Consider the following 72,089-nt stretch of genomic DNA (forward strand, 5'->3'; position numbering starts at 1 on the left):
TACCAAACTCGCCCCTGCACTCCCCACACATCAGGAACTACCATGGACCCACACATTCCCCATGCATTCCTATGGGAGTGCAGGCCAATCTCACCACACGCACTCAGACTGCGCACGCACTTTACACTGGGACACAGTGTTAAAGTGGCCAGAAGCTAAAAACAACTAGTATCAGGTCACAATTAAAAGCAAAAGGTTTAGGGGTGAACCTGCCAAAAGGGCCAAGTCCAACAGTTACAATATGCATAAAACTTTCTTTGTGAAAACCACATAACCAACAATTGTTTGTAGGCCAAGTTCGTTCCCATCCATGTGGGGTATCTCCCAAGACGTATCATGATAAATCTATCCCTTGAAAATGGTTTTAAGTGGGTTTTGAGATACGCTTGTGGTTCTAATTTAGTAAATGAATTGATAACTGTCCAGGAGTGGCTCTTTTTGGCGAGTTTCTCCTTGTCAGGAGAATCGATAGGGAGTTGGCTGATCTATTTATTATCTGTTTAAACACTACTTTGTTCCTTGCTGCATCCTCAAGTGGTGGAGACTTGAAGTTGGTTAGGCTCTCCATTAAATAAACTCTCCAGCCCTTGGCTTGTTCATACCTGGTTATCTCCTGCAATCATTGGTTCGCAAGTGTGCCCTGGTCTGAACAAGAGAAAGAATGTAAGGATTTTAAATAGTCAGATTGTCTTTTCGAGGATTGTCTTTTCAGAGCAAATTATAATCTGATGTTAGCATGCCCGATGTACATTGGAACCCCAAAGACAGATTTAAAAACTTTTATTTGTAGATTATCAAGGATTTTCACATCTTTACCTTGAAAAATCATTGAACCATAGGCCAAAGCAGGATTTAATTTTGCTTTCATTACCTTAAGTAAATGCTCATGGGATGGACATGTCAAAGTATCTCTCAACTTTCTAAAAGCAAAATACAAAGTTGTAGCTTTACCTTTCAGATTAATAAAATGATGTTTAAAAGAAATTTGATCATCAAACGTAATACCCAAATATTTGTAAAATTTCAGTTTCAATATGTAGCCCATTAATGTTCCAAACTCTCTTATCAGATTTAGTACTGCTGATCATCATTGTTTTTGTCTTCTTAGTATTCATTAGTAATCCATTAATACAAATATAATTATTAAATGAGTTGCCTAATCTTCTTAAACCTATAGCAGTGTGGCTTAACACTATGTTATCATCTGCATATTATAAGTATTTAATTTTTTGATCTAAAAGGGTAGGCGAGTGGGCATTAACATCTTTGAAATGTAATGGTAAGTTGCCCATAAAAGATATAAAAGGCATGGTGCCAAGACACAACCCTGCTTAACCCCTTCGATGCTCATGACGAGCTCAGCTCGTCATGAACAATGGATTTACATATTATTCAGCACAGCAGAATAATCTCCTTAGCAGCCAAGGTGTTAAGGCCGTTTTTAGTTTTGAATCGGTGAGTTAAACATCTACCATCTCCGACTTTAACTTGGACCCACGTATTAGTGTATAGCAGTTTAATCATGTCCAGTGATTGATTTGGAATACCCCAACCGGAGATGTTTGCCCATACAAAATTACGGGGGCAGAGTGAAAAGCTGTATTTTGCAGTTGTTTCTTCATCTCCTCTTGTCTTAGGAATGGCAGAACAAGAAGTGGACCGAAACTGCAGTTTTCATTGTTTTCATTCTATCTACTGCTGTGCCTTGATTTTGCTTTAATCGGTCAGAATTGGGATAGTCCTGCTGGTTCACAGTTTGTCCTTCTGTACATTATCTTTAGCTCTTGGCAGTAGCCTTTCTCCTGCACTAGAACATTAAGTTCTGTAGACTGGTCCTTGTGAAGTGAGAAACTTGAGTCAGCCCTGCCAAGTATCACGAATCAGGCGTGATACTAACGCATTTTTGTGCGGTGGTCCGCATCACTACACTACAATGTAAGGACACGCATTTGTAGCGCCTCCTTAAAAACACCGCTGGTGCAAGGAAGTCAACGCCCTGGCCAAACACATTGAGCATGCAGCGCGGAGCACATTCTTCTCCAGCTGACTTTGCGATTGCAGTAGAGTGCAAAGTCTATTGCTGAATCAGGTCGGCGCATCAGGAGTATGCGCCGACCTGGTGCTCATTGCTGCAGCATTCATTATTAGCACAGCTGCTCCGTGCTGGCCGGGGGTACGGCATTCATGTGACATGGTGAGGTCACATGATTGCAACAAACAGTGTATCCATAACTGTCTCTGGGTGCGCAAGCAGTAGTTACGTTTTATCAGTTTGCCGCTGCCCACCAAGCTGCAATAATTCTTTTTGTGCCTCCTCGATCATGCGCACAAACATCTGCATTCACTGGACGGGCCACGCAGTCATGGCAGAGGCAGAAGCAGTATCGGAGGATTATTACAGGTGAGGTGAGGAGTACCCCGCCGCTTGGACCACCTCAGGCGTGCCTCTGCCTCTGTGAAGCTCACCCGGCCCTACCAGTGTTAGTGGCTGCTGACTCCCGTCCTGACCCTGCTGCTCGCCACTTTCGGTCCAATAGGTGCTCTGTGCATAGTGGTATAATCGTGGTCCTGCGGCCTATGGGTTAACCCACTCGGGCCGGGCTGCTGCCTGTAGCCGTGACAGAGTCTACCAGCCTGGGGGGAAGGCGCCTGTTGCGGCCTGACTGTCTCCGCTCATCGACTGAATCAAATAGAAGTAAGTATAAAATTAAACATCACTAATAACCTCTGACATGATCGTTAAACAGTCGGTGCTCTTAATAAAAATGATGTCCCTTTGCTCATTAGATTTATAGCAGCTGAGTATCAAGAAAGGTAATGCTTTTTATTTTAGTTTGTCAGAGCGGAATAAATTAGAGCGGTAGAGAGCAGCAAGCTGTGCGAGCTCACTGGGAGAGCCGAGCCGAGCGAAGCGAAGCGGCCAACGGTCAACGGTCAGAGAACGCCAGCCGCCAGGCCACCGCACCGTGGGGAGAGAGAGAGAGAGAGAGACCAACCGGGAGGCCAACCGGGATGCTAACAAGGAGGCTAACAAGGACCAACTGATCCGACTGGGTCACCAGGGAGCCCCCCGTTTGGCGAACGGCCGGGCTTCGCCTACCCGCCGCTCCTTGTTGTCGCTGGCTGCCGCTCCTCGCCCGTTTCACCCGCCTCGCCCGTCCGACGTCTGTCAGGGTCAGGGTCTGGGCTCGGGTTTGGCAAGGGAGCGGGCGCGGACAAGGGTGCGTGTGCAGACTTGGCCCCCTGGCCCTTAAGTCTGCCCCCAAGTCTGTCGACTCTGCCCAGTTGGGGGGGCAATATAACCCACTAGCGCCCTGTGCTGTGGACAGGCAGTGGTCAGGCTCGGCCAGCACCTTGTGGGAGAGGCCCCAGGGCAGTGCCTCTGGGAGTTTGTGTCCCAATTGCTGGCCTGTGGACAAGCGGCCCACCAGCTGAGTATCAACGGCGGCCTGCAATTGCAGGGCCCACAACATCAGTCTCCATTGTGGCATCTGCTATTATCTACTCAATTACCTAACCATCACAGGCAAACTATCTGTCCCTGATACAGAGAGTGAGCGGGCCAGTGGACCAGCAACCGCAGGAAGTGTGAGCGCTGGATACCCACGGATGCTAAGGGATAGCGCTGAAACAATAACACTCCTGCACACACCCCTGCACACATCTCCAACAGCTCTTCTGTCAGCCGCCGCGGCTGCAGGTAGTGTGAGCGCTGGACGCAATAGGATTCAGAAAAGGGGGTGGTGATGAACAGAGTGTCTGAATTAAGCAGACCACTCTTACCCAGTCCAAAGATCAGGGCTTGATCCATCACCGTTATTTAGCTCACTGCCCCATCCCAGCTCAGAACCTGGCTATATGCAAATTAGTCTGTCCCTGGCCCAGTGCATCATGGGAACAGGGCAGACCAAACTACCAAGCCAATTCTTCACCAGAAAGGAGACAAGCTACCGGGGACCGGTTTCTGGCATTTCAGCCTCGTCGGCCCGGCTTGCTTGAATCCTGATGGAGCAGTGAGCAAGGGACTCAAGTCTGAGTATACCCTTCCATGCTTATGGTGGACAAAATGATTCAGAAAAGGGGGTGGTGATGAACAGAGTGTCTGAATTAAGCAGACCACTCTTACCCAGTCCAAAGATCAGGGCTTGATCCATCACCGTTATTTAGCTCACTGCCCCATCCCAGCTCAGAACCTGGCTATATGCAAATTAGTCTGTCCCTGGCCCAGTGCATCATGGGAACAGGGCAGACCAAACTACCAAGCCAATTCTTCACCAGAAAGGAGACAAGCTACCGGGGACCGGTTTCTGGCATTTCAGCCTCGTCGGCCCGGCTTGCTTGAATCCTGATGGAGCAGTGAGCAAGGGACTCATGTCTGAGTATACTCTTCCACGCTTATGGTGGACAAAATGATTCAGAAAAGGGGGTGGTGATGAACAGAGTGTCTGAATTAAGCAGACCACTCTTACCCAGTCCAAAGATCAGGGCTTGATCCATCACCGTTATTTAGCTCACTGCCCCATCCCAGCTCAGAACCTGGCTATATGCAAATTAGTCTGTCCCTGGCCCAGTGCATCATGGGAACAGGGCAGACCAAACTACCAAGCCAATTCTTCACCAGAAAGGAGACAAGCTACCGGGGACCGGTTTCTGGCATTTTAGCCTCGTCGGCCCGGCTTGCTTGAATCCTGATGGAGCAGTGAGCAAGGGACTCATGTCGGACGCAATAGGAAGCAATAGGAAGCGCTTTGATAACAACACTCCTGCATACGACCCTAACGTCGTTTTTGCCGCCATAATCACCACCACCTCGCAAAAAACGTCGTAAATGACAGTAGTGACAAGTTTTAAACTGCTATTCAAAAAGAAGGGTCATACCGAGCAAAGCGAGCATCTGGAGGGAAGAGGTTTATACTGTATTCGATCCACGCCTGATTCGGAATAGGGAAAAGCGGGACAGGTACGGACTCCCTCAAGGATACTAGCGCCGACTAGCGCGCAGATAGTCGCGACACCTTGCAAATAATCCAACTAGCACCCGCATTAGCGGGAAGAGGACACGGAAATACAGAAAACAGCCCTAACCCACGAGATCAACAAAGCTAACTACCTGGGATCACTTGAGGGGTAAAATTAGATCTGGGAGGCCGAGAGTAAACCCACCAAGGAAAATTAGGAAGAAGGCCAAGGCCAAGATCAATTCGCCTGCTCATACCCAGTCAGTTGACCAACCCCCAAGTCTAATACCTCCCATCTATTCGATCATTGGAGCAGCAAAACCCTCCGGGAAGTTTACTTTTATGAAGGACCCAACGTCAGTAATTTTTTCAACACCGACAACCCTAACCGGCCTACAGAAGCCAATGACTCCGAATATTTGTAGCGTAATGACGGAGACAAAGGATTCGTCTGCAGTTCAATTAGTCCAATCACTCATACCCATAATGTCAAACGGAATTGAGACGAATCACAATTGCGTGGAACAAGCTTACGATCCAATGAAACGTACTATGTATTGTCAAGCCCAAGTCCACAGGGATAGCAACACGCACGAACCTCTAATACGAGCCGACGCAGAGGATAACTTACCAACAACACGAGCCTCAAGCACAGTCCCAGACATTACGCCTGAAGGCTTTACAAGCAACATATTACCTAACAATAGCGATCAGAACTTAATCACGCATAGCAATCAGCGACAAGACTGCAGAAGGGACTGTCCTACTAATAACAACCAACGTGACCCATTGGACAAAGCTTACCTAAAAAATCATTCAACTCCCAGACCGGTTTTACGTTCAAACAAAAGCCTAAATCTGAAGACAGCGAAATCTAAAGACTCACATCTGGCACGAAAACTGGAAGCTGTCACATCAACTACCACTGACATGTCAATAAGATACAGGGATCGCCCGTCCACTAATACAACTCGAAGTGACACGGACCAACCCGACAAAAGCGACACGTTATTGCTTGCCGCGCTGGAGGACTTAGTCATAACAATTCATGACTCACAGTCCGATATTTTGCCCATCTCGCCAATCACAGGCCCACTGACCAACAATCTGGCGAAGACCCTCAGCGTAACGAAACCTGCACAAGGAAACGAACCACTTATACATACAAGCAACCGTGCCAAGGACAAGGGCAACCTGAAGGAAACGTCTATATTAGAGATTTGAAGCTCCCTGACACCAGACATAGTATCCACGGAAAGAAATCCCAACATCGAACAAAAATCACTTCAAGAACAGATACACAGATTATCACCAAGCGACCAGACCGCACTGGAGCCGACGATCGTTCTCAATGATAACAACGAACATAGTACGCAACCAGAAGTCGAGCCGGACACTAAAATCAGTTTAGAATCCATATTTACGTTACACAAGGCACTGGGCTACATATTGGAAACATCGATAAAAACTTTAAACATGCAGTCGGACAAGCTTGACGTACAAATATATTTAATGGGATCAATAGCCGCACATAGCCGGTATAAACAAAAAACTCGACGCAATGGCTGGTTCATTCAACATCTTAACAGAACAGGTCTGCACAAGCCTGCCAGCGCACTCCTGCACTTGCCACTCTATACTGGAAAAACTCCAAGATCTGCCATCTATCTTGAAAGACATTCTGCAGGAATGCAAACAGACTAATTTAACTGCCACCAGCATTCAATTGAACGACGATTTGATTTCCTTTGACCACAAGGTGATCCAAAAAAGCAATGCCTACAAGCCCAAGATCTTAGAGGCAGCTAACATAGTCGTCCCCTACCAACAGCCGGCAGAAGGTAACAATAAACACAACAATCTGAGCACTACTGTAATCAATAGATTAGAAAAGCTAAATCCAAAACCTGACATTGCCTCGACCAACCAACAGAGCAGCGCCAAACCTGTTATCATTGACCAACCGCCAGAAGCCGACATTGGAATAAAATTAACCAAACGTTAGAAAAAAAGGGCTAGAAAAAACAGAAATCAACATCCAAACAGCGAACTTGAGCATAAGCAGACGTCATCACTCTTCCCTATTTTCGCACAAGCCAAAGTTAAAAGCAAGAGCGCCACAACGACCAACCTATTTCAGACGATGACACCGAAAGACACAAAAATTAAGGGTCCGAGGACGCCCGTAAAAACGGAGGCCCAAGTCGTGAGAATAGATTCCCCTAATAAGGAAGAGCGCAAAATCCCGCCAAACAAACCACCCTACCCAGCAGAGGCCATCCGCACAAAAGCCTTGTGCAAAGGGAACCCTTCGGGTGCAGAGCTCCGCGACCGAACGGGTTCAAATGTTTCCGTCTATCAAGAAGATTCCATTGATGTTCACTCAAAGAAGCCGTCAGTAATTATTCAATCCACATTGGGAAAACCCGAACTTTCCCCTAAACAGATTTCAAGTTCGCAGAATCGGAAAAAGCAGTCCACAACAATTGAGAAAGATCTGATAAATGAAAAGTCTAGAAAAGACAGACCTAACAGTCAGGTTGTGGATATGACAGCTACCAACGAAACAGCATCTCCACTCTTAATCACCATCTCCAGTGTGGTTACAGAACCTGCCAGACGCTTGGCAATAAATGCGACTAGGGAAAACCTTGACCTCATCAGAGTAACCTTCCCAAATGATAGTAAGGGTGCCTACCCCGAAACCAGCAGGATATCAGAGGGCACACGCCGCTCGGAGAATTTGTTTGACGCAAAAGAGGGCCCTCTAGTAACGAGGCAAGCACCAAGAAGAGTATCCAACAAGCGTGCCATACAAGCAACCCCTGCACAGTGTTCATCTCCCTCTTGGAAACTGCCACCCCGATAACATAAAAGTCTCTGGGTCTTGTAATCGAATGCACCATCGCCAAATTGTCAAATTCCATGACAATCCACTAATGGCAAAGGAGGGAGTTCCCAATGCAGGGAAACTTCTATTCGTTCCTGAATTTCAACAGAAAGGTTTGCAAGATCATTTAAAGCGGGGGAACATACTCCGCTTAACATCCGCTATCCCTAGCCTTAGTTACCTTACTTCAGCAGACCTCCTGTTGGTTGAGTTTATAACATCGGAGGATAACCCAAAAAAAGAGTGTACAGTTACGACACGGAGGGAGGCCGGTATGGTAACCCATATTCTTTCTGAAATGGCTAAATTTAAGGAATGGGGAATCCTCTTGAAAGAAATGGTCAAGGCAGCGTATCCGTCTCCACTCTTAAGAAGGCAGACCAAGAGCACAAATCTCGCACCAAGGAGTCGACCAACGCATTCGGTCCTACAAGGAGCAAGGGGAGCTGAAGCAGCAGACCGCGATCATCTCCAGCCGCAATTGCTATTCTCAAATTGAACGCCCGGTAAGTCAACTAACACTGTAAGTCACATCATAAAAATTCTTTCCTGGAATATTGCGGGTGCTAAAGACATCATGAACAAAAACGGCAAAGCCGCTACTTGGGACCCATATGCAAATATAGCCTTACAGGAAACGTGGCAAACCGACCCAATTGACATACCCGGCCGCTTGGGCTTCCATGTAAGCGCGGCTCGCCTCCAGCGCTTTGGGCGAGCCCGTGGGTGCCTTTCTGTCTATATATCAACGTCTTTAAAGATCAGAGCAACATAAACTCCTGACTCAACGGCGGATATGCAAATCTTAAAATTAGAGAGTATAACAACGGCCATAACCAGAACCCTAATTTTAATGCATATTTACGCAAACCCAAAAAAATCTTCCAAAAAAGCACGATTCCAACGTATTATTTCGGTAATCACCACCATGCGTTTGGAGCACCCAGATTGGGAGATAATCCTCACGGGCGACTTCAACTCAAATCTTTTACAAGTACCGGAGGACGAAGTCAACATCAACGTTGCAAATGAAATTTGGAACGTCTTGCCGCAGGCAGTTCCTCAGGTAGTGAAGGACAAGGAGGGTAAACAACTTATGTGGGACCTCGAAAATCTCGGACTCCGAGCACTAAAAGGAAGAACTAACCAAGACAACCCTCCCTCAATGACCTATATAGGCCACAACTCCTGTTCGGTACTGGACTATACATTTGTCACACTACCCCTGCTCAGTCAAATACAAGACTTCCATATCATCTGTTCCTTAGACAGCGATCATTCTAAACAACATCTTGAGATCGCGACGGAAATACCCAAACTCGAATCAGCTCCCATATTACCAGGCGACCTTACAACCATCAATCTGAAGCGGCTCAAGTGGACAAGTGACTCCCTCCCACGAATAGCCAATGATGCCAAAAAACTATTAGAAGACCTCCTGACTGAGAATGCCCTGAGCCCAATCATTTGGAATAATTACTTGATGCAGCTTCCTAGGACCAACTCAAGTAACATAATTAGATCTTCCTCAAAATTTAAGAACGCATTTAACAGATCAGCACTACCATTAAAGAGGCGCTTAAAAAAACGTATACGTCAAGCACGTGGTCACGCCCAAAATGCCTGTGTTTGGTCAGCAGTACGTAAGGTCAGGACTCAATATAAGAAATTAATATGGACTGAAAAACAAAATCTCCAAAATGAGTTCTGGTCTAAACTACTGCATAACATCAAGAGAGCCGACTCGCGGGCCTTCTGGCTGCAAGTTAATTCTGTAAACCGGGCAGCCCAACCAATAAGCATGGCCTGCTGAATCGCAATGGTCTCAACACCTAACGGACACATTTTCAATCAACAGCCAGAGTGCAGTTACCATCTTGCCCTTTGAAGCAACAGATAACCCAGAACGGGAAGTCATTGCTCCAGTCCATCAAGGGAACAGCGCAAAGGGCACTGGACCAATAGCATCATGGCCCAAGTATGATGTTGAACAAAGCATCTTAAAAATAATTGAGAAAAGCAGGCAAGACAGTGCCCCAGGTCCAAACGGCGTCCCACAAGCCATCTACAAGACGGATCCGCAGTACTGGGCTAGCAAATTTAACTTACTGTTTCGAACAGTTACTAACGCAGGCGGTATTCCTGAGAGCTGGAGGGGAGCCATTATATCTCCAATCTATAAAGGCGGAGAGCGTAAGGATCCAAACAACTATCGCTTGATTGCCCTCCTCGACGCTGAATCAAAAAACTATGCGTCACTGATATTGGCAGACCTGGCTGAACGGTCAGAAACGAACAATAAAATACCACTGAATCAGACCGGCTTTTGGCGCGGCATGGGCACGACGACGAATGCCATGGACCTTTGCCTTATTGCCGAAAAAAGTCTACAGAACTCCCTTGACCTTCACACCTGTTTTGTAGACTTTAAAGCGGCATTTGACCGTGTCAGCAGGCAAATGCTATGGGCAAAATTAAAAAATCAGGGCCTACCGGACTCGATTCTCTTGACCATTATTAACCTCTACACTGAAACCTGGATGCAGGTGAAAATCGACAATGGGCGTCGTCTGACCAGGAAGATCTACACTGTTGACGGACTAAAGCAAGGATGCGTTCTGGCCCCACATTTATTTAATTTATTTATGAGTGACCTGGCAGAAAGCCTAGATAAGGTTAACGCGCATCCTCCCAGGTTAGGCACCCTTCGTCTAACGCATTTATTGTACGCGGACGATGTGGTGCTGTTGAGCCAGACAAGAATTGGCCTCCAACGTCTGCTTGACGACTTGTCCGCCTACACAAAAAGGAACCTGCTTACAATAAATATTAAGAAAACAAAGACTATGCTCATGTCACGACGACGCAAAATCCACCAATTTTCCGAATAAACAACGATCAGCTGGAATCCGTCAATAACTATAAATATTTGGGGGTACATCTAGACAAACACTTAAATTTCCTGGTGCATCTCAAAGCTGTTGAAAGAAAAGGGGCCACTTATTGCACGCCTTCACCAACTTGGCAGTCGAGCTATAGGGCCCTCTTGTCTCCCCTTTGCTAATTGCAATGAAAGCCAAATTACTGCCCACATTAGCATACGGGAGCATTCTGCACCACGGGAAAAGCGCTACCCTCCTGGATAAAATACAAACTAAAGTATACAAACGGGTTCTGTTGTTACCGAATAATTCTTCCCCAGCGCAAGTCAGACTTGAACTCGGATTACAATCTCAGGTCTTACTGAAAAAATATGAGCCCATTAAATTTTGGTACAATGTATGGAGGAACAAGGAGAAGAAACTGAATGGTGCACTCTGGGGAGCAATCCAGACAAGCCCGAACTCTGAGTACTCAAAATACCTAAAGTCCTCATTAGAGGAAACTGAGCTCGGAGCACTGTGGGAAACAAAACTGCCAGTCCCTTCGTTTAACCAGGTAGTCAAAAGGATTGCTAAGAAACACTAGTTCCTCAATGACAAAATAACTTTTAGTACCCGGACTCACGCTTGGATGACTATTAAATCGTACACAAGGCCCGCACCAGCACCTTATTTAGACACGGCATTCTCGTTGAACCTCAAACGTAAATTTCTCCACTTAAGGCTGGGCATTTTACCCACACGACTAGACCAACCTAGATGGAGACCACAAGCAACAACGGAATGTGATCTTTGCGGTGCAGGTAACCAAGACTTTATACATATAGTCTGTATTTGCCCTGCTATGTACCATGGACGTCGGTACTGGCTTAAGGATAAACTCAACGAGCTCGGAGTCCGCACCTGCCGATCCGCGATAGTCCAGACCCTATGTTCAGCGGACGCCCAACTGATCTGTAGACTAGTAAAATTCCTGGACAGTTTCGCAGAAAAAACAAGGCATGCTGCCACTTGCCGGATTCCCATTGAGTCGTAAGAACATTGCTGAAAGACAAATTGGTATCGCAGAAACTTTGCTGTAATTGGTTTGACTCTTTGCAGAAATTCTTCATTTATCTCCTTTCCCCGTCCTCTTCTTATTTATTTCCTTGTCTAAGTTTTAAAAGTTTGTTCTAAATGTTGTAGAATGCTATAAATTGTAGTGGTTTTAATTAACCGAACAATAAAGAATTTACTTACTTAGAGCGGATACCTGCTCACAATTTTGGTAGTGGAGTCTACATTCAGTAACCCAGCGAAACGATGATGGGTGCTTTCAAGTGAGGACATCAAATCTTTAAAACAGTCCTCAACCGCCTCCTTCTCTCCCCGCCTCCACTATAGCAGTCATTATGTTATTTTCTATGCTTGAGGTGAGAAAGTGGCAGGCACACTGCGCTGGCTTCTCAACAGATAATCTGACCCTACTACAATAACTGACTTTGCTGCAATCTACAAAGAAACGTTCTTTTGTTTGCAGTGGCGCGGTGCACACTCTCAATCACAGTGGTGCAGATCCGAGTCCTCGTTTTGTATAACAATCAGCTTAGAAGGGCACTCGGTGCTTCAGTTTCTAGTGCTTTCCAGCAGTTGTAACATCTTCTTAGAATGCCTTGTTGCTCTAATGGGTGCAATTCTTGATATTTACGTTTTCCTGGTCTTCATTGCTTGATTTTGCTTGCGCGAAAGTCACTCATAGTCATTGAAATGTCACTCATAATTACACTGAAATTATGAAAATGTCACACATTACAATATGTTGAGTTCATTAGTTCAATGAGATGAGAGACTGTCTTTTCACCATGATCTGCAACATAATGCACTGCTTTTTCATTCTTTATTGCATGGCAAATGCTTGTTCTTTTCCTTTGCTGTATCTCAAATATAGTCTCACAATGACTGTTGGTAAATCGCTCTGATGCACCTAGAACGCGTCCGTGCTATATCCGAACAGAATAAATAAAATCAGAGCGTAGCTGCTTCCAAAATGCCAGTACACTCGTTTAATTGCAGGTAATCACAATTATAACACGTAACTCTAAAACAATGCACTATTTAAAAATATATCGGTCTCTGAAAGCTGACAAGTTGCAGTTACCAAAACACATTCGGTCAGTCATCCTAAATCCCATCATGCTCAGCGGCGGTCATAGAGTGTATTTCTAACGTATTACGCGTGCTTCACGTCAGCTCTACGCCGCTGTTTTCCTCTCTATGGTTCAGGGAGAAGAGGAAGAGCTATACTAAAGCGCAGTAATGTCGGATAAAAAGCAGACAGTGGATCTGGGTTTGCTGGAGGAGGACGACGAATTTGAGGAGTTTCCCGCAGAAGGTAAAGATGACGTCTTAACCGTGTTCTAGCTGGCTGGGGTATGGGTAGGCTGAGCAGACAACAGCCTTCTCCTGATTGTGCACACTAAAATAAAAGCCGCAGTAGTAAGGGATTTAGGAGACCCATTCCCAACGAGAGACCTGTGCTTTTCGAGCTGTTGCAGACCAATTTTAATAAAACTTCGTGCAGTGTTAGCTTAAATGGTGGATCGTTTGTGGTGTGTTTAGTTCTCATGCAAATGTTGTTTCTACTCCAATACTTGTACTTTGAAGAGCCGCATCCTGACAACATGGCGACCCACTGTATGCATGACTTAGCATTTTCTGCTTTGAGGCTTTGGTCTCTAAGGTGCGTTTTAGTTACTTTGCATGCGGGTTTAACTCACTGTGGAACTTTTTTTAGTCAGTTCATTTGTGTTTTTATGAGTGCGCTACAAGAGGTTTGGCATGTAGTGTTTAAACGATTTTCCCGAGTTTCCAAAAACGATTGGATAAACTGGTTCTTTCGGAGGAGAAATGAATGTGGGTGAGCCACCATAACACCAGTTTGGTATTTTCTGTTTCTGTTTACCAGGTCGTTATAGAAAGCCCCTTTTGTAGGTTACGTCATTTATCTGATGTTGGTCATGTGGGCACAGTAATGGTGTGCTGTCCACCTGCTCCCCGCCCTTAACGTGTTTGTGTATCTCGCTGCTAAACACTGAGCCAGTTTTCCATCACGTTAAAGAATAGAGGTCCGTTTACAATATGGGTATGTCCATTTCAAGCTGGGATGCACAATCTGCTTGAAACGTTCTTTGTGTCTTGTTTGTGAAAGTGGGCGGAAAACATGTAGTCCCAAAGACTTGACTGGAAATCTTAATAGCTGATATAGGCTAGCTTTCGGAGAGGAGCTATGATGGTTGAACTTCATGTTTTTCGACATCACAGTATAGATGCCTTGGTTTGTTACTACAGAAAAACAGACCACCATGTAGCTAGGTACTGTGTTTAGACTAAATAGTACAAACCGCATTAATATGTAACTCTGGAAAAAACCACACTACCCTATGCCTTGTTATAGAGAATTGGCCACCCTGCCATCAAAAAGCAACGCAGTCAATTTGTTTTGCATTGGCAGTGGGACAACTGCTTGTGTTATAATGGTCTAAATCAGTGTAGTTCCTGTAAAACAGCCACAATGCATCATGGTACCGGCTGCGCTGTTCGTTAACAGAAATCACACATGGATACAGACCATTGAAGAGAGCACCAAGAAAATAAGTTGAGGAATTCTTGAATTTCAGTGTAAAGGTGGTATGAAAAAGACTGGTCCCAAGTAACAGATTATTATAATTTGCAGATGTGTTGACCCAGCCTTAGGGTATAACGAGTGAAATCACCTTTTCATTAGACAGCAAGGCAGCCTAAAGAACTTGCAGTCCCATAGCACAAACGCTGGTAATGCCAACTGCTCTCTTTACCCTTTTGAGTTTGATAAAGTATCAGTATGCAGCAATAAAAATATCACTTATTTCTAATGCTTTAACACTGTAAGACAGTATGTGGTGAGGGTGGCTTGGACTGTTTACTTCCACTTGTCATAGCGCGGGGACACGCCGGTGCGCGTAACCAGGCGCTCTATAAATCTCCCTAATAATAATAATGTGTCAGTAAATGTTATCTAAATATGCCACAAGAACTCTTCTTACCAGTTCAAGCCGCAAGGCTTAGTTTTTTTTTTTTTTTTTTCGAGCTTTGGTTCTTAGTGCACATTTAATATCTTAGCTTTCAATCAACATCATTTTACTACTTTTAGTTTCTGGGAAAATAAAGGAGATGAAGATCCTGCGTGCTCCAAAGGCTGCTAAAATGCATATTTTGAAGTGCTAAGACTGTCGTGGTCCTTTTTAATTGTTGGAGTGGGTGCGGCAAGAGAGACAACAAAAGGGTGGTGTGGGAGGGAAGAAGCAACACTGTCAAGGGGGGTGGGAGGGAATGAAGCAAAACTGAGAAGGTGAGTGGGAGGGGACAAAGATTCACTGAGAAGGTGGTGTGAGTGGACAGGAAGCAACACAGATGACTGGGTGGGAGGGAAAGGAGCAACATGGGACAACCAGGGAGGGGAAGAAGCCACGTGGACGCCTGGTGGTGGCAGGGAAAAGGCAACACTGACCAAGCCAACAGAGGAAGAAGAAGGAAAAAAAGAAAAATAGTACCTCAATCACAGCTTGAGCAGTGAACGAATACTAATCAAGATGAAACAATCAGTAGTTGGTCCATGCTCCACATGAAAGAAGGGGTAGTGAAGCTGGCATGCGCTAGCCAATTAGGTGGCTGCAAATAAGAGCGCTAGTGAAGTCAACAAATAGTAAGGTGTGGGGGGGGCCTTGAAGCCCCTTGTACACCATGTCTCTCAAAAGCGATAGCTCTTGCACACTGTCTTAGCAAAACCTAAACATGCTTTCTCAATGTGGAATCCTTCTACATGGTTAATTGAGTAATACACAACAGCCATAGTTACAGTGCTCTGGGACCAAGTTAATGTTAGTAATATGTGTCCAACGCCACATTAATTAATATTCAGCTATCCGCAACGCCTAGAACTTCATTCTCTCCCTAGACCGCTCTCAATCAGGCTTTTGCACCAACCACAGCCCAGAGACGGCTCTCATTGCAGCCACCGATTACATCAGAAGCTTCCTCGACCAGGGAGAAACTGAGGCTCTTATCCTCCTTGACCTCTCTGTAGCTTTCAATATGGTCTTCCACAAGTCACTCATCGGAAAGCTTCAGCAACTGGGTATCTGCAGATGGACAAAACTCAACGAGTTAGACTCCTACCCCCCCCCCCCCCCCCCACCCCCTCCACACACACACACTTCAGAATCCAAGAAACTCATATGCTCATTCCCTCAATGATCTTTGGTCAGCTCAACACTCTTCAATATCTACATGGCCCCCCTTGGTGACATTGCCAGAGTCCACGTCATCAATTTATTTATTTTATTTATTTATTTATTTAATTTATATGGCGCGTTATAACCACAGGGGTCAATAAAGTATTCAATGCAATCGATTCACATCTCAACCTCTCCCTTACCTACTCAGCCAGCACCGCCAACACAACCTTCGCCAACTGCATGAGAAACGTCATTGCTTGGATAAAAAACAACTGGCTCCAGCTCAACAGTCAAACCCGAAGTCTTCAGCCACAACCCCTCCCCATGACACCTTCTGTGGCCCTCCAAACAAGACCCTCTCCTGCGTACCATACCAAAAACCTCCGTATCATGCTGGACACCAACTTCTCCATGAGTAGACAGATCAGTGCCATCTCCTCATCATGCATACTGCATCCTAGGAATGCAGTTTCAAGTGGATCCCACTGAACACCAGATGAACGGTTGCCCAGGATTGATCACAAGTAGACTTGATTACGGAACCGCCCTCTACGTTGGAATCATGGCCCATGGCCTGAGCAGACTCAAAACCTCCCAGAACGCTGCCGCCAGACTCACCCTGAACATCCTGCAAAATAACAACATATATCCTCACCTCAACAATCTCCACTGGCTCCCAGTGCGGGAAAGATGTAAGTTCAAGCTACTCACTCACACCTACAAAGCTCTGCATAAAACTGGTCCAGCTTACCTCCGCCTCTACCAATCCACCAGACAACTTTCGTCATCCACCAGACAACTTCCATTAGAGTCCCAGGCAAGAACACAACTCCCTTGCATCAAGAAGACCAGAAGCGGAGGACGCTCCTTCTAATACCTTGCAGCCAAGACCTGGAACGACCTCCCAGAACACATCGGAACCTCCCCCTCCCTTGTTGACTTCTGAAGGAAGCTCAAGACATGGCTCTTCTAGACGAAACGGGCATGATCTTCTCTATCACCCCCCCTTCCCACTCAGGCCTGCCCTTTTCAGCGCCTGGATACCCTCACTGGTGATTAACTGCGCTTTACAAATTCACATAAGTTTTACATATATTTTGGAAATTCAAACATTTTTCCAAGCAGCAGCATATTGGTTATGAAAATACACACATTTCCTCCCCAAATGGACCCACTTCGATTTTGGTACACATACCAAAGTAACCAATCAAAATCTTCAATTTAGTAGGCAGGGTAGCACACAGAAGAGTTACTTACAGGTAATTGGAGAGCTATCATTAACTAGTTTTGAAGACCCCTGGGATAACATTCCCAGACATGTTGTCTTTTTCACGTTTGTATCCTATTTGATTTCACATACCTTCGAAGTTGATACAGTGAACCACTATCTATGCATATATTGATAACTTTAATTATTTGTGAATAATTGTTTGAGCAATTAGGTGAGCAAGTACCCTTAATAACACATGTTGTCTTTGAGGTTCCGTTCATTTTGACTCAACACGTTACTGGGGGTGTTTCCTTCTGATGCAGACTTAGAAATAGAAGAGTAAACCTTGCTAGTAATACATAACTACTGTGAGTATGAGAATCCTTTAAGTTTTGTCTCTCGTTCCTTCCCAAATAACGTTTCTGATCAGATCAACTATCTCCTGCTCCAGGCATGTAGGTATTATCTTTTAAACTTGCCAATCTTCCAAAATGTAGCACATATCCCGACAAACTGTACAGAATGTTTCCATTTACTGACCTGTTGTATAGCCTTGCTGTCCCCCTCTTCTAATTAGTTCTAAATAACCAACCTATGCACTTACCTCATTGATGCTATGCTAATAGATTAACTGAAAGGGCAGTGTGACAACTGAGGCCCTATTTAGAACATACTTCAAGGAGGCCTTTTTTGTAAGAGTTTAGGATTGCATTTAACACTTCAAAGATCCTCTACCGTTGCTGATAACTCAGACTTGCTCTTTGTATGACATCACTCAGGATCCCTGGATATGAAATCTGCTTTTTGTGGAGATGTATCCTTCTATTGCTGTTACAAAGAGTTACTTAATTCTTGTACTCATCCTTAAGGCTTCTAAGTATGAACATCTCAGGGACGCCCGGAACTGGGGGCGTGGAGGGAGAGCGGACTGGACACATGGGGGGACATGTATGCGGACTCGCAGTTACTAACATTTGAGGAATTAGTAGATACATTTGGAGTGCCACAGGGCTCCTTTCTGCTACATGCCTTACTGAAACACTTTTCCTTGCAGGCATGGAACACTGATCGGTTAGAACCTGTCACTTCGCACCTACTACAAACACTGCTCACGCATGGCCGCAGTCGACGAGCCATAACAGCCATTAGACTAGATGATCCTCCTGCATTGGCGACGCTGCGAGCTTACTGGGACTGACTGATAAACAATGGCAGCAGTGTCTTAGCCAACCCAAAACTGTCTGGGCCAACGCTAGGGTAAAATATACTTACCTTCACCACACCTATATCCCTCCCCACAGACGCGCGCACATGTACCCTACTGCCATGGACGTATGCCCCAGATGTCGAGACCGGGGAGCCACTTTTATGCACATGGTCTGGACTTCAACTAACTTTCAAATATTTTGGTCGGAGGTGGCCACTGTGCTCACAGAAGCGGCAGACTCGTGGGTAGAGGTGGAAACACTCCACCTCCTGTTAGCAGTCACGAGACGCAACTCGTCCCGTAAGAATCTGAGCAAATTTCTGGATCTTGCTCTGGGTTTGGCTAAGTGTAAAATTGCCATGACCTGGAAGGCACACACAGGTCCCAAGATTAATGCATGGCTGCTGGATCTACGGAGGGCATTGGCCCTCAGAATGTACAAATCTGAGAGGCTGCGGCGAGCATTTTTTGCTTGCCACTCCAGGTAACGTGATTTGGGGTTTTTGTTGTTAGCGGTAAGAAGTGTGCATTTCAGCCTTTGATCTGAGGCAGTGTTCTTCGTCTACCCGGCAGTTTGTTGCCTTAAGTTATATGTTAAGGGTTACAATTCAAACAATGCGTTTTATTCAGATAGCAGTTTTAAAAAGAAAAACAGTTTTTCTGTTTTGCCCCTTGTTGGATGCTTTCTTAGTTGTCAATGACAGGCTTTGTTGTCGTGTGGACCATTAGTATTAGATTACCAAGCTCCTGCCTTTGGTTGTGCTAATGTCCTACTGCTTGCTGTAGGCATTCCTGGGTGTATGGAAGGCCCCACACTTTTCTAGTATAGAGAAGAATTGTTGATTACTCCCATCAGAAATTTGTATTCAGAGGTTTGGTAGGGTAGGTCAGATACTGTTGTTTTATCTTTGTCAGCAAAGACCTTTTCGGGAGGTTAACTGTAACCGCTGCAAGGGCTTGTCTCTTCTGTCGAGGCAAACATGCATTTGTTATAGCTGATCTACAGATGCAAGATAGCCTTCCTTAAGGTCCTTCTGTTAATACTCCAAACAAAATTCTTTCTAAGATTTCATCTATTTTAATGTATCTTTGAGATGTCCTAATTGTGATAAATAAGTCCATAGCTTTGATTATATAGATTAACTTGTTTTAAACGATAAGGGGAAGGCCAGCAAAGCTTCTTCTCTTTTGTAAGCTGCTTTTTAAGCGACAAACCTTTTGTAAATGCCTGTAGGTTCATTTGCTTTTGGGATTGAGCTAAAAATCCGAATGACACGGATGTTGAAGTTATATCATTTTGTATATCATTTTGTTTCAAAGTTTTGGGCGCTCATTTAAACGTTAAAGAAATCCCTTCTGGATTAGTGCTTTTCTCAATTTGTTTCCATGTTGCCTAGTGCATTGCCTGATTACAAGTGTGATTTTCTAAGCATAAGCAGCACACTGATGTGATTTAATCACTCTCCGCATCATGGCCAGGTAGTGTGGTCAGAAGTTTGTTTGAAGTGTTTTGGGCAGTCTGAAGTTGCAGATTATGTGTTGGTGGATGGAGGGCACAGAATTCAGGAAACGTGGTGCGAGTAGTTTACAATACCGAATCACTTTTCAGAAAGCAGATAAGCATTTGTTCTACATTTAACTGAATTGGAAATAAACTCGTGGTCTGTTAAGACAAGATGATTGTGACAGATTCCTGTATGAAGAACCTGCAGCAGTAATGTTAACAATATATTGGTATGTGTACTTTCCTCACACTGTTTGTTTGATGCTAAAATTGTAATTCAAAGTGTAGAACTTTTTAAAAAATAGGTCTTCTGTCTCAAATAGTGAAATCCTTTTATTGTCTCTCATTTTTGGACTATCGTAGCTTACCAAATCTGCCTCCAGTAGAGGAGGAAACGGTTTATGGAAAGAGTGAGGGCTGCACCACTGCCTACTTTAGCTCGGCAGGAGCGCATGCCTACTGCTTAGTTAGCCTTTGGACATCTGGACATCCGATCAGCTGCTTGGAAGTACTCCACCAAAGCTCAGTAGGGATAAATGTCTGAGATTCTGTCTCTTGGAGATGTGGCAATATCGGTCCTGTATGTCAATAGGACACCTTATTTGCATCTCCAGTTAAAGATTGGTTTGCAGGTGGACTCCAGCAAAAATTGACCGGCTGCTGTTGGAGCCTACAAACGCAGGCCTATTTATCAATGATGCTGTCAATACATCTGATGGACCCGATATATTTGTTCCAGTTTTGGAGGCACATGGGCCTTCTGAGACCTTAAGCTGGTCCTGGCCAGGCTGTTGCAAAAACCTTTTTAAATTACTGGTGTCATGTGACCTAATGCTTTTATCATCTCTTCTGTCTAGATAAGTGATATTACCAAGGCACATATGCAAGCTGCAACGCCTTTGCACGGCATGATCTTTCACACTATTTCACTTGGAAATGGTCGCCTTGATTACTCATCCCACCTCTTTCCAGGGCTCGCGAAGTTCATCTGAACAAGTTAGCAGTCCAAGTGGTGTTTGTAACAAGGCTTGTATGCTATATATGTCAGCTTAATTGTACTATTTTTATTATTTTATGCTGCCATGCTTTCTCGCTGAGTAAATATTACAATTACCCGATCCTTAGATTGAACCCAAGTGGAAAGTTAACATATTTGTTTGCTTTGCTAACGGTTCCTCTTTAGTCCTTTATTTTCCCTAATAGTGTACTTGGCCTCTGGTTTGAATTTTAACCGCACTTGTTCATTGATCTGGAATAGGATTACCTTTCTTATGGTACTATTGTGAAAATAGTCTGACTCTTGCTGACCAGAGTAACCAAACTCCAATTTAGAAATGATAAAGCAAGAAAAAGTGACACTTTGTGTTGTGCCATTTAGGGGAAAGAACTCCACTCTTAAATCATGCAAATGAGCAACAACCAGAGTAAAGAAGGAAACTTCGTTTTTTATTTTGATGAGTTTCTTATAATTAATTGCTAGGGGTATTGGAGCTTGTTATCACCTAATCAAGGAGTAGGTGTACAATTCACACTTTGCTACCTAGAGAAACCCTTTTATAATTTCCACATCTTTCAATGAGAATGGAGTGCACTATGAGGAAAGCCATGGTTTGACGTTAGAGTAAAGTGCAGAACTTTCCTGGCTATCTAGAAGGATCCGTTTAGGACAACTACATTTCCCGGCTTTCTGGTCCGATTATTTTAACTGCTCCCTAAGACCATTTTGAGTTGTAACTATTGATGGTCTAATGAGTCACTCTTTCCCCTATACTCTTGAGGGGCCTTTGCCACATACCTTCACATGTTCTGCCTTACCCCCTCTGGTCTTGTATAACCACTGCGCGGCTTTTAATACTTTGTTTTAGAAAAAGTTTGTTCCCCTTCACCAGCAATATTTATATCTAGAATTGGCTGTGTGCAATGGCCCTAAGTCACTTCTCTCTCAAATTGGCAACCACTGCTTCCTCAGAAAAAAAAATCACACTGCAAATAAAACCCAGACAGCATGTATCAACTGCCCTTTCTATGCAAGATCTTGTCTCTCATTGCCAGAACCAAGATTCAGATTTCCCAACAAGATTTGGATCCTGATCTATCTTGATGAAGATGACTTTCTATTAATAGATATCTCTCATCTCCTGCATTTGTTTGTATATCAAAAAACAAAAACTTTGAGGTACAGCCAGTCTCCTTAAACCATGCCCATTTGGCCAACTCATCCATTTGCCACCTAATGTTGTTAGTATTTATATTCACCTAACAAATGCCTTGTAAGGCCGATAAAGATTTTCGGATTATCCAGATGTGTTATTTAGATAACTGTTCATATCCTGTGTGATGGCAACCAATTTAGAGTGCATGGCTGAAAGGATTTTAATTATGCATTGACCTATGCGTTTCTCTGATTGTGGTGTGCGAAGTTTGAAGGCATAGTTGGCGTACATGACAAATTGAGTGTTGCACATAAGCAGGGGTGTTGGAGAAAAATGTGTAAATAAGCGCAGCCACATCTGAAGATAATATGATCGTGTTGATGGCTGGTTTCCCATGCAGGGCTTTAAGACTATCAAGCACAGATAGCTGCATTATTGATAAAATAAAACTGCAATAATAAAACTGCCTTGTTTTCATGAATGAGCCCCTACTATGCAGCTGTACCCCACCGTTCTCCTGTCCAATCTATACTATAGAGCTACAATACAAACTACTTTGATCCACTTCCTTTCAGAATGTGTGAACTCCCTTCTATGAAAAATACTGATCTGTATCCCTCCAATGCAACTTGTAAAGCGTTCCTCTGTTGCTTTAAGCTAAATTCAAGCACAACAAATACCTAAAGTCTCAAAATAGCATCTTCAGAATTGCAGTATTCTGGTTAAATATCTGTTGGCCCTAGTAAAGTGGCCTCCCCGCTCGCTAAGAATCCTTAGTTAAGAAATTTCTAAATTTTAAAATAGTCTTTCTTGCAGATATTTGTTCTAAATGTAAGCATCATTGTCTAATTTCCTGGAGATCTGCCTAACAGCCATTTACTAATTAATGTCTCATTTTTATGAAGCACAGCACAACTGTCAATGTGTAGTACTACGAAACAATAAACCCACACTTTAAACAATCAAGTAACCATTTAAGGTGCAAAGTCAAAATGATAATGACTGTAGTTCAAGCCAGTATCAATATGGTGCATAAAGGAAATTGGAACATAGCAGCTAATTGTTGTGGGAAAGTTAACAGGGATAAGAGGTAGAAGGCTGAGGGTTCAGAAGTTTAGGTATAAAGGAGAGCTAAAAGTGAGTGTTTGTAAAATAGGAATTGGTGGAAAAACCTAACGTAGAATGACCTGGCAGAAATTATCCAAACATTACATGGAGAGTTGGGGTAGAAGTAATAAAAATACACAAAGTAAGGGAAAGGTAAAATATGAGACATGGAAGTGCAATGGTAGGATATAGAAGAAAGTCAAGTATTGCCTAGGTAGAGTGAATAATAAGGAGAAGGGAAACTAAGAGCGACCATCCAGCGAGAGACAAGGTAGAAATGAGCTAAGGATTTATGATCCGAGAAAAGGCAGAAGTAGAGTAAGATGTGATAATAGGCAGAGATAAAATGTGGGGAACCTACTTCAGGGGAGTAAGGGATGATATGGGGTTAAGGGAGCGCAGTGTATAAAGCGAATAAGCAGGAGGCCAGTGACTGAGATTTAACTCTGATAGCATTTACACAAGTGTTTTTAGTTCTTTGCAAAATTTATAGGAGGTCCTTAGAGCATCTCAGTCAACTGGTAGTAAGTTCTAAATAGCAAAAGCAGCACCCAAAAAGTACTGAGCACCAACTTTGTAGAAGTGTTGAGATGTTTATCAAAACATCAAATTTTTGATACCACAAGAGATTTTTCAGAGGTGATGGCAGTCTAGGTGGTGTTTGTGAAAAACCTTGCGTGCTATATATGCCAGCTTAAATGTAATTCCGACTTCTAGAGGAAGCCCACAAAGTTGCTCTTTCAGGCCTTATGTAGTTAAACCTTTCAGTTATGCATGCCATTTTAGCCACACATTAACCTAGCCTGCTAGACTTCAACTCTGATGGCATCATGTATAGGTGAAAATGCGGTCTCAATACATACCTTGCCACTCCCGTTCACTTGCGTTTCAATTTGCATTGTGGTATTGCCAGCATTGTAGCTAACCGTTTAGAAATTGTATGTAATTGTTAACCAAAGTAGTCCAGCTTCTTTTACCACCCATGTATCTTTTATTTTGCTTTGGTGAGACAATATTGTCCACATCTAGATCATTGTCTCAAATATTTTTTGTTAAGTGGGGTTATGTTGCTATTTCAAGTTACTAGTCCTTGTTCCACTAAAGTCTAAGTTCATCAGATTGAAAATAGATTCCATCATCAAGACATAAAAACGGACATAAAAAATGCAACATAAAAGCAATAATAGTTAGTAAAAATTCATAAAAACCAACCATTCCAAAATACTCATCAATGCAATGGTGGTAAATGATATTGGAAATTTCCTAAAAAGAACTCAATATGTGATCCCAGTGTACTAGAATCTTCAGAGTCAAACAGTCCGTTCATGTCTAATGGACCAAGAGCCAAATCTATCAGTCATTTTGCGATTCTCAAATAGCAATTTTTTGCAAATCGCTATTTGAGAATCCCAAAATGCTATGTATGTAGGATTTGCAATAAATTTTGTGAATCCTACATATTCCTTAATTGCAAATCTCAAATTTGAGATTCGCAATTAAGGAATACCTCCCCATTCATTCCTATGTGCCTAGAGGCCCATAGGAATGAATGGCAAGCCATTCTCAATTTGCGATTAGCAATTAGTGAATCACAAATTGAGACTGCAATTTCAAGGGTGCAGGGGTGTCCAAAGGACACCCTGTTGCACCCCTGAAATAAGCATGGGTGCACATGTGGCGCACATACATGTCCTAAAGGCATGTATGTGCTTCACATAGCACTTTGAAAAATGCAAAAAAGTGAATTTTTCAAAGAAATCGCAAATTACCACCAACTTGAGGTTGGTGGTAATTTGCGATTCCTGAAGGCCAAATTGCACTTTTTTGGTGCTTCTTACATTGCCTTTAGGAATCGCAAAATTTGCGATTTCTTCCTTATTTTGCACTCAGATTTGCCTCATACCTACCATTTGGCAAAATTGCGATCGCAAACGCTGAAATTCTGCGCATTTCGGCGTTTGCGAATGCAATTCTGCTTGATACATATGGCCCCAAGTCACAAAAAGAAATTTGGCTTCAGTCACCACAATCGCCTTTGAGGAATCGCTTCTGCCAATCCTAAGTGCATATACTCGATTCGATAGTCCCAAGAGCTGAAATGGGCACGCAATCCACCTAGTTCTGGGTTTAGCATATTTAGGGCGAAAAAACAACAAATATTCCTCTCAAAGAGGATATATGGTTGACACGGAGTGTGCCCGGGCTTTGCAGGCTCCCATGATGAAGTGTACACCGCAATTGGGAGGGTTTCATACCCAAACTGCAAAACCGATGAACAAGCACGCACCGGACACACACAATTTAAGAAATCCTCTGCCCTAGGTGCAGAGTTGTGCAATAAAAAGCGCCTTGAGAGGCTACCTGTGCAACTGGACAATTAGTTCTGGGCAGCAACTCCCAATAGCTTGATTTAACCACCACCCACACAGTGGGCAGGAGAGAAAGAGGGCAATACCAAAAAATGAGCTAGGCCTAGCTCGTATCATGTTTTTTTTTTTTATTTAGGCCAGCCACTTGATTTTCTTGGAGCATTGTAGTTTAAAAATGTCAACAAGCCCTCTAAAGGGGCATAGTTCTTTTGTAGCCCAAATGTGCACAAAATAAAGTAACCGCCTGAGGGCAGCCGCCTCAGGGACAGGGTTGAGGTCCAGATCCAATCTGAGGGGCACCAAGGGTGTGCCTTCCCCTAATCCAGTTAGGGCTCTGATGAAATTGTTCTCACTAGTGCCCAATGTACCAGTGTGCAAAAACACAGTTGATGGACAGAATGTAGAACAATGTCATACATTCATCCCAGTACAAGGATCTGGGCCTAAATCCATCGTTTTTTTGCACTCCACACCACCCTGGGTTAGACACTGGCTATATGCAAATCAGCTCTGACCCTGTGCCTCATGGGAACAGTCCAGTCCGAACTACCAAGCCATGTCTTTCCCAGACCGGAATCAAGCATCCAAGGACCGGTTTCTGGCTATCAGCCTTTATCAGCCTGGATAGCTTGACTCCAGTGGTGTGGAGAGCAATGTACCAGTGTGGCAATATCGCCATAGTTCAGCACCATATAGAGCAGCATCCCTTGACTGGTACATCTAGATCTCATTTGCAAGAAGGATCGAGAGCCATTATGCCTTTTTTGGTACATCTAAGAATTGCCCCTGCTCTATGGGTTAACAAATGCAAGCTTTTGAGGATCTGTGGAATCCAGGAGCCAGAGTTGGCCGAACCCCCCAGTAGTCAAATACCCTGACCCTTTCTAATGTTTTCTTCCTCACGCTTATAGTGCCCTTTGCTCTCCTACCCCCTGGAATAAGCCATTTGCTTTGTTTTGGTAGCATTGATTTATATCTATCTCTCTATCTCTATCTCAAAAGTGTTGTTGGCAAAAAAAAAAAGGGCCAGGACTTTCTGGCCTGCTACAGGGGGAGGGGAGTCATGGGCTCACTTGGTCATTAACCTGAAACAGTAGTTAATATAAAGAAGGATAAGGGTAGGAGCCACAACGCAACCCTGGCGTGCAGGCCCTAGTTAATGGGAATTATCTGGGTTACTTCTTCTTTCACACCAAATGGAACCCTAGCACATTTCTCCTAATTTAGCTGCATAATGATGTATAGCACATTGCAAGGAATACCCATCCCGGATAAGACCTCACAAAGTTTCTTCCTGGGAACCAGGTCAAAAGCTGCACGGAGATTGATAAAGGCTACAAAAAGTGGCCCCTCTACAACATTTACAGTCATCCACTTAACCAAAAGGAAGCGGAAGACCTGATTGATCCATCATTTTTTTGGATCTCAAACTTGCCTAGAAACTGATTTTCATTGATCCAGTTCAAAAGTCTCTCCAGGACTTGTTTACAAAAGTTCTTTTGCAAGTTGTCCAAGAGGCTAATTCGGTGATAGCTGGCTGGGACACTTGGACTTCCCTTCTTATAGATTGGGACAATCTCTTCGCGTTTCCAAGTAACTGACATCACTGCCCCTGCAGCTGTTTCACTGGAGACAGTATTAATATTGGAAACCCATGTATTGGGGTCAAATTTAAAAAGGTTGGCTGGGTAGATATATATATATATATATATATTTTCTGTAGAGTTTTATATAGCGCGAACTAGACCCGAACCAGGTATCAGAGCGCTTTACATAGCACAAGTTACGTTGTTTTTTTTTTTTTTTTACATGAGGACACACACTTGCATTTTTAGGCACGGGGAGATTAAGTGATTTGCCCAGAATCACAGGAGGTTTTGGCGTCATTACCGAGACTCGAACCCAGATTCCGAGGTCGAGCACCTTAGCCGTTAGGCCAACTCCTCTCCCCTGAACCAGGATTCTTCCCTTGCTTCAATGACACTACCACAAAAGTAGTCTCTGTAAAAACTATAGAAGAGGAGAGTTATATAAATACAATGCCTCCCTCTGTGATGGTAAAGACCAAATCAATTTCATATGAACAGAGTAAATATTCTTAAAATGAGTGACCCAGTCACAGTGCATAATAGATGTCTCTGCTGGTTTCCCTAGATTCCTGCCACTTTGGCTTACTAGGTGCCAGAATTCCCCCAGGTAACTTTAGTTTGCATTACTTCAAGACAATATTGAGCCCTGCATGCCCTTATTTCAGCTTGCTCCTTTTTTGGTTGCTCTAAGAAGATTCTTTTTTGCCACTGTGCAATGCTGTGTAAACCACCCATTCATAGTGGCATTTGCAGGAGTCTTCGTGAACTCCTTTTTTTTGAAAAAAATCTTTGAACATAGCTAATAGTTTAGTATGTTCTTCCACAATCATTTTATTGTACCCCCCCCCCCCCCCCCCCCCCCCAGTTGTTGAACATCACCGCCATGTGGGCGGCGACAGCTGAGTACATATCTGAAAGTACCTTTGTAAGTTCCAATTGTTGGTCAGCCATCTGAAGGGGTGGGGTTAGGGTCAGAGAAACATGAGACCAAGACCTTCATGATTAGATTTGCAGGGATGCAGAAACTCTTAAAACTGCTCCTAAGTACATGCCCAGGCGCCCCATTTCCTCGAAGACAATGTGCATGATTGTCAATGAATTGGGCCCCCACAGAACATCTAGCTTTGATTTACTCCCAATAATATTCCAACTGACGATGGCAGCAGAGTTGGACAGCAGTCTCTAAGCTAATACAATTGTGGGTTGGGACCAATGGCCGCTGGGCAGGAGTCGTAAGGTGGGCCTTGTCCGCAGCAAGCGACTGGGCGGCGACAAGGGGTATTCGCACAAGGTCAGGCATGGATTTAGAAGCATTATCCGGGTCAGCTTGGATGCTGTTGTTGGCCAGATTCTAGTGAAGTGCATAAGAAGAGTTTGGGAAGCTAGCTTTGAAGGCCTTGGTAATGAAGTCCCAGCTCCAAGAACAGAAAGAATGAGGTAACTGTTAATCAACTTAGTCAAAAGGGCTGGATGGTAACTAGCACGTTCACTAGTAGTAGTCTCTATAAAAGGAATCGATGGTCTACGTAGGTGAGTCGGAGTTGCAAACCTTGACTGGAGGGGGGAGAAGGAACATATAAGTTCACAATCCACTCAAAAGGGCGTCAGTTGGCCAGGAACTTCTGTACAATGGCAAGAGACCTGAAATTAACAATCATGCAGTTGCCCAAGAAACTCTTTGCTACGGGGCCAACCCAACCCACCCTACAAACCATCAGAATATCCTGCACCGCTGAGTATGGGAAACGAGTGATGTTGTGCAGCCAGTGTAGAACCTTGTACTTAAGCTGAGCAGGGAATGTTTGATAAACCACTGTAAGAATGTGCCCTCTTTTTGCATGGTTTGCCCCTGCTTTTTGCCAAATTGTTGATGTACTTTGACTGGGTGTGTCCTGGGTTCCTGCCAACCAGGTACCCTCGGCCTATGTTCTTTCCCTAAATTGTACTGTTGCAAAACCAAATTGGCAGCTCTCTGGCCACATGTAAGTCCCTTGTAAAAGGTACCACAGCTACCACGGGCACTGTGACCAGGGAAGGCCTCTAAGGGCTGCAGCACTTATTGTTCCGCCTTCAGAGGCCCTGTACCTTTAGAAAGAGACAGTTCCTGTTGCTATGCCATGCCTACAACCCACTGCCATGGCATAGGTAAGCCACCCTTTTAGCTCGGTACACTATACCTGTGGTGAGGGTACAGGTGCATGAGCCCTGTACCCCTACAGTGTATAAACCAATTCTTAGACATTGTAAGTTCAGTATTGTCATTAAAAGTGTATGGTGCTGGGAGGTTGTCATTACGAGCTCAACAGCACCATTGAGGCTGCTGTTATTTATGAAATTGAGATTGTTAAAATACAAAGTCGAATAGCTTTTTCTGCAGACTTTAAATTGCACGTCATGGAGCAGGATAGCAGCGCTCCCATCGGACTGCCAAGTAAAAGACTGAAGAGCGGGGAGGAGAGGAATGGAAGCTCTCTCAGTTCTGCCCCTCGGTTTCCTACCCGATTACTTTTGCTTTGCTGCCTCCTCGTGCATTTCCTTGGGCCTTGTCTCTGGCTCTTGCACATTCTAGGCCTTGTAGAATCATCAAAGTCTGTCAGTCGGGCATGTCTCTGGCATTTTGCACCCTGGGCCTCTTGGAGTCCACACAAGTCAGCTCATAGTGGGCATTTCCGTTACCTTTTACTTTCCGTGGACGTCACATTTGAGCTGATGTTGAAGGTAAATGCTATGCTTCTCATTACCCTCTTGTGCTTCCTGCTTACCTGCGTTTTATGTACGGTGAATATAATCCGCAGAAAATCGGGGGCTTTGTGAAAACCATTTTTCAGCAGTACTTCTTACTTTGGCAGCATCTAGGTATGTTAAAGAACATGAAAAGACAGCGCTTCCTTTTGCCTGTAGACATTTTTCTGATAGTTATTCTTCCATTAATGCCATGTATTCAACACATTGAGGGGCGTTGTAGGAGTTTCGGTGCAGTGCTGAACATACCTTTGCAGAGGCAGGACAGCAACAAACAGCTGCTGCCAATATAGGCACCTACCTCCCAATCCTCACAGGGACTTAAGCTGGAAAGCTTTAGGTCTCAGTAAGAACACCATATAAATAATGTTTTAAAAATGGTGGTGTTGTTTTCAAGTAGTTACGTACACTTGTGTAAATGCCAAGTTGTTTGGCACAACACATAGGCCTTAGGCTTTAGGCTGTAGCCAAGTTATTGTTATTGTTATAGTTATATGTACTTCTAAAGCGCGACACGCATCCAACAAGGATATCACGGCGCTAAAATTAAACAGTAAACCATAAACAAATTACCAGGGACTACTATATATTCTATTTAGGGAATAATGCAGTTTTTAGTTTTTTCCTGAAAGTGAGGTAACTATCAGTACATCGAAGATCGATAGGCAAGTCATTCCAACACTTAGCGGCAAGGTGCGAAAAGGCACACCCGCCCATCCTGGATAGTTTTATTCGTGTGGTGGCTGCTTTAGCTGTGGCTTGTGAACGTAAATGCCGAACTGGGGCATAGAGCTTGATTCTGTTCCGCAAGATGTAAGGGCCAGTATTATGCAAAGTTTTATGAGCAATGCACAACATTTTAAATACTGCTCTTTGCCTCATAGGCAGCCAATGTAACGTTCTCAGGCAGTTTGTAGCAGAATCGTACTTTTTCTTATCACAGCCAGCTTTGGCTGCCGCGTTCTGGACCAGCTGTAGTTTTGAAAATAAATAATCCGCCATACCAACAAACAGCGAGTTGCCATAGTCCAACCTACTAGTCAGTAAAGATTGAACTAAAATCTGTCTACATTCCATCGGAATCCAGGGAAAAACACGTTTCAGCATTTTTAATATGGCGAATCCTTTGCCACAGATTGTGGTAACATGATGCTTCATAGATAAAGTGGTGTCCATATGGATTCCCAGGTTTCTAGCGGTCAGGGTTGGGTTTGGTGGAGTACCTAAAGTATTTGGCCACCAAGAGCTGTCCCAAAGGTGTTTGGATCCGCCGAATAAAAGAATTTCTGATTTGTCAGCATTTAATTTCAGGTAGTGCCCATGCATCCAGTTAGATAGCTCTGACAGGCAGTTATGTAACCTGTTTTTGGCGTCCTCTTCACCATTGAGGGTTACCATCAACTGAGTATCATCAGCATAAGAGCAGATATTGATACCCCATTTATTGCCTATATATGCCAATGAAGAAACATAAACATTGAACAATGTTGGGCTCAATGTTGCTCCCTGTGGCACCCCATATTTGATCTTCCGAGGAGTGGAGGTAAAGTTTCCTAAACAGATGGACTGGGATCTATTCGATAGAAAAGACTCCAGCCAGTTCAGGGCTTTACCATGTATTCCTTTAGCAGCTAGCATATTTATTAGCAGTTTGTGGGAAACGGTATCAAACACCGCTGATAAATCAAGTAATATCAGGGTGACCGTTTTGCCTTTATCAATCTGCATTCGAATATCGTCCATCACAGCCAGGAGTGTTGTCTCAGTACTGTTATTCGATCTAAAACCAGTCTGAGAAACAACCAGCAGGTTATTGGTTTCCAGAAAGCTTGACAACTGTTTAGTTACCAATCGTTCTAAAACCTTTGATAGATATGGAAGCTGTGAGATGGGACGGTAATTGGCTGGATCGTTTATGTCCGCGCCGGCTTTTTTTAATAGTGGTATTACAGCTGCATTTTTCCAGACTTCTGGGAATTCAGCTTGGTCCAAGGAAAGATTAAGAACTTTTGTAACTGCTGGATATATTACGGGTGTAAGCTGGGAGAAGATATAGTGTGGACAGACATCCCATGGTGATCCTGATTTGATTTCTGGCATAGCTTTGCTAACTTCTTCTTCAGAAAAAGGGCCAAAAGTAGAGCAGCTGGCCTGCAGAGTAGAATCAACATGATACTCTACATGGTCCTGGCTATTATTTACAAAGGAAGCATAGATTTTATCAATTTTTTCACTAAAAAAAATCACAAATTTTGGAGCAGTTTTCATGTGAGGGAGTCAAGTTTGAGGTGAGACACGGTGGGTTACAGAGTTATTTTACTATTTTAAAAAGCTCCTTGAGGAGTTTTTTTTTGTCTAGTATTCTTTGCGAAAAATAGTCTTTCTTTGCTTTGCGTATAGCTGTGTTGTATACTTTCAGCTGATGTTTATAAGTAGCTCTGTCTTCGAGCGTTTTACTTAGTCTCCATTTGTGTTCGAATGTGGTACATTTTCTTTTTACAGCTTTTAGATCGGAGCCGTACCATTTCTCTGAGATTTTTCGTTTAGGTCGATCTATAGTACGGGATAGTGAACAATGATCCAACGCTTTCTCAATGTTGCTAAGCAATTGACGAATTTCTTCCTCACTGGAAGTTCCAGGACTAAAATTATAATCAAAGTCTTCTTTAAATTTTCCCACAGAGAATTTTTTTCAACATTTTGTGGAATTTGTCGACTGAACGAAAGGTCTTTTATTCTTTATAGGTAGGTTCAAATTAAATTCGATCCTATAGTGATCCGTCCAAGTCAAAGGAGTTATATTTGTAATGATAATATTAGGTATATTAGTGAAGATAAGATCTAGCATATGCCCTGCTCCATGTGTGGGGTATGCTATTTTCTGTGTCAGTTGCATGATTTCCATATCGGTTGCAAGGCGTTTAGTTAGGGGATTGTCATGAAGGTCAAAATGAACATTGAAGTCGCCAAGGACTATAATGTTTTTATGTTTAAGACAAACAGGAAGAATTTGTTCCAGGAGTTGAGTGCTAAAACCAATCGTACTACTAGGGGGATTATAAATAATTACACCTCCAAGGATCGCCTGCGTATTGATAGAGATGGAGAAGATCAGGACTTCATGCTTGCCTAGTTGCGTAACTGTTTCTTGACGACAGGTAAGTGTCTTTAAAAATCATAGCCACTCCACCACCCCTCTTAATTGATCGATTTAAATTGATAATTTTATACCCACTGGGTAGTGCAGCCGTGATATCAGGGGTATTGTGCTCACTAAGCCAGGTCTCCGTGATAAAAGCAAAGTCAGGTTTAATCTCCTGTAGCATATCCCATATTTCAATAGAATGTTTTGGAAGGGACCTAGCATTAACATAGATGCAAGAGAAATCCTGAGTGAGAGTTATTTCAGATATAAGACACTCCGTTTTAATACTGTTCCATCTACAATTCCGACAGCTAAAAGGGCCCATGGTGTCTAAAGGACTTACTATAGCACAGTGAGGATGATGTGATGGACTGGGAGTATTGAGATTGAGCAACTCTTCGCGGGAGTATACCAGAGCAGATTTACCTAATATATCACTAATTGGGGAAACGAGGGTTGTGGCCCCTGGTCCCGGCCTGTCGCGGACGGGCGCAGACGGGCTTGCCTTAGGCGCGCCCGTCCGCTGCGCTTCCTCCAGAGGCACATTTATTGGTGTAGAGGAAGTTCGGGGAGGGGGTGTGGCCTCGGTGCACGCCAGCGATGGCGTCCGAGGATGTTTGTTTTGCTCCAAGGTCTGCTCTCAGCGTTAGGATCCGCTGTGCAGCGTTTAGCCAGGGAGGGTTTGTCAATGCAGCAAGTGCTCAAATAAAGGTAAGTTTTAAGAGAGAATACAATCAAAAGTGACACTCTACAATTTTAAAATTAGATCTGCTCCCGGCTTCCGCCTCAGGAGTACTGTTTCTCAAGTGCAAGCAGTTTTGACAGGTAAAGGAATAAAGACCCAGTAGAATAGAACATTTGCCCAAGATAACACATTGTAGTTAAGTGGGAAGCATTAGAAATTTAGTTCCCTCATTTGATCGCTAATCTAGCAACTAGGATACATCTTAAGAAACATGATTTATTGTGTGCAATCAGAGGGCAAACGTCTGGTCATTAAGTATATCTTAGGCATACCCCAAGTGGAGCACAGTAAAATGCCCAACAATACGGTGATGCAGCACATAAAAAGGAGTTTCTTTAAAATGGCGCTGGAGGACTTGCTTTAGTTGTGGAGGGAGCATCATGGGTCTGTAGAATCCAACTCCGTCCGTCTCTTGCTTGTAGTGGATATATTTTCAAGGCCTTTGTGTTCTTTCACATCACTAAGGCTTAGAAGTGCCTTGCTGTTCGGCTGTAAACACGTCCGTATGTCTTAGTCTGTCCTTTGACTTGGCTTCTCTTCCCAGTGCTTTTAATGTGCTCTAACACCTACACCTTGCAATGGGGTTGACCTTTAAAAATCACCACAGAGCACACATGCTTTAACACCCAGATAGACAGCACTGAAGCTATTGTGCTTAAAATCTATTACACATAAATCCGGTAAATGCAAGCAGAAGGTCCTGTTAAAAGAATTTAAATCTAGTACTGAGGTCTTCAAACTGGGGGGGCTCCAGGCTCATGCTGATAAAGTGCTTTGTTTCAAGTTGAAAAAATGAGTATCATTAAGCTACTCTGTAATGGCCCATCACTAACACCTTTAGTTTTTAGGTCTCGGCTAAGCGCGCGGAAGCGCGTTCTCGCTGAGAACCTATTGTGGCCGTGTCTGCTTCCCAGGAGACAATCCTGGCCACGCGCATCGCCTTGGAGGCGATTTGAAACTGCCACGCGAACGCGCGCTGTGGCCAGGCGCTGTCTCCCTGGGAAGCTCAAAACACTACACACGCATACACACAGACACACACACATGGGCACACGCATGCACATACATACAGAGACACACACACACCCTCCCCCCCCCCACGCGCGCACACACACGTGCACCGAGGCGCCCCGCCACAGTCACTGTCGCACACATACATACACACACGAGCATATACACACACACACACGAGTGCACCAAGCCCCCCCCAGCCCTTTGGCACTTACCTGGCCAATCTCGGGGAACTCTGCTCTCAACACGCGGCGCGCAACCTCCTGCTGGCGGCCCCGGGGCTCCACCGCTCACAGGAGCCCCGGGCCACGAAACGCATTGACTCCGCCTGCCTCCTCTTCTGGTCCGGACGCGGCCCCGCCCCCGTCACAGGCGACCTTGCCTGACATCCGGTGCGACCGCAGCGGGATTCCGGGGGCATTTTCTGACGAGCACTTATCCATGCTGGCTGGACTCCATTTGATTCTTTTTGTTAACTGTCCCACGTTTAAATCAAGAGAGCAGCCTGCTAATTTGTAATTTGTAATTATTGTGCGTCATTGCTCCTATGTTGATATCTATGGAAATGGGGAGGTGGTCACTCACTTGTTTGCTGGACCTTACAGGTTATTCGTCTTTTTAGCAGGTCTTTACTTAAAAAGATATAGTGTAGAGTTGATATGTCTTTGAAATTGTGAATTGATTTGCACCCTTTGGTCCTTTCTAAATTGGATTATCCCAGGTCAAATTCTTTGAGGCAAGCTTGTAATAAAGTTTGTTGATGGTCGCCCTGGGTTGCCTAACACTGCCCATGTCTCGGGTGTTAAAGACTCCAACCACTATGCACTTGTGCATCAGTTGCTCATATAAGAATGTTTTTACTTGTTCAATGATGTTCTTGATATTGGCCCTTTTTACATTACATTGAGCTATTGGCATTGTAAATGACAATACCATTTATTTATGTTTTAAAAACAAAACCATAAATAAAAATAATGTCATGAGCAATGCTAATAGCTCTAACTTTATCAATGCCGAGACCATTGCATTGTAAATGCTTGTTCTGTATTGGCTCGGAGTAGGTCTCAAAAGGGAAGGGACTCCATATATTCCTCAAGCTAGAATAGAATGTGTGGCAATCATGTATTTCACTGCTTTTTAAAAAGGATAGTATATCTGCAATATTCAAATGTTAGACATATAGAAATATTTAAACATTGCAAATTTATTAGAATAATTGTTAAACACTTGGTTGCCCATTTTAAAAAAAAAATATTTTAAAGTTTGAAAACCATTGATAAAGGAAGAACCAACATTTCAATGCTCAGTACAGGAATTCAGTAAGATAGTAGCCAGAAGACAAAATGGATGCTTTTACATAGTGCTTTTTACAAAGGCTACCAGTTTGGTAAAAAAACAACAAAGGCACCAAAACTAGCCAGTGCCCTGCCTAACACCTACACTATATCTATCCACGTCTAACACACCTATCTTCTCATGAACCATAGCAAATTCTTGAACCATCTCTATCCACATCTCTCTTTCCAGCCTCTTGCGCTCAATCAACCCCAACCTTTCTCCCATCTCTAGTTCCTAGGGTAACCCGTCTCCATGCCTTCAGGACTTCAACCCTTCTTTGTTATCTAAAGCCTACTGCTATTTTTAGTTCCCTGTTAAACGCCCCTCCCTTCTCTAAGGCTAACCTCTCAATCTTCTCTGGCCACCAGCCTAAGTCCCCATGGAAACACAAAGCCATCAATGGCTTCCCAGGGACACTTAAGCCCTTTCGAGCTGAGAATCCCTGGGCCACTACTGGCTATCTTAATAAAACTTAGGCTACCACACGCTCCCGGTGTAACTCCAAGACATCCATGGCTTCCCGTGTAACCCTCTCAGTCCTGATTGGCTTCCCGTGGCTCTCCATGTAATCCCTTACCCATCTATAGATCCCCTCAAAACTGCCTCTCTTGACTAATTGTGATGTGAATTTCTTGAAAGTCTCTGTGGTTTTGTCATACATTTAATGACATGAGTGTAGCATCATTGTGTGCTAGGGCGTGGCTGGATCATATGATTTACTGGGAGAACCCAATCACTTGCATTTACCCTCCCTACTTTAGTGCACAGGCTTTACACCAAAATATTTACTCTCTTGTACTTATTCTTTAGCTGCTGTCCTCAGGAAGACACTGCCACAGTTTGAAAAGCTGAGGATGCAATCAGTTTTTGGATTTTGGAAACTGGTGTAACCTCCTCATACAAACATGAGGACTACTGTATGTGGCAAATACCTTTACCTCCAACCCAGATACTTTCCTGTCATTTCTTTTTCTGTAAATGCCCTAAAACTTCCACTCTCCCCATCTCTACTTCTCGCCAAATTATCTTGCTACCCTCTACCACACCATTCTTTCTTAAAGCTGCCGGTGGTGTCTTGCGTATACAATAAAGTATCAAAATTCTCCTGACATGCAAAGCTCAATTGAAAACAGTCACAAGCCCATGTATGGCTGGTCTTTCCATTCCCAACCACAAATCCAGGCCCACAAAATGCCCCAGCATCCTCTCAATCACCCTCCACTCAACAGCTGAGGAATGTTTTTTGCTTAGAGAGGTCTCTGACCAGCCACCTTCTTCATGCTTCTTCCTGGGCCCCTGCCTAAACCACAGTGTATATGATTCTATAAATGCCAGACACTGGGTCAATTTCTTGTTAACCTGTAGGTACGCAAGTGGTGTTGGGTCTGATCACCCTGCAGACATGATAAAAGTAGATCAGGAAAAAATGTCTTGTTCTTTGTCTTATGTCTGACGAGGGTACACTGGACGTGAAGAAAGTGATCTGTATTTTCTGACTGGGCAGACAACCCTCACTGGAGAATAAAGGTTGAAGTAAATGCTGACCACTCCTGCTAGGAGATTACTAAAAATGACATTGAGTAGTCCATGCACACTAATTTTGCAGCTCTCCCTCATGTGGAATTGTTGTTAAATTTGCTCCAGAAGTTTAATTATGCCACTGCACTGTTGTAACTATTGCTGGCGAAACCTCACAGCTGCAACCACAGCTGCTTTGAAAGTGCTGGCATTTCTTCCAATGTGTTGTCCATAGTTATAACTGGATTTATTCAGCAGTTCATCACAAGCATACCCATGCATTTTCATAGACAAGATTCCTTGCAGTTTGTATAATGGAATATTAAAATCCTGCCAGGACTGACCAGATTCACAAGAGAAGGATTTTTAAATCCTTGACCCTGATAGCAGCTACTTGCATGAGTTTAGTCATTTTAGACCATCCGTGCTGCACAACCTGTTTTTGTGTACGTTTTACTTGGCTAACAAAGATAAGGTAAATGGATCTGGAATCTACTGAAGCCTTCCAAGATTTTCAATCGGCTGTTTCCTATGGGAAGATTTGGAAATCCTTTTTGTGAATCTGTAATACAAATTGGGCTTTTTTGAAGATCCTACTGACTCCTCACCAAGTTTAATGGTACACTCCCTGTCTTTGGGACTGCTGGAAAGACTGCCATACCTTGGGAATAAACCTGAGCCTCCCTCCCTGGCGGCTTGACAACCATGGGCCCAGGCCCAAGAGTTCTCTTTATTACCATTATTTGTTGCAATGTCAGTCACCCAAATGAAAATCTTTCACATTATGTGAGATGATCCTTTGATGTTAATTTGACTGCAATCTGCAGAACTGTCTCCTAAGAAGAAAGGAATTCTGACTCCAGTCCTTCACTGATGAATTAGAAAAACTATCCTTTGCCCTACTGAAGAAATCATAGCTCTGGTTGAGGCATACTGAAGATTGACATTTATGTCCATCTCTGACTTAGGGCTGGATCCCAGATGTTTTTTAGAGATCGGCTTGGGTCTACAATATGTGTTACTGTATTTTATTTGCCATACCTAGTGCAAAATGAATATTGTAATATAGTTTTTTTCCACTAGATACACATCAAGTAAATTTATAACAGATACTGTTTTCCAGAATCAAATGTCAAAAGCGTAATTGTGTAAAGTTAATAGTGCCATAGTCTCCACTACAAATAGGCACTTTCTTTGGATGCTCATTTAATTGAATTGAGCAATAGACTGGCAAGTAGATTTCTGTAGCATGTTGTCCCTTGGACAAGTACATTTTAAAAAATATTCCACATCCCTGCTGCTCCAGCGAAATCCCGGTGTGTCCAGCAGCCCCCAAGAAAGTGGAGGACCTGCCCTGCCTTCCCAAACAAAGACTTTGTCTCCCATGAGCACAGAATTTGCTCACCCACAGATTCTGGCCAAATCCGCAAGTCTACACCACTCTTCACACAACGCCCACGGCCTGAATGGCCCAATACCACGAGTAGGTCTCCCTGGCGATCCTGACGTGAGATCTGGTGATCGCTGACCTGCCTCGAATCTCCAGTCAATGCCTGCAGCCCCTTTCTGGAGGATACCCTTCCCCCACCGACTGCAACCGGAGCTGGAAATAAAAACACGCCGCCTAAGGACATCCCTACGGCCTTGAATTGCCCAACCGATAGTGTCCCAGCATCCATAGGCATCCCAACTTACCTCTCCATCCGGTGGTCACCTCCAGAAGATCTTCGTCCCCAAGCCTGCCGTGTTTGTTGCAACCTGAGAATCCCCATTGAAATCAAAAGGGCACCCGATGCCAAAACATCGCCCTGCACTCTGTACCGCTGCGGGTGCACCTTGTGTGCTAATTGGACCCCCCTTTGCCCTGAGACTAACACCAGGAGCTTTGCTCCCAAAACGCTTTGAGAGTGCAACCTTGTTCATGGGGAAATCCTGGTTCTAACCCTAGCAACCCAACTCCCACAACCAAGTACTTAACTGTAAACAAATAACTCCATTTCATCCCATAGGATTGTATTGACTGCTTTTCTTTAACCCCTTGACCACTGCGCAAATTCCACTGCGGTGCTGGGGAATTAATGAGTGGGCGTGTTTCGGACAGCCCCCAGCCGTCCTCCGCACACATCCACGGTTACGTCCCGTCTGACACACGCAACGGGTTAAAATTGTTATAAGTGTGGAGTTGGTGTGAATGGAACTCTAAAGTAACTTCAAATATACAAAAACTGCTTAACTTACCTTTTCTCTAGGAAATGTCCCTGTGTAGTATCTAGGCATATCACACGGAGTAAAGAAAGTAATCTAACAGTAATTTCACCTGTATTCAAAGCATTTACAAACCTGTAACAGTCAATTTCATTCAGCATGCTCATATTATTCAACCTGCCTTCAACCCCTTGCGTGCGTGCGTCGGCCATCGGCCGGCGCGAGCTCTGCCTCGCTAGTGTAGCACACGTCTGTTGGCCCGCGCATTCGAACGCCAGCACCGCAGCAGAATTGCTGCCGTGGTAAACTGGTTAAAAGCACCATTTACATTTCCCTGTGCCAGGCTTGCTTGGTTCTACGGAATAAATAGAAATAAACAATATTTTTATACAAACAAATTGGTCTGAGTTCAGTGAGTGTGTAATATCATTTCTTGCCTGAGTGAGTACAATAAAAAGCTTAGCAATACCCTCTTATAAAGCCTTACTGCTCTCCCACACTAACACAAATAGAGAGTAAGGTATCTACTTTTACTGCTGCCTACCTTTGGGGTTCCACTGGACTCTGTGCACACTATACCTTACTTTGGTATAGTATTTACAGAGCCAGCTTCCTACAACTACCACATGTCGACAAGCCTCGGGGAGTAGGTTGAGTGAGGTGGGGTTGGATTACTGGAAAAATTTGCAACGCACTGTCCTAGCAGCTACTTTCCCAATACTTCTCTAGACCCACCCAAACAAGCCTGTTCATGTCCAGTAGACTCTGGGTAGGCCCAAGTAGGTGGTTGCTTGGTCAACCTGTCCCATGAACAATTTTGCATCAAACCAGTGTTGCCCTCCCTAATAGCAGAGGTGTTCGTATGGATGGATTCCACAGAGCCATGAGTAAGGGGTGGAGGCAAATTGGGGAGCAGAGTTCTGCCTCAATTGCACACAAACCTTCGTAGATTGGCTTTCATTTGGCCTTCCAAAGTGTCAAATGTATTAAGAAAATCCCCCATTACGTCAATAAGTGTCTTCATCATGACCAGCGCAATCCCTGTGATCACTTGAAATTAGCGCACACTTTCTGTCCTCTGTTCTTTTCACTGCCTGGTTATTAGCTGAGAGACTGGGCAATTTGAGTTGTGGGTCCAAAAGCGATGGAGATGTAAAGCTGAGCTGGCCGGAGAACTGATTGAACCTTCCACCAATGTAGTAGCGGGGTCTCTGATTCCCTTCTCGGGGACTACTGCAACAAAGTGAAAAGGTTCACATGGAAAAAAATTACAAAACTGTACCTGAAAATGTACAAAATAGAGAATTATTGAACTGCTGAAAAAGAAAAACCTGATAATCTTGCCATTTTTGTTTTTTAGGTCGAACCTAGAGCCAGCGCGCTGCTCTGCGAGGCTTGTTGTAGATGATTAAAAGCTCCGCCCACTCTCCGCCCATATTTGCGTTTAGCCTGTGTCATTGTCTGTTCTAAATGCTGGCTTCTGATTCATCAATAGGATTGTTAGTCCTGTCTCAGTACCGCCTCCTCTTCATTTGTAACCTCCCATGGTGACTGGACCCTTTACTTCGAGTGTTACACAGTACCTGTTATTTAGACTGTGAGCACCATTTTATTTTAGTTAATGAGGTTCTCCTACTGCAGGCACGACGTGCTTTGCTGCCGCCCTCCCTCCCATTGTCCGTGCCTTCACTCACTCATTGAAGTTTTAACTGTGTGACTGAAACATCCAGCTATTTACTGAATCTCACTCTTTCACACGTGCACACGCCTCTCATTTACTGTTAAACTTAATCAGCACCTGTGATTGGCCGGGGCAGTCTTGATACAGCTGCCACAGAGCATGATCTGTGGCTGCAGACCCTGACTCCACTATTGTCTCCACTCTTCCCTTCACATGGGGGTTTAAATTAGACATGACGGATCTTGTCACCAAGAACGTAGATGCCTGTTTGCCACAGTGGCGTAAAGGATTTTGGACTAAGACAGAATAGAGAACCTTGTAGGCGTTGTAATAAAACCCCTTCCTTCTTAAAGCATTACCAAGTCAACAATGTCGCAAACTCTTCTCCGCCCACCTGTCCTTTGGTGTCGTTTATTTACAGTTTTACAGGCATTACACAAACCACATTATGTTGAATTTCACAACACAGCTGCTACACATTTGCCTCAATTACACGCATTTTAATAGCATATCACTTTACAAAGCTGCTTCCTTAAATTATCAGCAATAGATTATTGTTCAGGTTGCGCTGGTCGACAGAGGGTCCCAAAGGTGCTCCACAATTTTATCAGTAGAACTAAGGTTTCTAAATAAGCACATAGTTTGGTGTGATTGAAAATTAATTTTGTATTTCATTTATTGTATGTAACATTTTTAGGTCTCACCTGGTGTTAGCGCGCATGTGCAGCTCTCGCCATTGCGAGGGCCTCTTGGAATCTATACGATTCCAGAAGTATACTTGAAGCCCCGCTCCTCTTTCCATTGGTGCGCGTCATCGTCTATGTTCAATGATTGCACATGATTGGAAAGCTTGCTTCTTGGTTACCGCCTAGTCCTTTTTGTAGGACTACCCATCTGGACAGGCCGACGCCATGTTTTTTCCCGTGAGGTAGGAGCTCCTCGCACAGCGTACAATGGCCCCCTACTCCCACCACTCGCTCGACGGGCTTGTCTGCACACCACTCGAGGGCTTGTCTGCACACCACTCGCGGGACGACCTAATGAGCAGAAAGAAGTAAATAAAATGTCAACGATGACTGGCCAATATTTAGAGTCTGAATGTGGAAATCTGCAGCGCAGGTACCCACTTGATCATTCCTTTGTAAAAAAGTAACTTTGAAAAGATTGGAGGCATTGCTAACACTGCATTGCAAAAGTAATACTGTGACACCGAACAGCACAAAGTATTAACAATACGGCCTAGGGAGATGATGCTGTCGAAGGCCGGTATTAGCGACTCGCCAACCATAATGTGCAATAAACCCCACAATTGCCGACGTTTTCGTGTGTTCGTGACACAAAATGTCATAATAAAAGCAATCCGAGTAGATGGACATAGATACCATCTCCCCTTCAGTGTATGCTACATGATACCTGTCAGTGAAATGTTTTCCTTTAGCAATCTATATACTCCGCAAGTTAGCAGCCCGTTAGTATACTGCATGGGCAGTTTTTTTTGTTTTGTTTTTTTTGTCCTATATTGCAAAAGCCCCCCTGAGGGCATTTGTTCTCATTTCGTGAGCTTTCAACGCTCTGTGCTGCGAGAGTGGCCCAAAGTAACGCTCCTATTTTAAGAGTTCATCTTCGGGCAGGTCGGTGCTGAGGCCTCCTGTCCCCATGGAGGTAATCAACAGGAAGAAGCTGGCATGCTACCTCACCCCGCACTCCCATGTCACATTCCGACGTGAGCACACAGAAGGCCCTTGGGGTTGTCTGGTAAAATGACAAACCGTGGTAGCGGCACTTAAACTACTGTTTCTACAGGAAGAAAACCGTCAAATACATTTATATTTGCAAATGGCTGTTTGTTTGCTGGCTTCAATCATTAGTTATTCACAAGGTTGACTGTCGCTGTGGTGCTCCACGTGACGCCTGCGGGCTCCTGGTGCACACACCTCATCGTACATTTTTGCTCTGATCTCTGGATGTGCTAAAAGCTCTTTTATCTGATTCAGCTTGACTCTCAGGGCTATTGATTGCTGCCAGGCTGCGTTTGCAGTTAGATTTCTTCCAAGTGTCTTTCTTAGAGAAGAGAAAACCAGCATTGAAAATGCAATAGGTCTCACCTTTAAGTTAAAGCCATTTGCTTTGCTAATGGTATTGTATAGCAAAGCAAATAGCTTTAACTTAATAAAAGGCTATACCTATTGCATTTTCAATGCTTGTTACTTTCCCCCAAACTTTATCTTAGGGAGACTCCAACGATTTCCCCATGGTAAATGCAGATACAATTTTAAAAAGTGGATTAAACTTTATAATTAGTAAACATATTGTTATGTTAATTATGAATGTAAATTAATTGTATGCATTTGTTTTAAATAAAGAACACAACAAAAATACTACAGCACTTAAAGCTTAATTTTAAAATTACATCTTTAAATGTATACAAATTTCATATAAATATTCTAGTTTGTCAAAAATACATTACCACCTTTAAATATATATTGTTTATTATACATTAAGAATGATGCATAGAAATAATTAAAAGTAGTAAATTACACTAGGAGTTTTTGCTTCACACTTATTCCAGTGGATGGATACATGTATGTCTACACTTTTGAGTAAGTTTACACTCAGATTTTGTGAATAGCCGGAAGAAGTAAAGTTAATGTAAAGAGTAAATTGCACATGTAAAATACTCCAAGTTTGAGTTATGTTTGCACATAGCCTCCTTAGTGAATAAATATCCAAAGTGGAAGACCTGACGTCGCGGACTAGCAGCTACCCTTGCAGAGAAGCTATTGCTGATTGAAAGTTCCACACTCCTTTAAAACGAATTATGGTCACACTTGAAAGGCATAATCTGCCTTGGAGTTAACCAGAACAGCTAAAATACAACAAATGATGTTGCGCAGTTCTACAATTTGTATCTGCAGGAAATGAGCACATTTTGTAAATTCTCTGTTGCAGAGGAATGACGACAGCAGAATCTCATTTCACATCATTTTGTAACCTTTAATGGGGGCGCCACGTTTGCAAATAATCATTTGAGGTAGCGCTGCTCCCCCACATCGTGGGGGCTGCAGTGGCTAATGTTTCTCCACTGTATGGGAGGACACATGATACCAGAGGTACAACACTAAGCCTGCACGGAGTTTTACTCAGCGGAAATCTACGAACTGCCGGAAAAACTCTGCCATGCTCCAGCAGCGCAGTCTGTTCAGTCTAGCAGCTCGCACTGTTTTTTTAGCACCGGGAGTTTGTCCTGCACTGTAAAATCAGCACGAATGGCAGAGGGCGCTGCTGCTTTCTGCTGCTCAAGTAGACTTCCTACTCAAGCGCTAGCTTCCTCAATATGAGCAACAGATTACTCCACCTGAGCGGTCGCGACCTGCCACGGCCACCCACGTTCAGAAATCACGCCAGGAGGAGGTCTAGCGCGCAATTTATTCTCACGAGCACTCACCAACCTAACGTTTGCGAGCCACTTGAGAGAAAAAGCTCTGCGTCACTTCAGAGTTTTTCGGAACTCTGCGCGGAGTCGGCAAAACTCCCCAAACTCCGCCAGTGGAATTCTTTAACCACCCCTGTACAGCAAACAGCTCTGCAGACTCAGGGTGCTGGGGTCCCTCTGCTCCCACAGTGCCCTGACCCAAGACCCTGCCCAGGGTACCAGCCACTGACCTCAGGCCAAGACCTTGCTGTCATTAGAACCAACTGTCCAAATATACTCCTATGTGCAAATATTATACACTAATTGTAAAAGATGAGTCTGTGAGCAAAGTTTAAACGAGCATTTGCAATGCAATAGGTCTCGCATTTACGCAAGTTTAAGCTATTGGCATTGTAAATGACAATGCCTTTTATTTCTGTTTTGAAATCAAAAATAAAAGGCATTGTCCTTTATAATGTCAATAGCTCAAACTCGTGTAAATGCGGGACCTATTGCATATGTTTGTTGTTTCATTCTATCAACATCTTTTTTAGGAAGCCTTAGAGAGTGCAGACTTTTCAAGAGGGAAACTGAGTTGTCTTCCTCTTTGTAAGTCACCCTCCTTGAGATAGTCCGGTCCTGGATTGCTACTATAGTATGGTGACATCCACATTCACAAAAACCTAAATCAGGTCTTAAGATAGACCTACCTGACAACATAAAAAATCAAAACATACTTGGATTTTTAAAAAATGTTCAGTAAGTAAAGGCGATCACAAATTCTTTGTTCCATAGTAATTGTCAGATTTGTACAACTTCTTTACGTTTAAAAGTCATTTTGGTAACAAAAAATGTAATTGCTCGACAGGGGATGCAAGCACCATGTATCGTGGCACATAGAAGTAGTATACTAATATTTCACTTTCTTATTTTTTTTTACAGACTGGACTGGCTTAGATGAGGATGAAGATGCACATGTTTGGGAAGATAACTGGGATGATGATAATGTAGAAGATGATTTCTCCAATCAATTGAGGTATGTTTTTTTCTCTCCTGTGTTGTTGTACTAACGTTGACATGGTTATTTTGTTTCCCAGGAAGTGAAAATGTCCATTATTCTTGTTTTGACAAAATGTTATTTAAATAAAAAATTGTTTTAACTGTAGGGCTTTTTGTCTTGGTGGCTGTTTCCAATTACTAAGTGGCTGATCAAGGTGGGCATTAAGCCTCAGAGCAGCAGTCTACCAAGGATCCTGTGCTAAACATGAACTTTAGGGGCGTGACCAAGATGGCAGCAGTGTAGGACGTGCCCTCTGGTCCTCTGCCGGCCTGACCATTTAGAACCTCAGCTTGCGGTGTCCTGGAACACATAAACGCCGGGCAGCTTCTCCCTCATGCTGCAGTGACTGCCAGGCACTTGTTTTTGGGCTCATGCTGGCCCTGGGGCAGACCAGATCGCGGCATGGCAGTCCGGGCGGCCAACCGTGAAGCAGACAAGATGGCGGCTGCCTGAATCATGGGGTCGCTGACTGAGCCGCACCGCCTCACTCCTGCTATGACGATGTCCTGTAGACAAATGGGCATAACTAGGTCCCTCTGGGCATCGCAGGGAGCCTGCAGCATTGCGACCGGTGTCCCGCTGGCATTTCCTGTCAAGGTACCTCTGAGGAGCGCTAAAATGGCAGTTGCCTGCACTTGAGGCGGGATGCCTCATTGCACTGCCTCCTGCGACAGCGGCCCTTTTTAGCCAGCCAGGCAGAGGACAGAGATGTCTGTGCTACAACGCTGAAGGTCGAGGTAAGCCAGCAGCTGTGACCCCGACTCTGGTGGAACTTTGGGAGTGCTCTTCTGCCGCTTAGGGACCCTGCGGGCCCCGGCGTGTGTCCTGAACTATTGCCTCTTAGGGCCTGAAGTGGAGATCTGGCTGGATCAAGGAGTCCGAGTGAAATCAACCCCTTATCTCCCCAGTGCTGGCAGTCTTACACTGGCGGGTGCGCTGCGGGCCCCCAACATCCATCACAAAACCCCCCCTCCCACCCCCCCTGTTCAAGCGCTCCTTGTCTGTCAGCCCACCAGTTCTGCCTAGAGACGGCTGGTACCCTGTGGCAGGCTTGCAGCGAGGCCCCAAATCCATTTAGATTGGTGGCTTCTGCTTTGCATGCTGTAAAGTGCTGTTCCTGTATAGCATACAGTTTGATTTTAAATACAAGTGACTGACACTATGCATAGATACTATGCTTCCAAAACAGAGGATGCGATCCCTGCCCCATTAATAAATTTCACTCTCATAACCTAGTATTGGTATAATTGTTGATAGTTCATAACCAAAAATCATCAGCCTTGCGTAAGTGTATATGGATATTTATATCTTTAGCCCATGCCTTCTCTCTTACATGCCATGCTTAAATCAAAAGCACAGTTGAGATTTTTAAACTCTTATGTCCGATTCTGCTTATATTGCCAGCAGTTATCATACCTATGTAATTGTAGGTATTCAACCTCTCCGTTTGTTGTAAGGTGATTGGATGCAGCTTTTGACTCTTAAAATATTTACTTGCTTGGATGAGGTCATTTGTAGACTCTGTGCTGTAATGTCCAATTGATTGGTGTTTCCATGTGCAGTTCAATTTAGGGGTAACCATATTGTAATACTCACTGGCACTAAAAGGGCTGAAGGGTTAGAGGCTGTATGGGTAAATGGAATCTTCAGCTTATTCGGGGTTCGGGTAATGTTCTCTGCATGCAGGGCAGCCTAACCTCATAAAGTTGTTCACCAATTCTGATAAATAGTGACTGTATGAGAGGTACTACTTTATATTGTTTCCTACGGGCAGTTGGCTCACTCAAATGGCCAATCAACTTTTGGGAGGCGGCAAACATTGCATTTCTCTTTTGGGTAGCTGTGTCTCCAAATAACTGTTTAGGACATTAACGTTTCTTCTTGTGTGATGCAGGTCAATGGTTTCTGACTCTAGCATGAAGCACAGGATGGGTAGGGTAATAGTTCAGTCTTATCTTTGCATAATTGCAGCTTTCCCTTGGGTCACACCCTGACCTGCTGGAACTGTTTCATAGTTTCAGCCTGAGCTCAATACGTCGTGCAGGGGAATGGATATTGAAGATACAAAATAGACATGGCTTCAATATTCATTCAAGAAGCACAGGAGAAATCTAAAGGAGCGGCTTATAGGGATATGCTATTGTTGGGAAGACAGTTATCTCTGGCTACCATTTACCTCATCGATCACCCTATCGCTGTGATTCTGGCCAAATCACTTAATCTCCCCGTGCCTAAAAATGAAAGTGTGTCCTCATGTAACGTAACTGGAAAATATGTAAAAGCGCTCTGATACCTGATTCGGTTCGGGTAGTTCGAGCTATATAAAACTCTGCAAAAAAAATTAAAAATCATAGGGGTATCATAGAACAAGAACTCCAACCACCCCACTTGTACCCAATTAGTCACACACAAATACAACACATACTTGGGGAGTGGGTGGAGAAGAATTCAACCTACAATGTGTGCATACATTTATCACTACTCCGCCCTGTGCATGTTTTGTGACGGGCCTTTAACCCGCTCCTGGAATTCATTGCCATCAACTGTATGAAACTGGGCATGGGGAACGGAAGTCATCCACACTAGAAAGTATGCCTATGGGTTGAGCCCAACAGAGTCTAGCCCCAGAGTTGACAAGCAACACACTACTTTGGTGTAGTACTGGTCTCCTGCCCCTGATAACATACCAGGTCTGACAGAGCCTAAAAATGGGAGGGCCAATTACTGTACCAGAAACTTTCCACCCACACTTCCTCAAACAGGAATGTGTCATTGGAGAAGAGTCTTTCAGATATATCTTCAACCATGTTGCTTGAGCCTGTGGATGATACTATGTGGCCAAAGGTATGCCCAGTTGAGGGTCCTATGCTGACCGTGCCACTGGAACCAAGCTGTACCACAATGAAGAGGCATAAATATGCAGAAAGCAGTCGTGGGTTGCTTGTATTCCGGTGAGAAGGCCTGGTTTGGCATTTAGGACTGGACTGCCCTATTGAGCTGTACTAAGACTGCTTTGAATATCACTGAGTCTAATCTGAGGTGTTCTAGGGGCCACACAATGGGTTGTCAGTGGTTAGTAATTGTGGTTCTTCTCTAAATGACCACCAGGCATACAATGTACTATAGGAAGTCAATCCTTTGATTAGGGTTCTGTTGTAGTAAAGCAAACATGTCTTTTAAGCCTCAATCCTACATGTTAGCAGGGCAAATGGGTCCAGGTGTTGATTAACGTGGATCTCCTGAGAGCAGGAATGCCAATCAGGCCTAGGTGTTCAAAGGAGTTATTGACTGCCCTTCCATTTTCCGTCCTATTTCTTCTTGTATAAAACGCTGCCTCTCATCGCCCTTGCTCATCTATCTTCTGCCTTCTTCCTACCCACGCAGTGCATAATTTCTCATCCGTTCTGCACACTGCTTTCCTCTCATCTAGTAGGTGGCCTTTGAAACTCTGATTTGCCTTCTGCCGAACTCCTTTATATTGTGCCTTAGTGTCCGCTCTCATCCACTGTACACTTATGACCCCTTTTTCCATCTCGCTCAGATCTGGCTGGTGACTTCCCTCTGTCAGCCATCCTGTTCCTTCTTTCAGTGTTTTTCATGCTGTGCCTCAGACTAATCGCTCATTGACTGTGTTGATACCACAACTCTTTCTTTCTTTCAAAAACTTTTATTCGATTAGCATTTAGCAAAATCATAAAAAGTACATCATAACATTACAGTACAAGATTAAATCCCAATGTATGATAACAAATTAAAAACTGGTTGACTTAAAAATCCATAGTTAAAAACCATAATAATAGATTTATGTACAAAAAGGCATGGAATCATATGAACTGTATCTCAAACTGTACAGCGGATTTTCAATCATGATTTCAAGAAGCAAGCTACACATTTAGCAACATATTGGGAGTCTAACGACTGCAGGGCCAGAAAAGCTGGCCGACACGTTCGCAGGCCCATTGCACGGAGAAGGGGGATAATCCAGCGCTTACGGGGTTGCTCGTAGAAACGGCAGAACAAAGTTACATGTAATGTGGACTGAGGTGAAATTCCGTCGCATGGGCATTTATTCAGTTCATGAGACCACAACTCATTCATTTGAACTCTAGGTCTCCTCTCTCCTCCATCTTACACTTTGCTCATCTTTCTTCAAACGAGGCCCATGTTCCTCTTTCTGATCTGGTTGCTGTTTCACCCAACTTACTCATCAGTGCAACTCATCTCATGTTCCTTATGTTAACCCCATTTGCCTTAAATTGTCTTTCACTTGTTCTCATCAGTCGTGTGCACCGTTCCACAAGAAGGCTATCTAGCACCTCCATTCCCTAATAAGTCTGTTTTATGCCTCTCACTCTTGATTAGTCTTGCTACTGACTGACGTCCTCTATCATTAAGCATGTACTCTCTCGTATACAAGTTGTCACTTGCTCCCCTCTCCAGTCTGATGTGTCCCCTAGTTCATCTCTCTCATTGTATGCATCTTATGTATTGCTCATATCTTGTGCATCTGTCCACAATCCTGCTTGTGTCTTTCTCCTAGTCTGAAAACAGACTGGGCGGCGCCAGTCATGCTTGACTCATGCCATCCTGCTTTTAATTTCTTTGCATGATTTGAGGGGAGGTGTGAGGCAGACTAGTTAGCATGTCCAGTTACCGTCCTTTATCCAGTGGAATGGGCAACATGGTGACAAGGTTTGCCAATACTTGTTTAGTTATCCTTTTTGATTGTATCTTTTTTTAGTGTTTTGTTAAACGTGCAGCTAGCCACAATGGGTATCCTGGCGCTAAGCCCCCACATGGTCCTGTTCTTTCTAAAATGATGATATTATTCTCCATTCAAGACAGCCAGGTTTTTATTAGTTTTCGAAAGATGGAAATGGACTTGCAGATCTGTTACTGTGGCCTTGTGTTCCATAGTTTGGGCCCTAGGTAGGAGAATGTCCAGCATCCTTGGCATGTTCATCTTACTCTCGGAACTAAGGGAAGGTTGGAGTTGCTCGACTGTAGGGAGCAGTGTGGTTTGTGGGGTGATACCAAGTATGTACATATAACCTAGTGCTTTGAAATTCTTTTTTCCATTGGCAGTCAGTGGAGCTCGTGCAAAAACTCTGCTTTGGACGTGAATTTAGGCAGCTTTAGAAGGAGCATATCCGCAGCATTTTGTACTAGCTGCAGTAGCTTGAGAGAGCACCCTTGGTAACGCCCAGATTTAGAATGTTGCTGAAGTCCAGTTGGGAGAGGATCAAAGCCTGTATTGCTGTTCTTTATGCTGGCAATGGAAGGTAACCCAGAATCTTTCTCAGCCATCTAAACATTCCAAAGCAGGTGGCTGCTATTTTAGTAATCTGGGTGTTCCTTGAGAGCTTACTGTCTAGCCAGAAACCCACATTTTTAACTGGAGTGGAGCAGGTCTCAAGAGTAATATGCCACAGATGAGGACCCTACAATTGGGGTTGCTTGTCTAACACCAAGATGTTGGTCTCTTCACCATTCAGTGTGCGGTGATTTGTATTCGTGCAGCACTTTTGACTGGCAGATAAGCAAGCACAGGGAAATGAGGAGGTGTGACATGTGTCCTCATTACAAGGTTTGTAGCTTCTAGTGGCTACATTCCAGATGCTCTAGTTTCTGAAGTATTAGAAAGAGTGTTCCAATATATATTCTATTGGTGTGGCTAAGGTGGAAGAGTTACAACAACCACAATGGGTGTGGCTCCGCACTCTGTTGATTATATGCACTTATTGTTTCCTTGAATATTAAACAATGTAGTTGGTGCTCATGTGATACTCCCACTGAGCATGGGAGGTTCAATGAATATAAACGCGCGTTACTTGCTCCCAAGTTTCACAATCACATCGCACACTCAAGATCTCTTCATATATTGTAAAGCAAAAAATGTGTTCTTCACATCTTGTTCATGATTCCGTATTTTTAATTTTCATTATATATGTTAATTGTTTCATCATTAACATTCCAATTTTTCACATGTTGATTTCATAATTTTCTGTATGCCCAATGCATTTCAAGCAAAAAAATGCCCTTCCTCAGGGGACTTCGTTATGTATGTGTATGCTTCACTCGCCGTTTTTCAAATTAGGTTCATAACGGGTAACTTGTAAGCGGACGCCTATAGCGGTTCATCCTTTCCTCCGTGTTAGTAACATACTATACATGCTTTACAATATATGAAGAGATCTTGAGTGTGCGATGTGATTGTGAAACTTGGGAGCAAGTAACGCTCGTTTATATAAGGTGGAAGAGTACCATAGTGATAGCTGTGTGTACCTTTTCTGAAGCCTTAAGAATTGAGAAAATTTGACTTGGGCATATCATCATGTAGAAGCTCAGTTTGGTCACCTAATTCAGTTTTCACCTCTTTAAGCGGTAAGGAAAATACAGCAGATGTACTTCTAGCGGAATTTTTCCCAAATTAAATTCTTTACAGACATTTTGGATCAGAGGAGCAACTTAACATAGAAGTTCATACGTGAGCAATTTCATTATTCACAGAATTCTGTTTTTACTCCATCTTTAGTGTAACAAGCAGCTAACTTTGTCTTGTGTGCTGAATGAGCAATGGAGCTAGCTCGTACATAAACTATGTAAAGAACATCTTATTGAAGGAGCCATATTGAAACCTACCAAATCCAGTCCCAGCTAGAGTAGAATTGTAAGAAGAAAATTGAATATGTAATAGACATGGATAGATGTACAATTTTAATATATCTCTATTTTTTTGGTCATGCAGAGCGGAGTTGGAGAAACATGGATATAAAATGGAGACCTCGTGACTGATGCTGTAGACGTGAAAAGCAAACCACTTACTATGATACACTCGCACCTGTATCTGGATTCAGATGTGATAAACATGAATACAAAACTGAGACATCTCAAGTGACACAACACCGTTTTGAACAGTTTGCAGTCCGTTCCTGAGGATGAAATTAGAAACATGCAGAAACCTTTCTTTGTTAACCTGATGTTTTTGTTACAGCACTGTATTATAAAATTATTATTGGTAATGCAAGGTCTGCAGTGTTAAGCCACACATGAAAATACTCCTACTTTTTAAGTTACATTGACATTATTTGCAGTTTTACAGCTAGTGTTGTCGCCTCAGAAGACCGAAGCAATATTTCAGTTTGAATTGATAGTTTCCCCCCAAATGCTTATTTTTATAAAGTAAATTAAAATGGTTCAATGAAAACCAACTAAGCAAACGTGTATTAATTTAAAAAAAGTCTTAATTTGTGAAAAAAAAGTATAAAAGTACATCACAAATGTTTTCTCAGAAATGCTCCACACTCCACAGCAGAAGAGTTCCTGAGTAAGAAACCTTGTCATGAAAACTTGTCTACGTCCAAAGTTAAAATAAAAATCCTCAGCATATTCTCCGAGAACAAAGTTTTATTCAGCTGAATGACATGGAAGCCCCAGCCAAAAAAGAATCTAAACGCAGGTAGTTAACCCTTGTCCAGCAGTGGAAATGTACTCCACGGTCCAGTTCCCAGGCAAGACTAGGTGAAGTGCATTCATTATAGATGTAACCACACCTTCCTAGTACATTGATATTATTTGTTAAACGGCGTATTTTTCTTGCTGCAGCCTTTTGAGATGCTTGCAAATGGCAGGATGCGAATATCATCTCTCTCCCTGGTCTCCCTATGGCCTTCGCAGCGGAGTTCTATAAAATACCTTTAATTTTGCAACGTGAATCTTTTCTGGATTCACCTGCTATGCATTAGTTCGCCATCTAGTGGCTGGTTCTGGAATTTTCCTCTATTGTAGTCCTATTTTTTGTTTTTCTTGTTGGGCATTGGCGGACACCCGATTTGGTGAGTCCTGTGACGTTGTACACCCTCCTCCGGAAGAACCCACGTTTGGTCTCCATCTTTAGATTATTTTTGATGCCATTGGGTCTGGATGCTTGTCTAAAGGCTCTCCAGCACGATGAACAAAAAAGTTACAAGGTCGGACAAAAGTTTGCCGAAAGTTTCATCGAATTTGGAGAAGAACACCGACAAAGAGGCACCGGAGGAGAAGTCGAGAGGGAAGGAGACTGTTTTCCTCAACAGTTTTCGTGAAATGCCCAGGCAGGGGGCTCCCTGTACGGCCTAATGGAGAAGACTCTATTCCAATTGTGCCCGAGTTGCAAACACAAATTCTGCCATGCCTGTGTCCTGTTCACATCTAAGATGCTGAGGGAGAGGGAGAAGCAGAGGTGAGCACATCACACTATGCAGGGACTAGGAACATCTCCATCCCTGAGAGACCTGGGCCTGTCTAGCGACAAGGAGAATGTCGCTGACGGTGGCAGGGGAAAAATATCGGACACCGACTTGAGGATCGTTCATGTTGAATCTCACGCAACCAAGAGCCAGGAGGTGAGACTCCGAAAAAAAGGCCAGAGTCCCAAAAATGGGACTGAAGTGCGCCGAAGTGAGCCTCGTCGTCAAACGCTAACAAGCAAAGGCAGGCCCCAAGATGGAGAGCCCCATGGTTCCTTCAAAAGGGACACAGCAGGAGGAAGATCTCCAGAAAAGCCCAAAATGTTGAAGGTCCGTCGAGGGAAAGACGATTCTATATCGAAAAAGGAGAGGTCTTGAGAAGGACTTGGAAGCTCTACGACCAATATGTCATCAAAGGATTCTTCAACGTCAAAGAGGAAATATGTTAGTCCTCGACACCAAAGAAATGACAGCCAAAATCAAAAGGAAGAAAAGCTGTCTCGAGGCCGAAATGGCCGCCGTACATAAAATCCCTTATTTTTTTTCCCTGACGAATCCTTTAAAGGAATTTTGAATACCTCCAAAAGGACCGTCCGAGAAAGATCGTCGAAGAGCTCAAACCTCCTCTGACACCAAAGCCTTAGGAGGAAGAAGAGTAACAACTAGAGGGGATCTATCAAGGCTCGGGGAATCTGAATACACTGAGTCGCAGTGGCAAAAGCTGGAGACAGACTTCCCGGAGGAAGATTTACACTCCTATTTGTCGAGACCTTCTCCTCCGGATGACACAGCATGTATAACCAAGTTTCAGAAACGACTACAGATGCATATGGAGTACAGCTGGAGGAAGAAAAACTGCACCCTTATCTCCTGCTGGACACCCTCTTACCATCACAAGCTATGAACCAATTCCTGCCAGTGCTCCCTAGTGTACTAGATCAAGGAAGCAAGGCTTTCAGAGAACCTGCTACTTGTGAAGCTGTGACTCCAAGGGTGGAAAAGAAATACCAGTGTTCATCAAAGGACCCAGCATACATCAAGGTCATTTGATCACCTTGACAGCACGGAAGAAGGCCAGCATTCCCTCAACATTAGGACCCCCTCCTGACAAGGAGAGGAAGGAAGTCATGAGTCAAAAATTTGAGTGCAGTGCAGCAAAACAGTGACGCGCAGCTAACTAGAATGTCCTCCTGAACAGACATGCATATCAACATTGGGAGGAGATGGCTGAGCTTATGAAGCACATGTCGGAATAGTTCAAAAGGAACGCTGCACACCTGGCAGAATAGGAAAAAAAACACATGCCTGAAATAGACATTGGATGCAGCAGACACCTCAAGCTGACAGATGATGATGATGGAGATTATCCTACGTCGCCACTCATTACAGCAAATATCTGGGATCAAGGCAGAGATCCAGGCGAAAATGTTGAATATAATTAAGAGAAAGGGAGTGACCCCCGCTTGCCATGAGACAGGGTACCACAGGTAAGAAAAAGAGAAGACTTTCTTGGGGCTACTGTAAATCTCCAGCGACTTTTATTTTTTTTTATAGCGCAAGCTATGAAGATGTATAACAAACGTTCATTGATGCTGCCACAATGCCGCGATCCGGCTGGTAATAGCGCAGTGCAAGTAAAACAAATGCAATACGAACTACTGAACCCACAATGCATCTTAAAAGCTAAGTGGAGTTTGTCAGTATAAATGATAGACACAAATGATGGACACGTGTTTGCAACCGTGATCAAGGACAGTTGACCTGTCTGAAACGCGTAGGTGGGGAACCTACAAGAAATAAACTAACAAGTCATACAATCGAGGTAGTGTGCGGCGTCTTCTTTTGAAGAATCCTTGCTGTAACCATATATATATTATATATTTCAAGCAATCACAGAAAACGCATACACATTCCTGTATGAACCCAAAAGAAACAACCATAATACACACGAGGATAAGGAACTCAAAAATCCATACAATAAAACATTTGTTTTAGTGTATAATATTTCAATTAGTTTTTTTTTTAGGATAAAAAAACATGATTATACAATACATCAAAATGATGACCAACAGATTAAAAAAATGAAGTGTAAACAATCAAAATAACACAAAACGGTTACTCCAAAAGGAATCACTCAATAGCAATTCATCAGTCCATTATTCCATGATACTATTGGACATAGGGAGGTTCCTTGGATGTAACCATGTACCAAAAGGAGCGTCGAAGCGTTTTGGTGGTACGTTAACGAGGCACCACCTTCATCAGGACATTGACAAGATTTGTCTCTTATATAGTTAATGTATAATTCATAAACCTTAATCAGAAAAATAAATACAAAGAATATGTAACTAAACAGTATAAGTGAAAATGTCATATACCAAGATCAAGCACATTTAAAACAGATTTTTCATAAAACATTATTGTATACAGGGTCCACGCCAACATTAGGGCCAGTAAAATAAATCACTGCTTCGGGCCCTGATTATGGGTGTCACCCATATGAGTTAATTGTTGAGGGATGTATCCTCAACGGTAACATACTGATTTTGATGTGTGGAAGAGCAATATGGTATGTTGGCGTGGACCCTGTTAACAATTGTGTGGACACAAGGAGAAAACTTCCAATATTTTAGGATGAGGGCACTTGTCTTATTAAAAGTTGTTTTTAAATGTCGTTGATCTTAATAGACCAGGTTTTATGTAAAATCTGTTTTATATGTGATTGATCTTGGTATATGACATATTGACTTCTGTTTAGTTACGTAATCTTTGTATTTATTTTTCTGATTAGGGTTTATGAATTATATATCCACTATAAGAGAGACAAATAAGGTTAATGTCCTGATTAAGGTGGTGCTTCAATAACTTATCACCACCGAAACGCGTCAACGCTCCTTTTTGGTCATGGTTACATCCAAGGAACTTCCCTATGTCCAATAGTATCATGAAATAATGGACTGATGAATTGCTATTGAGTGATTCCTTTTCGAGTAACTGTTTTGTGATGTTTTGATTGTTTACACTTCATTTGTGTCTCAGGGTTGTTTTTTTTTTTTTATCTGTTCATCATCATTGATGTATTGTATGATCATGTTTTTATCCTAAAGACGTTTTAATTGAAATATACAGTAATAAACAAATGTTTTATAGTATGGATTTTTGAGTTTCTTATCCTTGTGTGTATGTGTTTACTGAAAAGTTTGAATACCCAATTCATTGGGGAACAGTTGTTTGTGAGCATGGTGATGACACTAGCTCAAGATGGGCAACGAAAACTCAAAAGTCCTTGGTTGCATTGCAGTTGAAAGGATTTATGGGATGAGGGGCTGTGACGTCACGCGTGCCCACAGGAAGAGGCAGCTTCCAAACAGGAACTTTGCACCAAACATTCCAGGGGAGCAGTCAAACAGGCACCCCCAACAGCACTGGTAATACCAGCAACCAGGACAACAGTCCTTTTCAAGGAAGAACAAGGGGAGGGAACAGCCACACAGGGCCGGACTGGCCGTAGCGGGCACCGGGCAATCCCCCCGTGCACCGCATGGGTTTGGGGCATAGCTGCAAAATCGGCCCTGTAACAAAATCGGCCGAAAACCGTCTCTGGCAAAGAGCTCGGCAGCATCCCACAAACCCCAGAGGGGGAGGGGGTGCGATGAAAGATCTTGCCTACTCAAGTAGGTTGAGGAATTGCTGGAAAAGAGAGTAATAGAGAAAATACCTAGAGAACAGATTAACTAGGGAAATTACGTGACCTATTTTCTGATACCAAAGGTAGACTGATCTCTTCAGCCAATTTTAGATCTTAGTTTTATAACAAGTTTATGAGCACACAAAGGTTCAAAATGGCAACCCACAATTGGGATTACATGGCTACCATAGACCTAAAGGACACCTACTTGCACATCCCAGTGAATGCAAAATACAAGAAATACCTTGGGTTTGTGGTACACAAAACTCATTACAAGTACGGCTTTCAGGATCAGCGCCAAGACTCTTTTCAAAGTGTTTAGGAGCAGTAGCAGCTCACTTATGAAGACAAGGAATACATGTCCTATCCTTTCCTGAGTGACTGGTTAGTAAGAGCAAATTCACCCAAGTGCAAGGAGCATATACAGCAAGTAATGAGAACTCTATTGAAGTTGGGATTCTCTATAAACGGAGAAGTACTCCCCAACACCAGAGCAAGTAAAACTAGTTTTTAGGAGCAAGTATAAACTCCATACTGGTATCTCTTGCTGAGAAAAGAATACAGTTTTCGTTACAGGAAACTCTCCTTCACCAGTAGGGGCAAGTGAAGACCGTGGACAAACTGTTTAATGCATCCCTTTGATTCCATATGCAAGGAAACCTATATGAGACTAATTGGAGTGGATCCAAAACCAATGGCCTCAAACAACTGGGAAGATCTGATTGTCACACAATGTACAGGAGAAAATGGCATGGTGGAACAAATCGTATATCATGAGTAAGAAACTTCACACAACCAACTCCAACAGTCACAATTAAAACAGATGTCTCAAATGGGTTGGGGATCTCACATGGGGCTTTCTCAAGGCGAGGAGTCTGGAAGGAACAAGATGCAGTTCAACACATCAATATATTGGAACGAAAGACTGTGTACCTGACCTTAAAAACCTTCCAGAAAGAGCTACTAGTAAAGACAATATTGATCCAAAAAGGCAACACAACATTTACATCAACAAGCATGGGGTAACAGAATCCCTTCCATTTTCAAGATTAACCCCAAGAACTCTAGAAATGGGCAATACAGAGGAGGATAGAAATAACAGCAGTTCATCTTCCAGGCAAAGTCAATGTAGAGGCAGACCAGTTTCATTCTCCCATGAATGGGAGCTAAACCAAGGGGTGCTAAAGATCTTTTGTAATGGGGAACATCAACAATAGATCTATTTGCAACACCACTGAATGCTAAATCTCAAAGCTATGCTTCCAGACAACCATAACCCCAATTCCTGGAGAATGTTCTGTCACTAAACTGGTCAGAGAAATTTGCTTGTTAGCCCCCCCCTCTAGATTCCGCTATTAAATATAGAGATCAGCAAATGCAAGACAAGCAAAATAACACTAATACTAATGGCACCACAATGGGAAAGGCAGAAGTGGTTTTCAGAGCAAGTGGAAACCGCTCCAGGGAATATTCTGGAATAACACCACAAGACTTGTTGTCCATGGAAATAAAAAAGAAGGGTTCTGCACTCCGAACCAGAGTCTTTGAGCCTGGCTCCTAAAGACCTAGAATTTAATCATCTAAAGCTACCAGAAAACACAATGACAGTTCTAAGAGCGGCAAGAAAGCCAACAATATGAGTGTTTCATGGCAAAATGGAAAAGATACTCTGGTGTCTTAAAAGAAAAACATAAATGACCCTACAGTGTTACAATACCTAGTACACCTAATAGACTGCAAGTTAACCTATGCCTCATTAAATGTTCACTTAGCATCAATACAGGCTTGCACAAGAGATCACATAGAAAAAAGCTTCTTCACAGCTCCAATAATAAAAAGATTTTGAAAGTGCATAAAGAATTGCACCAGCGAGGAAAGTACCTGACCTACAAGGAATCTAAATGTCGTACTCGCACAGTTAATTAAGGCACCATTTTGAGCCACTGCAGAAGGCCTTGTTAAAGATGCCCCCGTTAAAGAAAGCTTTTTTAGTAGCCACAAGATCTCTGTATAGGGTAAGGACAGGATCATCATGAGGACAGATCCACAATCCTAGCCCAAAGTAGTGTCACACTTCCACATTAACCAAACAATGCAAATTCCAAGTTTTTTGTCAAAAACCAAAGATGCATGTAGAATGCACTACGCACAATGGACGCAAGATGTAAGATGTACCATAATGTACTACATCAAACAAAAGTCAAGCCGAAAGACAAAACAACTTTGTCTCCTTTACAGAAATTAATGTTAAAAAATCAGTAACTAAGGGCACAATTGCCAGATGAATGTCGCAGATTATTTGGCTGTGTCACAAGTGCAAGAGAAAAACAGCCATTAACACGAAGAGCACATTTAACAAGAAAGTAAGGATCAACCATTGTCTTTCTAGCAAATACACAGTTACAGGAAATATGCATGGCAGCAACGTGGTCATCAGTGCACGTTCACAAAACACTACTTTTATAGACTTTAAAGTAAATTAGGACAAAGGGTCTTACAATATCGGTTTTACAAATCAAAGATTATCTTCAACCCAACCACTACAAGAGTAACAAAACCGCTGCAAAATCTATGTACAAAAGGGGGTGGTGATGGACGGAGCATCTGAACCAATCAAACACTCACACCCAGTCAACAGATCTGGGTTTAATCTAACCCTGGGCGAAGCACTACGCTACGCTCGCGGAGTTTGCGAAGTTTTTGCAACTTCGCACTACGCGAGCTGCATGTAGCACAGTGCGAAAATGCGTAGTGCAGCGGTCATTTTTTGCTTGTTTGTCATCCTGAACGTCATGTTCGCGACCGCGAGCAAGCAAAATGACATCCCGGCGAGATTCTGAGCGCGAGTAGGTCAGGTTTCTCATTGTGAGTGGTTGCGCATGCTCGCGACCGCTCTCAATGAGAAACTACCTGTTCGCGTTGAGAAAGCTGCCGCTCGAGTAATAATATACTCGAGCAGCAGAAAACTACAGCTCCCACCCTTAGTTTAATCCATCACCGTTCTTTAGCCCACTCTGCCACCCCAGTTCAGACATCACCATATGCAAATCAGTCCTGACCCTGTGCCTCATGGGAACAGTCCAGCCCAAACTGCCAAACCATGCCTTCCCTGGACCGGAAACAAGCTTCCTAGGACCGGTTTCAAGGCATACGCAGCCCCTACATCTGCTTTTAAACATGCTTATTTATGAACAACACTTTAACACATTGTTTTAGGGGTTCATCTTTGATGTCTGGGTGAAGCTTTGTGCACAGTTCATCATCCTGCTGGAAATGTAAATTTAGAACTGGTAAAAATTCAATAAGGTGGGAATAGCAGGAAAAGCTATTTCATAACATGCAAGTCTGACATCGATCAAAAGTTTTGTGTCGCATCAAGAAAATTTCAACTGACTGGGGATACATACAAAGTCACAGGATTCTCTAACAATATTATCACAGCCACTGTGTCAATGGTTCTCGCACCCTGAAAGAGCTGCTGAAACAGGGTCCAAGGAAGGTTAAAAAAAATGCAACTGAAAGGGGGGCAAGCGCATGGCCATGATGGTGGAGTGGTGAGTTGTTCCCTGCCATTGCTATCGCAGGTCACATGTTTATGCACCGATTACTGTGTTCCTCTCTGCAGAAAAATGCCACAGTCATGAGAAAGGAATATCATGAACTGGCGCCAAGCTCTGCCATCCAAAATAAGCTCAGAGGAGAGAAGCAAGGGCTCGGAGGCCAGGACAGGTAGGCCTGTGTGATGAGGAGCCAAATGGAGGTGGCCGGAGGGAAGGTGGGCCCTGGTGAATGCTGCCAGCAGGGAAATATAAACCAAGACCTACCCCCGGAGGATGGGTTCCCTGGGGCCGAAATCGACCTCAGGAGGGAGGAGGGGCCATGCGGCCCCTTCCATTTTTATTTCAATTTTCTTTTTAAATGGGTCAGGCCTTGTGGGATGGAGTTCGCGGACATCAAAAGGGTCAAGAGAAGGGGGCCACACAGCTCCCGTTGTAATTTTTTTTTTTTATAAAGCTGGCAACTTGCTGGAGGCCCGCCCCCTTTTTCCACTACTCCGCAAATGCACCTCCTGGTGCGCACTTGGTTGGGGGATGAAGTCCCCTTTGCTGCTGAGGGTCCTTAGCGGCCAACTAGCCCACCTGTTACCTCCAGTAAGCCCCACACATTGGAATTGCTGAGATGTGGTCACGCCCCTTTTTCCACCACTCTGCAAATGTGCCTCTTGGCGCACTGCTGGTGGGGCGATGAGGTCCCCTTGCGTCCTGAGGGCCTCTGGGCTAAAGTGGACTTCATCCCTCAAGCAGCAGTGCACCAGGAGGCGCGATTGCAGAGTGGTGGAGAAAGGGGGCGTGGCTTCTGACCACCTTTCAGTAATCCAACTGTGTGGGGCTTACTTGAGGTAAAAGGAGGGCTAGTTAGCCTCCAGGGACTCTCAAGAGACAAGGGGACTTTATTCCCCAAATAGTAGTGCGCCAGGAGGTATGTTTGCAGAGTGGTGGAAAAAGGGGTGTGGCCTGCGACCACCTCTCAGCAATCCCACTATGTGTGGCTTAGTGGAGGTAAGAGGTGGGGGGGGTTGGCCCCCCTAGGACACTCCGCAGCAAAGGGGACTCATCCCCCAACCAAAAGGGGTGTGGCCTGCTATCAGAACTCTGCAATCCTGCTGGGTGGGACTTACTGGGGGTAACAGAAGGGGTAGTTGGCCCCCAGGACATCCTTTGAGTAACTATAACAGCTGAATTTCTCTGGTTTTGTACGAGTGAAATGTCAGCCTAACTATAATGTCCCTGTAACCTTTGTTCTTTTAGTATATATATATATATATATATATATATACATATATATATATATATATATATATTCACAGAAAAAACCATAGGTTTGACACCAGTTATAGTTGGCTGGAAATTTTACTGATATAATACCAATGAAATTCCACGTTATAGTTATTTGGACTCACTATAACTTGCGCGTGTAATGCACTGCTGACGTCACATATTACATGACTCATGACATCACTGATGACACCATCCAGTGAATGTGTGTCTTTCTGAAAAATAAATGTGTTATATATGTATATATTATTGAATATCTTAGTGAATACATATATTACTGAGTAATGCTTAAATATATGTATTAGTGTTTCACTTTGTGTATAAGTGGCTGCATGGGTTGATGAGTAGGTACATGTGTATGTATATAGGTTATTAGATGTTTTTCTTAGTATCAGTATGAGTGTTTGCATGGTTTGGTGGGGGTATTACTTACTACATAGATGCAAGAATGACTGAGTCTCTGTTTGTATGTGTTTTGAAGACAGCATATGTGAAGGACTGTATGGGTGGATTAGTGTGTATATGTCTGTGTTAGTGAGTGAATGACTGTCTTATTAGTGTCTTTATCAGTAACTACATATGTTTTAATGTAGTATATGTGAATATTGATGTATATAAGTGAGTATATGTGAGAGTGAGGGATTGTAAGAGTTCCTGTTTAAATTAGTATGTGTTTCTATAAGTGATTTTTTAAGAGAGTAAGTATGTGTTAGTTTCCTTAGAAGTAAAGTGGTAGTGTGTGTATAGCTGTTTATGCAAATAAATGGATGTTCAATAGTTTATTTGCATGTGTGAGTATGTGTGTGAATAACTTTTGGATGACTGTCGGTGTGTAACAGGATGTGTAGGTGTATCACTACATATGATTAGTGAATATATGTATGAGTGACTATATAGAACTGTTGGTGAATTAGTGCATGTGTATATAGATGGTGGAATTATTGAATTGGTTGTTGTAACTGGTATGGGTATCTCCATTTTTTTGAAAATGTTAGTTTCTATTTTTGAATATGTGTTTCAAGGGTTAGATTACAGTGAAAGGAGGTCTGTCACTGTGTCACAAGGATGGTGTCATCAGTGATGTCATGAGTGATGTAATATGTGACGTCATCAGCAGTGCATTACACGCGCAAGTTATAGTGAGTCCAAATAACTATAACGTGGAATTTCATTGGTTTTATATCAGTAAAATTTCCAGCTAACTATAACTGGTGTCAAACCTATGGTTTTTTCAGTGAATTTCATAGGTTTTGTAAATGCTACTTCCTAACTATAACGTGTGTAAAACCTATGGTTTTTTCAGTGAATTTCATAGGTTTTCTAAATGCTACTTCCTAACTATAACGTGTGTAAAACCTATGGTTTTTTCAGTGAATTTCATTGGTTTTTAAAATGCTAATTCAGAAATATCTCGTGTATACAACCTATACTTTTGTCAATAAAGTTCTGGCAATATTTTTTTCGGAAACAAGCCGTTTTCTTCACTGTTCAAGTTGCATAGAGACTCCTTGTAAAACGATACAGAATTAGAAAGTCTGTACCTTGCCTTTTTTTGAACGCATTAAAATTTGTCTGTAAATAAAAATAGCCTTTCTAAACTTACGTGCGCGACCCGGTGTGCGCACTCTCGGCAACAGTTCTCAATAAAATGGATATCGCATTTCCAGGCTCACGTGCGCGACCGTGTGCGCGCACCCACCTATATATTTCGTGAAAACTTTGCAATCTGAACTTATTGAATTTCTTCATAGACCCATCAAAGAACTTATAGTACGTCAAAGAGACTAAACCTAGACTTCTTTTTTATTATTATGAAAATTTTCATTAAATGGAGCCGAATGTCTTTTTAAACTTTCGTGCGTGACCGAATGTACACACCTTCGTATTTTTTTAAAAAATATAAAAGATTTTATAGTTTAACAATTGTATGCTTGAATCGAGCTCAGAAGATATATAAAATCCGGATGTGTTTGGATTTACTCCTTTTCACGTTTTGAAACTTCGCTGAATTAGACCGCTACTTCTAAATGGCGTACGTGACCAGATACTGTCACCGCGTACACGTCCTGAGACGCGCATGTGAAGTCATGTGACTTGAAAACAACACTTCCAATTGGTTCTTAGTAGTTTCTATTCTGCAATTTACACGGAGCACTCCACCCACTTCCCTCACTATCTTTTCTACTCTCAAAAGAGAACAACGTTCAACATCTTTCGGAAGATTTTCTTTTCACGCGATAATGTGAAATACTGAGATTATTACAGGATTTTCTAACAGATATGTGTTCCCATTGATGTTGAAGCACTAACACCGTGGAAAATTCCACGGACATCTCTACCCTGTTATCTGCAATTGTGAGCATCAAAAGGAGCTGCGCTACTCCCCTGTGAGAGGCCTCACTCCCACTGCTGCAACGGCTTGGCAGTCCTCCAGATGCACAGGAACAGCCCCTCCGATCCATTGAAGTTCTGTGTCGGTCTCAATACCACTTACAAAATGAAAATAAGCACTGAAGAATATTCAAGTATGTAGTACTCCTCCTGCTACAGCATACAAAATGCATTCTATTACCTATAAAAAAGTCAAACACCCACGCTACAATCATATAGAACACTTCCTCTAAAGAAGCCTGTGAATAACTTTAAAACATCAGGTTAACCTTTTTTTACTCTCTCATCATTATTAAAGATAAGTATTTACAATGCTATATTAAACAATGCCATGGTTTTTGCTTTTTAATTTTAAAAATCTTGCAATCTTTCACAAACCCAATACTCATGGCTTCTTTTTCGTGACAAAAATCTTGCAATATTACATACCTACATAGAATAACAGAAAAAACATAACACTACAAAGGCCGAACACTCTACTAAACGCGGATTTGTAACCTATGGGGCAGATTTATGTTAACTACTTCATACCCAGATATGCACCAGTTAATGTGCACCACAGTATGCTAGTGCTCCGTTACCCATGGTGTGCCACATTTGAAATGTGGCGCACCATGGTACAAAAACACCATACATGCGTAACACATCTGTGCTCAAAAAGTAATACATTGCTAGAGTTGCATCGCAAGTGTGATGCAGCTCCAGCAAGGCTCACCAATGCACTATATTCACAATACTGCGTCAATACCTACGCCTGCTTCAAGCACATGCACAGTTTTGAAACAGCATAGGTCTGAAAGTCACTGAGTGAAATATCATGCATTACAGTCAGCCACTTTCAAGACGCATTCCTTCAGAGGAACACTTCCTTATGGTGCAGGGCTTTAGAATGTGACATATCTCCTAGATCCATAACGTTGTAAATATGGTACATTATTTCCACTGTCATTGTATTAAATAAACTGACGAAATTGTGGCGCAAAGAGACGCAACGTCAACATAAAGCTGCTACAATGTGTTTTAAAGTGCCCTTTAAATTACAACCAACACTCTCTTTGAAGAGACCCCTCATGTGTTTTTTAACACCTGTTAAGTCCTTCCATGCTCATGACAGAGCCGCTCCATCACGAGCATTGCCTCAGCTGTCCTCAGAATAGACCAGTTTTGTCATGGGTTTGCCGCTGTGCTTGCACAGCACTAATATTGTACCTCCATGACACGTTCTATTGACTAAGCAGAGCCATGACAGAACCACTGTATCATGAACAGATCTCAACCGTGGCTCATGAAGGAGTACCTCTATCATGAGCATAGAAGTACCACTCAGCCCCCCGGCCCCCTAATGCTGAGGCAGAATTGCCACTGCAGCAAAGGACTTAAACTCCTGGAAAGAACAACATGTAACATTTAATATCATTTCCCATCAATGTTTTCATATATCAGTGTTGCTGAACTCACTCAGTAAAATGTCGCTCATTTCATTAAATCACTTTTAAAGCATGCCTTATAACAATGCACCCAATCCTATGTGGAAGTGCTTATATTAAACATGACATTGCTTTAAGCAGGATAGACAAAGAAATGACACAGTGATGTAAAAGTTTCTTTATTTTTTATACTTACCTAAAAAATAGTAAAAAAGTAAAGTAAATTTCTTTTAAAAACGTAGTACCTGTGGAAGAAAAGTAAAAATAAGATTATAATGTACATTTCATAAAATAAAAAAAAGTAGGAGTCAATAAGAGAGAGGCAGAGAAAACTCTCGGATGTTATTAGTTGTACTTACCTTATAAATATAATATCTGTGGAAGACAGTAAAAAAATATGTTTTAATACATATTTCTAAATTCAATGTAACAAAATAACTCAAACAACATATTAAATGGTTTATTTTTGCTGTCCTCAGAATACATTGATTTTCACTATAAACAGTGATTTCAATATTAATCATCATATAACAGCGGGGAAAAAAAAACACAATCAAAATGATTGTGTTTAAAAAACCCATCCAAAATCTCCATACATATTATAAATACCTGAAAAAAACATATCTTAAATGTTTTTCTCAAATTCGCAATTTCTTGAGTAAGCACACTACATCTTCCACAGTTACAAACTAATTAAACTATACGACCTATTTTTAAATATATCTCAAAAAAACACCGTGCAAGTATCTCCTATAAAAATCTATCTTAACTATACATTTTCTTCTCTCATACCTTTCCGCGTGGCCAAATTGTATAAGTTAACTCATTATCTTTTAAATACCTCTCCCAAAAACTTGCGTCCATATATGTTCTAAAAGAATTATCTAAAGTACTCATTTTCTTCTCTCATATTTTTCCACATGGCCAAATACTATGAGTTAAGTAGTTTTTTTCTGAAATTTCTTAATCTTAATCTTATCTATTCTTTTGTGAACCTTTACAGTAACAATGTGTAACATGTTTTATACCATCAAACATTAACTAAATTTCTACCTGATGTTATCACTATACCAAACACAAATTTCATTTATAGATTTGTAGACCCTCAATCACATGATATTTGTAAACAAGAAAGTTTCATATCTTTACAGTATTAATCTTCCTACAGCAAGTGATTCTACTGAAATTTGGGTTCCAAAAATAGCAGATAGGAGTTAGTTAAGGCAAAAGGCAAACGTTTCTTAAAAGTCAATTGGGTATCATTGCAAAGCGTCCAGCCACTTCCACACTTCAAATAAGCTGTATAATGTCCTGATGATGTGGAAGGCCCTTCATGAAAAATGATGGCTACAGTTACAAATGTTCTTCTAGAAATAGATACTTGAGTAGCCACAAAATTTTTAATTAAAGTTGACAATTTACTCCCATCAGCTCTGCATCGTTGAAACATTAATATTACATATTGTCCATATCTATGGATAAATAAAGTTGATAACATTTCAGACTTGCATTGAGAACAGACCATGTTCTGATGCGCATCTTTTACTAGTTTATTAAAAGACACTTCTTTACAGTCTGGTAATGTTAAATATATAAATCTTTCACTGTGTATATCAGTACTACTTGAAAATGAGCAATTATCACACTTATGTTCCCATTTATAAGAAAGGCCAAAAAGATTATCAATATCTACACCTTCATCTTCCAAAACTGTAAGCATATACATAATAAATTCCTGACGATCTTGCTGAATATTCTGTGAAAATTGATTTACTCCTGCACATATGTCTAAAACATTCCTTAGTTCTGAAACACTTCCTACTTCACTTTCACCACTACTACATTTTTCAAATATAGAATTTAAGGAATAGCAAAATGTTTGCTCTTGATTTTCTACAATCTGTTCCTTAACATTTTTTAGAAAAAAAACATTAACTACTACATTTGCATAACAGTTGACACCAGACCTGTTTTCAAACTTAAATCCAACAATCTCTTCAATACTAACCGTTTTCTTATGCCTACCAACAACAGCTACATCTTTTTCCTACTTCAGCACATTTCTCCTCATTTTTCCTTTTCTGACCAACCATACGCCTTTCAATTAAAGGATATTGAGGTAAACTTGGAGCATATTCTCTTCTTAACCTATTATACTCCTTCACACAATTTAAATCTGCACTAATCTTTGTCTCATCATAATCAATTAAATAAAGTCCACATAAAGTTCTAACTCACGATAAAGCAACATATGCCATACCCTCTTTGAATACAGTGCTTCCAATATTTACCAAAGCACAATCTACACTTAAACCTTGAGATTTGTGAATAGTCACTGCATATGCCAAACAAATTGGAAATTGCTTCCGACAGACATATAAGTCTTTCACAAGCAAAAAACGATTTGAACAGCGACTAATTTTCTGAACTTCCTCAATTCCATCAAATTTTATTCTTAAAAATTCAATCTCATCTCTATTTGTATAATTGACAAAACCAACAACATTACCCATTGCTCCATTTACCAATCCTCTTTCTACATGTAAATTTCTCCTTAAAATTATCCGACAATTTAAACATACATACAGATTTTTCTCTAAACCAGCAGTTTTAGATATACTTTTTTGAAGAGAATCCAATTTTAACTTCAACTTTTCAGACAAAACAATAGTACTACCTTCATGCTCTATTCTATCTTTAGCTTCCAGTTTCCTAATTTCTTGATTTTCTAAATTCAACATTTTCTCATTAAAAACTGAACATTCTTTCACAGTTGGCATCAAGCATATCACTGATTTATCTGCTACCTCTTTACTATATATTTTCTCAGGTACATTATCTTCATTAGGAAACAGCTGTGAAAGTAATCGTGTTCGTACAGTGTGTTTCGCATCTTCAGTTAGTTTTCCAATCCTTATATCTTGAAGAATATTTCCATATTTAGTATCCTTTGCCTGTCGCATATTTTGAATCAGTTCAGTATATTTGAAATGTGACCATATATTAACATTTCCAATACTGCCCAGGCACTTTCTAGTCTCCTCATGCGTAACAGTTTCAAATACAGGTTGTCCTTTCACTGGAGTTAGTTGGAGTAGATCTCCAAAAACTATGACATGTTTACCTCCAAATAACACATCATACTCTGTCTTAAGTATCTGTTGCATTCTTAAATGCACAAAAGCACGCATTAAATTAGATACCATGCTTACTTCATCAATAATAAGAAGTTTCATTTTTTTAAGCACTCTAGAAACTTCAAAACAAGCTTCTCCAGATAGCTTGTGATATTGTAATTTATTTTCATGTTCAACTGGCAGCATCAGTAAACGATGTAAAGTAATACCTTTAATATTATGTGCTGCCAATCCAGTTGGAGCAGTAACAACACACGACAGTGTTGACTGAGTTCTTTGCTGTAAATATGTAGTAATTCCTTTAATTAGGAAACTTTTACCAGTTCCAGCTTCTCCACTTACATATAATCGAATAGATTGAAATGACAAACATGAGCAATCTTTTCTCTCATGACGAAAGCCATGCTCAATGTGCTCTGTCACTTCATCATATATCTGTCTTTGCTCAACATTAAATTGCTTCTTTAATTCTTCTAAGTTGATTGCTTCCTCTTGACCTTGCTGCATTGCTCTTTCCACCTCATCCATGGCGGTGGCTGCTTCATTTTGGATAATTGGTTGTCCCAGTGGATCTTGACTTAATGAAGCTGAACTTTGACTATCTTGTGAACTATCTCTAGCAATCTCCGCTGCAATTGTCGCTTCTTGCTCTATTTCATCATTCAACATTTGGAGATAATTACTAAAAACAGGACATTCAATACTACTTTTAGAAGCGTTGAATGAATCTTCATAACTATGAAACTCCCCAAGTAGTTCCTCTTCTCTACGCCATGGTTTAAAGAGTTGCAAAAGAGCAAAATAGTAAACTTCTCTTTTGTCAGGTGTTTCGCAACTCAGTTTCCGATGATTAATCAAGTGTCCTTTTCTTTGTTTCACCAGACATCCTTCTTGTCCAATTACAGCGTATACACCTTTATCAATGTTCTCTGTAACATTCCTTTTAAAAGTGTAGTTTTGAAGTATTTCATACAGACAAATGTTTTCTAGAAGAATACTTCTATTTGGATAGTATGTATCCAACATATTTGTTTTCAGAATGTCTGTACTGTTTGGTTCTTTCTGGGCTAAATATTCAATTTCTTGCACAGGTTTTAGAACACGGTTTCGTGTTTCTGCAAGACCCAAACTCACCCAGAGAATAGTCCTTGATTTAGCATAAAGACTTGCTGATGATAATCGGTCACAACATTCATATGCTCCAATTTCTCGATGAGACAACATCTTCAAACTGTACGTATACAATTTCTTGCTTAGGCTCTTTTCATGAGAAATGTCTTCCCACATCTCCTTCAGTTCCGTCTTTTCAGATTTTGTGATGTAAGACGTTACATATCGAGCCACAGCAATAGAGTTGTCTGCAACATATTGTATGTCCATGTTAGCATTCCACATGGACAAAATGACTGGGTTATAGTCATTTATATATTTGGATTCTTCACCTCTTCTTAAATTGTACGTATTTTTAGGTGACCTTCTTCTGATGTTATGTCGCAAAGATGACATCAAATTGTTGACTCTCCCTCTTGAAAGTACCGGTCGTGCAAATCCAAAACGACATTTGGTGTAGAATTTACTCTTTGATTTGAATTTTCGCCGACAATATTTTCCACAACGATGACTTTGAAAGCGTAACACTTTTCCTCTTAAGTCCTTATCAGTTGTACTATTAGGTATGTCACAAGTGGCATACTGTACAATAAAAGACAGTACAGTCGCCGCTCGCAAAGCAAGAGAAGAGTTTGTTCCCCTGTCCACGCTACTGGAGTAGCCTGTATCCTGTGCTGTTTCCGTTTTCTAATTCACCAAGGACTCGGTTGCTCCTGTGGCCGCAGAGGAGGGAGAGGCGCCGGCCCCGGGACTGCGAGGACCAGCATTCACCACCTACAGCTGGTCCTCTTCCCGTGAGTGCCGCGCCCCCTCCCAGTGCCACGCCCTGCAGAAAGTGATTAACTACTCGCGGCCCCCGCTTCGCGGGTGCCGCTCGCAAAGCAAGAGAAGAGTTTGTTCCCCTGTCCACGCTACTGGAGTAGCCTGTATCCTGTGCTGTTTCCGTTTTCTAATTCACCAAGGACTCGGTTGCTCCTGTGGCCGCAGAGGAGGGAGAGGCGCCGGCCCCGGGACTGCGAGTACCAGCATTCACCACCTACAGCTGGTCCTCTTCCCGTGAGTGCCGCGCCCCCTCCCAGTGCCACGCCCTCCCTTCACGTGGAACTACATAACTTTCACCCATCACGCGCATCGCGGGACGCGCGCGGGTCGGAGCCCGGGGCGAAGCCCGGGCCAAAGGGCGGGCCCGTTGTTGCCCGTTAGTGCCCGATAGGGACCGGACCGGGCCACCCCTCTTCCATCAACGATACCACAGTAAGTTACCAGCATGCCACCTAAAACTAGGAGCAACACTA

General features: G+C 42.7%; 1 protein-coding gene across 1 annotated transcript; it reads left to right on the top strand.

Annotated features, from left to right (window-relative positions):
• The first annotated feature begins 12,945 nt into the window (after window positions 1–12,945).
• On the top strand, window positions 12,946–53,185 carry SEM1 (SEM1 26S proteasome subunit). Its single transcript, XM_078663720.1, has 3 exons — window positions 12,946–13,101; window positions 45,861–45,954; window positions 52,727–53,185. Exons 1-3 carry the CDS (start codon window positions 13,026–13,028, stop codon window positions 52,767–52,769), a joined length of 213 nt encoding a protein of 70 aa, XP_078519846.1. The 5' UTR covers window positions 12,946–13,025; the 3' UTR covers window positions 52,770–53,185.
• Window positions 53,186–72,089: the final 18,904 nt, after the last annotated feature.

The sequence above is a fragment of the Lissotriton helveticus genome, chromosome 10, assembly GCF_964261635.1.
Source record: "Lissotriton helveticus chromosome 10, aLisHel1.1, whole genome shotgun sequence".
NCBI lineage: Eukaryota > Metazoa > Chordata > Amphibia > Caudata > Salamandridae > Lissotriton > Lissotriton helveticus.

What these genes read in the sequence shown, in the direction of transcription:
- SEM1 (XM_078663720.1), top strand. Translation starts at nt 13,026, where the DNA reads ATGTCGGATAAAAAGCAGACAGTGGATCTGGGTTTGCTGGAGGAGGAC. An exon ending in TGAGGAGTTTCCCGCAGAAG is followed by an intron (nt 13,102 to 45,860) that starts GTAAAGATGACG and finishes TTTTTTTTACAG; the next exon opens with ACTGGACTGGCTTAGATGAG. An exon ending in GATTTCTCCAATCAATTGAG is followed by an intron (nt 45,955 to 52,726) that starts GTATGTTTTTTT and finishes TTGGTCATGCAG; the next exon opens with AGCGGAGTTGGAGAAACATG.